At 34.9% G+C, this 71,673-nt stretch overlaps 6 protein-coding genes, 1 long non-coding RNA gene and 1 pseudogene across 14 annotated transcripts; 2 read left to right on the top strand and 6 right to left on the bottom strand.

The window, feature by feature from the left end:
- The first annotated feature begins 11,493 nt into the window (after window positions 1-11,493).
- On the top strand, window positions 11,494-13,557 carry LOC108807025 (uncharacterized). 4 transcript variants are annotated; one of them, XR_008935021.1, is made up of 5 exons: window positions 11,494-11,612; window positions 11,705-11,821; window positions 11,983-12,074; window positions 12,152-12,239; window positions 12,611-13,557. It is a non-coding gene; the product is annotated as an uncharacterized LOC108807025 (long non-coding RNA). The 4 variants fall into 4 exon arrangements; XR_001942644.2 differs by having other exon boundaries at window positions 11,512-11,821; window positions 12,611-12,752; window positions 12,999-13,557; XR_001942645.2 differs by having other exon boundaries at window positions 11,508-11,821; window positions 12,152-12,234.
- Window positions 13,558-20,282: 6,725 nt separating this feature from the next.
- Window positions 20,283-24,047, bottom strand: LOC108808278 (uncharacterized). The gene is made up of 2 exons (XM_018580451.2): window positions 22,395-24,047; window positions 20,283-22,277 (listed from the first exon to the last, which is right to left on the bottom strand). Exons 1-2 carry the CDS (start codon window positions 24,045-24,047, stop codon window positions 20,283-20,285), a joined length of 3,648 nt encoding a protein of 1,215 aa, XP_018435953.2.
- Window positions 24,048-33,326: 9,279 nt separating this feature from the next.
- Window positions 33,327-38,885, bottom strand: LOC130495713 (uncharacterized). The gene is made up of 9 exons (XM_056987199.1): window positions 38,747-38,885; window positions 38,389-38,610; window positions 37,878-38,316; window positions 37,104-37,793; window positions 36,121-36,678; window positions 35,307-35,962; window positions 34,479-35,224; window positions 33,450-34,037; window positions 33,327-33,332 (listed from the first exon to the last, which is right to left on the bottom strand). Exons 1-9 carry the CDS (start codon window positions 38,883-38,885, stop codon window positions 33,327-33,329), a joined length of 4,044 nt encoding a protein of 1,347 aa, XP_056843179.1.
- A 3,086-nt stretch (window positions 38,886-41,971) lies between these two features.
- LOC108811044 (uncharacterized) lies at window positions 41,972-44,789 on the bottom strand. The gene is made up of 10 exons (XM_056987198.1): window positions 44,652-44,789; window positions 44,298-44,562; window positions 44,109-44,205; window positions 43,570-43,595; window positions 43,376-43,460; window positions 43,161-43,296; window positions 42,866-43,065; window positions 42,646-42,769; window positions 42,491-42,556; window positions 41,972-42,148 (listed from the first exon to the last, which is right to left on the bottom strand). Exons 1-10 carry the CDS (start codon window positions 44,787-44,789, stop codon window positions 41,972-41,974), a joined length of 1,314 nt encoding a protein of 437 aa, XP_056843178.1.
- A 981-nt stretch (window positions 44,790-45,770) lies between these two features.
- Window positions 45,771-48,223, bottom strand: LOC108811290 (replication protein A 70 kDa DNA-binding subunit B-like). Its single transcript, XM_018583335.1, has 11 exons — window positions 48,086-48,223; window positions 47,732-47,996; window positions 47,545-47,641; window positions 47,339-47,463; window positions 47,152-47,230; window positions 46,946-47,081; window positions 46,651-46,850; window positions 46,446-46,569; window positions 46,182-46,358; window positions 46,039-46,092; window positions 45,771-45,947 (listed from the first exon to the last, which is right to left on the bottom strand). The coding sequence occupies exons 1-11, from the start codon at window positions 48,221-48,223 to the stop codon at window positions 45,771-45,773; spliced, it is 1,572 nt and encodes a 523-aa protein (XP_018438837.1).
- Window positions 48,224-53,284: 5,061 nt separating this feature from the next.
- Window positions 53,285-54,511, bottom strand: LOC108808274 (uncharacterized). The gene is made up of 6 exons (XM_018580448.1): window positions 54,440-54,511; window positions 54,156-54,355; window positions 53,939-54,065; window positions 53,668-53,838; window positions 53,529-53,582; window positions 53,285-53,449 (listed from the first exon to the last, which is right to left on the bottom strand). The coding sequence occupies exons 1-6, from the start codon at window positions 54,509-54,511 to the stop codon at window positions 53,285-53,287; spliced, it is 789 nt and encodes a 262-aa protein (XP_018435950.1).
- Window positions 54,512-59,707: 5,196 nt separating this feature from the next.
- Window positions 59,708-62,888, bottom strand: LOC108808273 (meiosis-specific protein ASY3-like; annotated as a pseudogene).
- Window positions 62,889-64,753: 1,865 nt separating this feature from the next.
- LOC108839905 (ABC transporter E family member 2-like) lies at window positions 64,754-67,499 on the top strand. 5 transcript variants are annotated; one of them, XR_008935480.1, is made up of 4 exons: window positions 64,754-65,112; window positions 65,239-65,409; window positions 65,518-65,721; window positions 66,875-67,499. XR_008935480.1 is itself a non-coding variant. In XM_056988403.1 (3 exons), the coding sequence occupies exons 1-3, from the start codon at window positions 65,397-65,399 to the stop codon at window positions 66,898-66,900; spliced, it is 243 nt and encodes an 80-aa protein (XP_056844383.1). In that variant the 5' UTR covers window positions 65,119-65,396; the 3' UTR covers window positions 66,901-67,499. The 5 variants fall into 5 exon arrangements, 1 of the variants encoding a protein (XP_056844383.1); XR_008935482.1 differs by having other exon boundaries at window positions 65,231-65,409; XR_008935483.1 differs by having other exon boundaries at window positions 65,215-65,409.
- The last annotated feature ends 4,174 nt before the right edge of the window (window positions 67,500-71,673 follow it).

The raw sequence follows: 71,673 nt of genomic DNA, 5'->3' as shown, positions 1-71,673 counted from the left end.
TGGTTTCGTTTTGGACAAAAGCGGGGGTCTAATTTCTTCTGAGTGTCTTGTAATAGTATGTTACTATATACGATCGTTCACATTTACTAAGAAAAATAGTAAAGGAAAGTTAAAAAGACAGATAATCCTAAAAGTTTCTTCTAGAAGAAGAAGAATCTTGAGCTAAAGATCAACAAAGATTTATCAAATATATATTTTTATTGATTGTGTTGCAGCTAGCCCCCAACATTTCTAAAGAAAGAAAAGAAAAAAAAAACTTACCGAGATTCACTTCTTTGGTGTTCTATTCAGCTTTGTTCCTCTTGGACTGTCAATAACAGTAAGATACAACTCTTTTTCATGTTCCAAAAATATTGGCGATATACTTTCAACCTATCTTGAAAGGTTTGACATCAGATATGTTAGTGATTTTCATCATAGCAAATATTATAAATTCGTTAACCTAGAGGGATGATATAGAATTTAGATAGATATGCAGTGTAGATGGGAGTTTAGCAGGCTTCAAGTGACCTCAAGCTCAAATATTTGATAGTATAGATGGTAGTATTTATAGTAGAATGAAAAGTCAGTGACGGTAGGGATATTAGGAGGGAATATATCCTTGCTGAATTATGTGTTATGGGAGCATATCCCTTCAACAATATTTGGTTGGAGATTCAAAAACATTTTGGTTATAGATTCGAACTTCGCATGATCTTCTGAGATTGAAGTCGGGAATATCTCGAGTAAATTTGTTATCAAGTAATTGATATAAGAATTAACGTGGAAATTAATTGTTAGTTAGTTGAAGCTTTTAGAAAAAAAAATTTGGATGCGAGTAAAAAAAAATTAGTTGTAAAATAATAGCTATAAAGGGACCTTGTTTTAAACAAATCTTTATCTCTAAATTAGTAACTTATAATTCAGTAATATATACAAATTAAATACAAATTGTTTTAAGGGTTCATGGTTTAGTTAGATAACGTTTAGGGGTTAAGGGTTAAGGGTTCTACACATATATATCAACGTATTTGTAATATGTTAACTGACGAACACACTTGGTTTTGTTGATACTCTTGGTAAACAAATTTAATCCATGTGTATATATAAAATTGTTTTTGCTCAATTCGCATTTGAGTGATTATATATATATATATATATATATATATATATATATATCTATCTTTCGTTCTACCTAGTACATTAACAAACAAAAATAAAATTTAAATGATGCATTTGCAGGTTCTTTTGTGTGTGTTGGCCTTGCTGTATGCTTGGCTTATATCATATATATATAAAGTTAGCGTCGTCTATATATAGTCCAGTTATGGATGAGGCAAAATGATTGGGGGTAGATCGTCTTCATGGTTACATAACATTTACTTATATCTTAGAGTTTGGACCATTGAAAAGATTAGCATGTGTACGTAGTTCAAAATTTGTCGTATATCAGTACTAACATACAAATATAATGAGTTAGAGGAATTGATGTATATTTAAAATGTTCAAAACAGTATGCTTAGCTTATATCAATTATATATTTAGTTGTCGTATTTTAATGTTGTAGCATTAAAAGTAATCTATCAAATTTTCAATATATCAATAGGTGAGACTAATATGAATAAGGGTCGATTTATATCTATATTATCTACTATATTAAAATAGAATCCTATTTTTATCTACCATAAAAGTTGTCATTTAAGTTTTGGACTTATTCATAGTTCTACCATTTAATATACACAATATACTTAACATTGACTTAATTAATTAATCTACTAATAGTATAGGATATTAATTGGGTTAAGAATCTGTGTTGTTACCATATTTTGTGGAAATTTTGTCAAGTATTTACGTAAAAACTTAAGAAACAATTTAATTATATACAAATAGTTTATCACAGATAATCTTAATTTAACCTATTTAAAATTATTTGAATAAATGTCAAATAGTAAAGGAAAGTTAGTTACTTGATTCACCATATGCACGTATGACATTTAAATATAAATAATTAGATCAAATTTTTTCACAGAAAATCATCAGATAGACTTAGAAATAAAAATATTATTTCTTAAGTCAAAAACAATATAACTGTTCAATGATAATTTTTTAAAATCTTTTTAACAAAGTGTGAATGCTTCAAACCTTATGGCTGTGCACCAGAAACCTTAGTTATATGGATCAAGTTAAGCTATCGGAGTGTTTTAGAGAACAGGAGTGGGATCTTGTTTTTGAGTATTGTTTTCTGGTTTCAAATAAGCTCTATGAGCATTAGTTGCAAGTTTAAATTTGAGTTTTATTATCTTGCTGGTTTTCTCATGGTTGCTATGGTTTTCTTTTGTTTAATGGGCATTTTTATGATCAAATAAAACAGTGGAAGAATTATGGTTACTTGAGGTATTATCATGGCTATGGCTTTTATTTGGTTGTGAACTGTAGTGTATTCTATTTATGTGTCTCTATGAGCATATCTTATACTCTCTACAGCTTGGTGCAAATGGATATTATTTTGGCTTTGGCTTTTGCTGTTTCTATTGTTGTTAATAGCTATGGGAGATTATGGCAGTGGTGGGTGTTAGTTGGCACAGAAATTTGCAGAGTTTGGAATGAAACACAGAGGATGACTAGGCTACTTAGGAAGACGTCACGTTTTGGTGGTTTGGTTTTGGCCAGCGGATGGCAAAGCCCCTGGTTACTGGCACATTGGTTACAAAGTTATACGAATTTGAGTGTATGGAGACTAAAGGTTTACGTGGGATGTTATGGAATAAGAGAACATATGGGTTGGATCAAAAACATGAAGGATGTTACGAAAGGTCACGTGTGGACTCCTAATATTTATTCTCTTCTTAATTGGATCGGGATGTATGGAAGTAGCGGGTATCCTCATGCCCAAGTATTTATGGCTCGGAAGAGCAAAATCATCTTTTTTAAATGAAAGTAATAAGCTGGAATTGTCGAGGGATGGGAAGTAAATGGACCATTAGCTACCTTAGAGAGATATGGCATCAATACAAGCCAGATTTTCTCTTTTTATCGGAGACAAAGCAAGATTTTGCTTTTGTCCAAGGGTTTCAAGCGCACTTTGGATATGATAATGTTGTGACGGTGGATCCAAATGGATCAAGTGGAGGACTCGCATTATATTATAATAATGAATTTCAAGTTCAAGTGTTATATTCCAGTCCTAGGATGATTGATATAGAGGCTGAGACAATGGGGAAGAAAATCTTTATGACTTTTGTTTATGGAGAACCAGTTCAGAAATTGAGAGATCAAGTTTGGGAAAGATTAACTAGATATGGAATATCAAGGGACGATCCATGGTTCATTATTGGTGACCTAAATGAAATTACCGGAAATCATGAAAAGGAGGGAGGTCCACTACGAGGTGCAGATACCTTTGTATCCTTTAATAACATGATTCGGAATAGTGGACTTCTGGAATTCCCGGCAAGGGGTAATAAATTATCTTGGCAAGGACGTAGGAAAGTAAATGGTAAAGCAACGATGATTCGTTGTCGTTTAGATCGCGCATTGGCAAACGAAGAATGGCATTCAATGTTTCCAAAGTCTTATACAGAATATTTAAAACTAGTGGGTTCAGATCATAGACCGATCGTCGCTTTTCTCGAGGATAAAGTGGCCAAATGCAGAAGACAGTTTCGGTTTGACAAAAGATGGATAGGACAAGATGGTGTTTTGGACTCTATTGCCAGAGGCTGGACAAGAGAGACAAGGAATCCGGCAGGGAATTTGGGGGATGTGGTGTCCAAGATTACCAACTGCAGACATGAACTCTCAGTTTGGCGCAAAAACAACCCTCCGTATGGAAAAGATAAAATAGCTGAATTGCAAAAAGCATTGGAAGAGGTGCAAACAGATGATAATAGATCTCAGGAGGATATTTTGGAAGTCTCTCGGAAGTTACAAGAGGCTTATAAGGATGAAGAGGAATATTGGCAACAGAAAAGTAGAAATACGTGGAATACGGCAGGGGATCGTAGTACGAAATTTTTTCATGCCTTAACAAAACAACGGAGGACCCGAAATCTATAGTGGGTTTATACGATAAAAATGGAAATTGGGTGGTAGAGGATAATGGAATTGAGAAGGTTGCGGTAGATTACTTTGATGAGATCTTTAGTACTACATCACCTAATGATTTCGAGGCGTTTCTAGATGAAGTTCGGCCCACTATCTCTCAGCAAACAAATCAAAGGCTTATTAGGCTTGCCACGGAGGAGGAAGTGCGTCAAGCACTGTTCATGATGCACCCGGAAAAGGCACCGGGGTCAAGACGGAATGACGGCACTTTTTTCCAACATTCTTGGCACATCATTAAGAAGGATATTCTGGATTTAGTCAATAATTTTTTGACTACGGGAAAGATGGATGTAAGGCTAAATGTAACAAATATATGTCTGATCCCCAAAACGGAAAGACCGACAAGGATGGCGGAGCTTAGACCAATAAGTCTCTGTAATGTTGGGTATAAAATAATTTCAAAGGTGTTGTGTCAACGGTTAAAGGCTTGTCTACCTGGTTTAATCTCGGAAACACAGTCGGCTTTTGTGGTTGGGAGACTGATTTCTGATAATATACTAATTGCACAAGAGATGTTCCATGGGCTTCGGACAAATAAGGCGTGTCAAAATAAATTCATGGCCATAAAAACGGATATGAGTAAGGCTTATGATAGGGTGGAATGGAGCTTTATCCGGGCTCTACTCACTAAAATGGGGTTCGATAACCACTGGGTTCAGTTAATGATGGAATGTATATCTTCGGTTGAATACAGAGTTTTGTTAAATGGGCAACCGAAAGGACAAATCTTGCCAAATCGAGGGCTACGTCAGGGGGACCCCTTATCCCCTTATCTATTTATCATGTGCACGGAAGCACTAATAGCAAATATCAAAAAGGCTGAAATAGATAAAAAGTTGACCGGAATAAAGGTAGCAAGGGCTTGTCCTCCAGTCTCCCATTTGCTTTTTGCAGATGATAGTATTTTCTTCTGTAGAGCACGAAAGGAGGAATGTGAGACTATTTTGGCAATTCTTAAGGCATACGAAAAAGTTTCGGGACAGCAGATAAATTTTCAAAAGTCGTCAATTCAGTTTGGCCATAAAATCGATGAAGTTACCCGCCAGGAACTTCGGGATATTTTGGGAATTCAGAATTTTGGTGGGATGGGAACATATCTGGGGATTCCAGAAAGTCTGGGAGGGTCCAAAGTGCAAGTTTTTGGCTTTTTTCAAGAAAGATTAACTAATAGAATAAATGGATGGACATTTAAGTTCTTTTCTAAAGGAGGTAAGGAAGTCATTATAAAATCGGTGGCAACGGCCCTACCTAACCACATTATGTCGTGCTATCGAATTCCGAAAACGGTGGTGAAAAAACTAACCAGTGCGGTAGCACAATTTTGGTGGAGTCCTAGTGGAAATACAAAAGGCTTGCACTGGAAATCGTGGGATAAGGTTTGTGAGCCAAAGGACGACGGAGGGTTGGGTTTTAGGGATTTTACGGATTTCAATACAGCCATGCTTGGTAAGCAACTATGGAGATTAATAGAGAAACCAAATACTCTATTCTCTCGTGTCTTTAAAGGTCGGTACTTCAGGAATGCCTCACCCCTGGATCCGATCAGATCGTACTCGTCTTCCTATGGTTGGCGAAGTATGGTCTCTGCTAGATCTCTGGTTAGCAAAGGACTAATCAAAAGGGTGGGATCAGGGTCCTCCATATCAGTATGGAACGACCCCTGGCTCCCAACCAACCGCCCGAAACCAGCAAACAAAAAACAAAATACTCTTCTACCAGATCTCACGGTTGATTCTCTCATCAACACAACATCACGTTCATGGAACTTAACGGCTCTACAGGATATTATGGATCCCGAGGATATTAAAATTGTTGAAAGTATACCTTTAAGTAGGATACAAACAGTCGATCGGGATGGCTGGCATTTTACAAAAAATGGAAAATATACGGTTAAATCAGGATATCAGGTAGAACGAGCATATCCAGATCGGGATAAGGGGGTAATAGAGTTTGGACCTACAGTAACTGCTCTTAAGGCTCATTGTTGGAAAGTTCGTTGTCCACCAAAGATGAAACATTTCTTATGGCAAATGGTTTCAGGATGTTTAGCAGTTCGGAAGAATCTAAGATCAAGAGGTCTTAAAGGGGATATTAATTGTGATAGATGTGGAGCACCCGAAGAATCTATTAATCATGTTTTCTTTGAATGCCCACCCGCAGTTCAAATTTGGGCCCTCTCCGGGATCCCAACGCATCATGATCACTTTCCAGGACAGTCTTTATTTTCGAATATGGATTACTTATTCTGGAGAATCAGGCCATCAATGGATGATCATCAATTTGCTTGGATGCTTTGGTATATATGGAAAGCAAGAAATAATAAAGTATTTAGTAATATGGATATGGATCCTAGGGATACTCTTCAACTGGCAACAACAGAGGCTTTACTTTGGAAGCAAGCACATAAAGAGGTGGATCAGAGCAAGAATGTAGGTATACATACAGCGGATAAGGTTACTCCGGCTCGTTCGGGACGTTGGTGTTTCATGGATGGATCATGGAAAACGGATGATACCTTTTCAGGACAAGGATGGTATAGTACCTTGGAAGGATTCGAAGGACTTTTGGGAGCAAGAAACACAAGGGCTAGTCAGTCACCTTTACACACAGAAGTGGAGGCTCTCATTTGGGCAATGGAATGCATGCGGAATTTGCGGCAATATAATGTTACATTTGCAACGGATTGTTCTCAACTGGTAAAGATGGTTTCGGAACCTGAAGAATGGCCGGCTTTTGCAAGTTATTTAGAAGACATCAGGTGTCTAAAAAGGAGTTTCCACAGCTCGGAGATTATTCATATATCAAGGACGCAAAACATTATGGCGGATCGCTTAGCACGTGGTGTGAGGCAACAATCGTCGTTTACGGTCCATATGGATACAGAGCAACCAGTTTGGTTTACAGAGTCTACTTGAGTCTGTAATGCTGTCGACAAAAAAAAAAAGTGTGAATGCTTTCAAGAAACCATACAACTAATATTAGATATATATGTATTTCTACTAATATGAAAACTTTAAAAGAAAAATAATTTATTTTTATGAGAATGAATTTACCTGAATATTTTTCATGTTGTATGCTAAATTGCTAATACAACCTCCATCACTTACTTTCAGAAGCAAACAAAAAGATATTTATTGAAAATATTTGAATTAAAGCAATTCTTGTCTGGATAAAAATTTGAGTAACAACCCAAATTTTTAAATCTGAACCAAACAGTTGATCTGAGAGAAATAAATTGAACTTACTAAAATCTCATCTAATAAATAGATTGGTTTAGTTGCATATACGGTTTTTATTTTGTCATCCGCATCAACGTTTTAAAATCTATAGGTTAAAACTTATCAATCTGGTCAACTTCCATGGAGAGATTATGAAACCAAAATCAAAATCTATAAATTGTTTTGACAAATTTTAAGAGCTTTTTACTTGTGGTATATTTTTTATGAAAACCATACCATATGTAGTTAGAACATAACACGACTTCTTCTTCTTAAACATATCGCATATTTTATACCCAAGTCTCTATTATATTTACAAACACATCATCAATGGAACACCCGATCGTATGTTCATAAAAGACATAGCATGCTATAAAATACAGATTTCGACAACATCATTCTATATAGTTTTAGATATATTTTATGTATTCGAAATTCAAAATGTATTATTTAAAATATAAAATATCCTTGAAACAAATATATCCCTAAATCTGTGCATTTTTTATTTTTATACCAGCTTCAATTTATACCAAATATTTGATATCAGCAACAATATCAAAGATAATATATTACAATATTTCAAATTTATGTTATAATCACAGGTTGGAATGAATATTCAGTATTCGGATTTTGATAATATCTTATATTTTCGAAAATTTTGATTCTAAACATCAAAACCAAATTAAGACTACTATTATGTATTTAATACATAACAAACATCATATACTATTTAATATAAATCTATAACTATAAATAAAAATCAATCCGGCCACAGAGCTGGCTTAGTATGGATGGCGGTCACTGCGACCGCCCTGGGGCCCACTCCAATTTAATTTTTTATTTTGACTATTTTGATATATATTATACTAAATTTAGATTTATGTAGTATTATAAAATGTGAGTTAAAAAAGTTTAACTAAAAACCTCAAAAACATATAAATAACTTAAGAATATTAAAAATTAGTCATTTTATAGGGCCTACAATTATTTTTGGCAATATAAGGTCAAAAACTTTTTTTTTACCCAAGGGCCCTTCATAGTGTTGAGTTGGCCCTCCGGACAAGTCTACATATCACTACTATAAATAGAGTATAATTGCAAAATTAGATGAACTAAACCAAACCAAAATAAAAAATTGCATATTCATAAATAACCAAACTATTACTATATTTTTTGAATCGAAATCCATAATTGAACTGGAACCAAACCCAAAAATACAATCTAAAGATCGAAGTTTATAAAATATCATCAAATCACAAAATTTTAGTTTAACAATTATAAAACAAAAATATAAGTAATCCCGCACATCTGTGCGGGTCAGAATCTAGTTAAAGTTGAAGTACAGATTGGAGATGTTTGGAAACAAGGATAGTAGGATAAATGAGATATGTTTGGCAACATGGATAGTAGAGATGTGTACTTTCTTTTATTTACACATTTAGCCATTATATTTTCAATAAATTAATAACAAATGAGAATTGCTTAGAAACATGAATAACATATTTAATACTTCTTTTTATTTAAACATTTAGCCATTGTTTTTATAATAAATTAAACAACCTTCTTTCTATGTTTCTTTTTATTTACAATTCTGTCACTATATTTACAATTCTTTATGGTAAATATAAATAGTATATTATATAAAAAAATTAAAAACAGTATTATTACCTTATTTAGTTTAGTCAAATATAAAAATTTCAAGAGTTCAATTTTCAAAAAAATATCATAAAATTAATAATAATTCATAGAAAACTAATGAAAAAATTAAAACTTTGAAACATGGATAAAAGTATGTCAAGAAGAAAAAAAATAACGGCTTATGTTATTAATAAAAATTGGAAATCCATTATATCATTTTTAAAATATACGAAATGGACTAATCTAGTTACTTAAAAACATTGTTTTGTCTAAAATAATCATAAAATAAATTTTAAATTTTATATACATATTAAAATATGCATATATTCAAATATTTATTTTTATTAAAATATTTTCCAATAACCGTTATTAAAAATATTTTCAATATATATAAGAAAAATACAGAAAAAGATTAATTTTATATACCAACTTATATTAAGGTTTTTATATTTCACATTAAACTTTAAGAATATAATATATATGATTATTTATAAGTTGGTACATATAAAATACTATTACTTATATGATTATTTATATTGACATGAAAAATAAATAGCAATATATTTTTGAAATATACATCCGCACGGGCATGCGGGTCAAAATTTATTTTAAATTACAATGTAAATATTTAATTAATATAGAAATATGTCACATTGTTTAAACAAAATATTAATATAAAAATATTGTACAGTTGCGTTCTAAAAAACATTTATTTTAACAACGAGTCAAATAAATATGTTGATTGGAGAGGGAATAAAACAAAGTCAGAGAAACACATAGTTTACCAGAGACACTCTAGAGTGTGTCGAGTTTATTATAAAGGAGTTTTACTAAGATAAATACATTCAATAGCTACAAACAAATAATATATTTCACAAAATGAATAATAATATCCGCGCTTTCGAAGCGCGGGTCAAAATCTAGTTTGTTTTATATTAGTTTAATTGGTATATAAAATTATGAAACGTATATATAAATGATAAGCTAGATATTATGTAGTTTGTATGGTCTTTATTTCATTTCCTAATTTACTCTTAATGTGTTTTTGTTTTGTAGGCAAAGTTGATGGAACAAAAAGTAATATCCCATGAAAATCTAAGGGTAAATCTATAAAAAAAGTTACTGAATTAACAGTATTGATGACTATTTAAAAAGATGTTGAGTTATAACAAAACACTAGATTTTGACCCGCGCTTCGAAAGCGCGTGGTTTTTTTGGTTATAAACAAAGTTTATTTATTGTACCTAAAATGTTTAGTGTATATTTGAGTATTTCAGATATGTTTTCAATATTAAAGATGTTTTAAGAAATTGGATTTATATTTTGGTTACAGTTTCGGTTTTTGGTAAAATTTCAAATTTCAAATTATATTTTGTTTTTTTTTGAATAAAATTTCGGATATTATTGGTTCCCTGGGTAAAATTTCAGGTCTTTTGGATATTTGAATATTTTCACATATTTTTTTTTAATTTTTCGTGTATTTTTGTGTTTTGTCTTTTTTAGGTTTTTGGGTACATACCCGAATTGACCCGGACCAATTATGCACCCAACTTACAGATATTTTTCAGGTATTTGAATTATGGATTCGAACCAACCCGAATCCAAAAGGAAGCGATTTAAACCCAAACTGATTTTTTAAGATACCTAATTGTGTCCAAATTTTTGTGACCCAAAGAATTTAAACCTGAAAAGAACCAGTTAGTATTCACCCGGAGACCTAGATGCCCAAACCTATTGTTTTATTATATTTTTTATATTTTATAAGAGTTATATTTTTTGAGTTAGTGAAACTTAAGATTCACTTTATAAAGTTTTTGGCTAATTTAATAATATAGTCATGTAGGTTTTTTCATTTTGTTGAAAAGAAAAGTTTTAAGGGTTTTTAATAAATATTAAACTTATCTTAAATTTTTATTATAAATACATTTTTTATAAAAAAATTTAAAATATTATCTATATAATTTTGTTTTAACAGATGGTTTATTGAAGTGTTTTTATCAAATTTGATTTTGTAAATATTTGAAATTAGACAATGTAAAATGACATGGTATAAATGCTGCATGATATATGCCACTCATTTTAGAATTAATGTGTAAATATTATAAGTTTATTTTGAGTATAAAATATGGTGTATAACATTATTTTATGATAACCATAATGTTAGGCGATAATATATTTAGAGAAGAAGTATCTATTTATATAAAGAAGAGTTCCCTCTCTTCAGGATCCTCCACATCAGCATCCACGTCATAAACTCGAAGTTTGTGGAAGTGACACGTGTTCCGTCTACTTAAAACACCGCGTTTCTTAACTGTGTACTAATTTCACGGACATCTGCTACAATTTAAAGTGGGCTCTATAAAAAATCATATGGGCTCATAATGCAAAATATAAAAAAGAGTTCCCTCTCTCCAGGATCCTCCACATCAGCATCCACGTCATAAACTCGAAGTTTGTGGAAGTGACACGTGTTCCGTCTACTTAAAACACCGCGTTTCTTAACTGTGTACTAATTTCACGGACATCTGCTACAATTTAAAGTGGGCTCTATAAGAAATCATATGGGCTCATAATGCAAAACTAATAGCTATGGACGTTTTCAAATATCGTCTTCTCGGCTTGCTTTTAGGGTTCTTTGTACTGAAGATTAGATTAGATTGAACTCCAATGGAGGTTGTATGGATCAAATTTTTGTTTGGATTCACTGTGTCGGTCTCCTTCATGACGTTTCGTTCCTGATTCATCTCCTCCTTTACGTTATGTAGTTAAGTGTTCATCGCCCATTAACATCGTTCTTTACTACTTGGACCCACTCACCCACGATTCATCATTCAATACTTCTCTTCTCCTTCCTAGGCGGTGAAAACTTCACCTATAAAAAGGTATGTCTTCTTCTCCTTTCAAGGCTTATCCCACAATTTTATAGCTAATCCTCTTCATCAATTTCAATGAAATCAAATATCCCAGCAATTGTTTGCAAACAAAACGGTGAAATCCAATTTTCTTTCTAAGGTTATTAAGCAACCCTAGATTTTTTTTTCAGTCACCAAGAATAAAGTCGATCGCGATCTCAAAGCTAGGAACACCGGAGGTTCTGCTCTGATGAACAGTTTATGACGATGAGTTTCTTATTAGGTAAAGCTCACATCACTTATCTGAATCGCTGATACTCTCTAGAGACTTAATTCTTACTCTCCACCATCTGGATTTAGCTCTTACCTTGGTCCAAGCTGCTCCGGAACCATCGAATCCATTGGCAAGGAAAGTCCTTCTCTTGCTGGGAAGTTGGAAACCAGTTAGGTATTACTGAGTTTACAACACTGTGGTTAGGGATTATGACACTCATCTGTATTAAGTTCCCTTGAGATTTTTTTTTTGAAACAAAACTAAAAGTTTCCTTTTTTGAAACAAAACTAAAAGTTTCCTTGAGATATGTGAGCTTGATTATAAGATTGGTGTGAATATGCTGCTCGGTTCTCATATTTATGTTCGTAGTGACTTAGAATTCGGTAATACAACAATTGAGTTAGTGTTAGAGAGATTTCTGGTTGCAATTGGTCTTGATTTGTTTAGTTGTTGATTAATCTTATTCCAGTTTGTGATTGATTGCTTCAAAGCCTCTACTTAAGCTTAGATCAAATCTTCAACTTCTGGAACTTTCTCTGTCTTAGGATTGTGCTCTTCTTTCTGGAGGAGGAGGATAAACAGAAAAAGTTATTGTACCAATTCGAAAAAATCTTCCTAAAAGATTCAGCAGCTTTCCATAAGGTGGTGCTTGGGTTCCTTGGAGTGGAAGAAGGCTTCTGAATTCACGTAAGTTTGCTTCTTCTCCTTTTGTTTCGTGATGGTCCTTTTATACTTACTTTAGGCTTATTTAATCTTCTTTTTCACTACAAATCTCTCTGCATATTATCTTCCTAGATATTCAGTTATAGTTCTTGGCCTAACTACGTTGAGTGAAAATATGTAGCTCGGGGTAGGAAACATATTTTGAATTAGGATTCTGCTAAAGAACGTTTGGAATCCAGCTTTTTATTTACTTCCATGCTTTCTATCTAGTGGGTAATTTTAGAATCGGAACCAAGATTAGATCTGGCTCTAGGTTATGATGATGTGAACGGCGAGCATCCGAAATCGACACAGTACTCAGCAGAAGTTTAGCCTCCAGAAGCAACTACGACGGCGATGATACTGTCACGATGGCTTACTATGATGCTAGAAAATCTTTGGAGCAAGACAGAAAAATAGCAACTATTTTTCGCCAGCACCTTCGAGAGGAACATGCCTAGAACACAAATCAGTGTTGGTTACAAATGTTACAGTACTCATGTTTTCTACATGAGTGGAAGTAGAACTGTAGGAGTAACATCATGAGCCGTATCCATAGCCGAAACCCATTGCAGAGAGTATGATGAGATGCCAGAGGATCTTACCACGCACACAAGACAAAGGCCAGAAAGAGAAATGGATGGTAGATATGGTGACTACGACTTTGTCTGTATTGCAAATTGCTTTCTGGTCCATTAAAAAAACTTTTAATTTATTGTTTTAAATTCTAAATGGCTCTCTGTTCTTTTTTTTGTCAACCCTTTTATATTTATGGCTCTCTGTTCATTTATTTTGAAGTATATAATGAAAAAAAAAATGAAATATACAAGGATATTCTATGAAGCAACACAAACAGATAACTTAAAACTTAAATTACTTTTCCCAACGTAGTGAAGAAAAGACCGAAAACTATAGAGAACTTACACATGAAAACTTACTTCAAACCCAATACGGCGAACCCGGGTTCAAACCCCACCGGCCACACGGATATGAGTTATTGCTTTCGACTCATTTGAATGCCCAGGAGAGGGTCTATCCGTGGGCTGTACCTCCACCCGGGGGTTAGGCTTGTGTCATCATTGACCCGGGTTTAACCCTTTTATGGTTAAAAAAAAAAACTTACTTCAAATATTTGAAATAAGGTGCAATACGAAGACAGTAAAAATTCAGCGTACATAAGGTCAACCCCAAATTTTAAGGCGAGAAACGTACAATATCTCCACTGTTGAAAACCACTCAAACGTTTCGATTTTTTTTTTGTTTTGAGAAAAGATACGTTTCGTGTTGTATGATTCAATTTTAAAAACATTAGTTTAAGCCTAAACGCCTATGTGATTTGATTATATAAAATAACAACATTGTTAAGGTTTTTGTATTGTAGCCAAAAGTCATTTCTTTTTGTTTTTCCAAGTGTATACACACTTATTAATGAAGCTGTTAAGGATCAAGTGTAAAATATATTCCGTGAAGCTGGTGAATCCACTTGCTTATGACTCGAACCGTGCTAAAGTAGATAAACACATGATAGAATGAGCTAAGCCATAATATGGAGAATGTGAAGTGTCTACTCTTAGAATATTAGGAAAGTATGATATGTCTGAATAAAGCTTAGTGTCTTCGTAGGGTGAGCATCCGATTCAGAAACGCAAGAGAGCTAATTCAGACAACAAAATATATTTTTTTAACTTTTGTCTAAAGAGTTTGGTTGTGTGTTCTTAAGATAACTCTTACGAAAGTGAATAAAATACAGGTCATTAGTATCTAATTTAATCTAAATTCTAAAGCACAAGTAGGACTAAACTCCTAACACTCACTGTACACACAATACAAAATCTCCATGAAATGCAATTGTTGGCATGACTCTACCGTTTACTGCGTTAACCAATACAAACCAAACTCAAAATACTTATTACCTTACGGTCCACTTCCACTTAGCTAATATTTTTGCTAGAACAATATAAATCTCACTAGCCCCACAAAAAAATACTACTACCAGATTTAATCATATAAATCAGAGGTCCACAACGATAGCCAATAGCCAACCTATAGAACTCATGTTATTTCCCTCGATGCACACTCCTCAACCAAAATCGCACTCTATTTATCATATGCAGCAGACAATCACAGTTGATTAAATAATAAAAACCAACTACAATAACTCAAAAATAATTCAACGAACATGATTTTATTTTCAATCGATTTAAACTTGACACAAACAACCAACAACAACAGAGTTGCAAACCAACCCCTATCACTGGATTTGCATATTAACAATCATATATTCGTAATAAAAAATATAAATGTAACACATCCCGCCCGTAGGGCGGACCGACCATAGGGCGGACCGACCATAGGGCGGACCGACCATAGTCTATCTATATAAAGAAAATAGGTCTCTCTTCTAATAGAGACACGTCATCAATTAGTTTAACCTGGTTGCAACACCTGTCCTTTTTTATTTATACGCTGCATTTTCTTTGTAGTTTAGCGTATGGTTTGGTGGGCTTTCTGTTTAGTCACGATTCAGCCCGATAACTGACATCACCCATTCTCCCAACAGTCTAATACGGCTATGGAGTTTCGAGATGTTGAATCCATTCCGACTCTTTGTCTTCTCTCCTAACCAACGGAAACGTTTCGCCTAATTGATTCGTCACCTTTATCATATTCCTTAACTCTATCTGCAAGGTGGTTCTTTACTCCTATAAAAGTAAGCCTTCTTTTCTCTCAATCATACGCTTTTGTCGCCGTAAAAAAGAGAGAAGCTTTAAGAAGGCTACGCTCATGGCAAAACCGTTACTCAGGTGAATCAATTCGTTTATGGATTACTTCGTTTTGTTTCATCCGATCCGAATCCATTTTGGGTTTTTCATTCGATCCGAGACATTACTGGATTTCTTCATTCAATGATTATCATCGCTGCTATATTGCATGGATCAATTTTTTTTTGTAATGCATCTCTAATATCTTTTGATGACTGATACTTACATATATTACTCTAAACGTCACTGATTCTATTTCTCTATTGGTGACGCTGATGATCTGAAAATTACTGTGAAGAGCACTAAGAAGCTTTGTACTGTATGTTCTCCTCTTCTGTTTAGTTCATTTGATTTGATGTTTTTTCATATGCGCGTTGAGCTTTATTTTTGGGTTCTTTAGGTTATGCTTGATACTATGGACCTGAGTTGCAAGTTATCAAGAATTCAGAGAAAGCTATTACTCTTAAAATTGATGGATTTGTGACTTTCACACTGAATCAAGATCAAAAGAAACCTCTTCTATAGTCCTTCCCATTATTTAATAAGCTTGCCATCGTTCATTCACTATGATAATGAGATGATATTATATATCTAATCAGTGGTTTAGTGAGTTTGCTTATAGTTCATGTTTGATGTTTTCAGACAATGAAGAAAGGAGATCATCTTTGTTGGGCAATGCCAATACCTATTCACTGGTACTGAAACAATTTCAGTTTGGCTTGAGGTAAAAAAAGTAGAAGCACATGAATGGTCTCTATATTGAAGTCTTAGACAGTTGACTTTATATTTGGTAAAAAAAACAAAAAAAAAAGTCGTTTGGATTTTTCAAAGATTCTATTTTTCCTCTGTTCTTTTCATTCTTCTCCTGGTTTGTCTTCTTGATTATAAATCACAGAAATTTTATATAAAGTTGACCACATCGAAACTCTGTCATGACCACAGTCTTGGATATTGATGATGAAGAAATCTCTTAGATCAGAAATCGTCCTGCTGTTCATCTGGAGATGTGAAAGGTATAGTCTTAGTGACTTAATAGAAACCTTAGATCAATTGTGTTTTATAAGACAGATTTGAATCGCTTACATTACTGTATAAACCAAACAAAAATCAGAATAATTCTTCAGTGTAGTATTATTTCTGAACAATAATACAAAATCTATCTTAAGCAGTAACTTCTTGATCTTTTGTAAAAAGACCAGAGGCTGATGTGCTCTACATATTTTGATCAATGTTCAGATCATGACTCAGGAGGGTGATGAAGATGAGGTTTAGCAGGATGAGATGGTTGGGAAGAACCCTGAAGCAGAGACGAAAAGAGAACTGGAGGAGAAAGAGATGGATAATGCCGCGACAAGGACTTCACAACTGCTATAAAACAATACTCCAAAAAAGCATTAGATAACAATGAGAGAGATACAGAAACATGAAGAGGTGAAGCGTTAAAAGAGGGAAGCTCATAGATGAACTAGAAAACCTTTTTTATGTAATGTGTCTCAAATAATTGTTGAAGATATAATTACCAAATGTTTTTATTACAAGCCGAAATTCATCTGTTTCGTTTGCTCATCCCCCATGTTCATGCTGCATGCTTCTTCTTCTTCTTCATGACCCTTGATTTACCATATTCAAGTTTTTACGTTACTGTATTAACTTTCTTTTGCTACACGCTGCATGTTTTAAAATTCAGCCACAAACATATGTAAGATTGTTAAAACGTCTCATAAACATGGTATGAGGAGTTAAAGCTTGGGAGATTGCTTGACTAACAAGTAAATACTCACACCACCATAACAAAAAGGAGGTACAAATATATACAAACCACCGAACCTATGTTGTCCTCTACATTTCAAATTGAGGTACTACTTTATTATATTATAGAACTATCTGGATTTTGTTGTTTCAGTCTCTCAGATTTAGTCTCTTTTTCAAGGTGGCTGTAATCAAGGTCTGAGGATCAACAATACAATTAAGACTATTTTTAACTCTGCTGATCAAGTGTCTGAAGCAATATCTAAGAGAGTTTATTCACTTTGGATTTATCGTGTTGTCTTAAAAAGGTATACACCTTATATTGGTGTACGAAATCCTACTACCTTTTTGTTTGTTTCTCGACGATATTGGATATGTTAGTTAGTGTTGATTTACTCTCCTGACATTTGTTGCAGGGTGGTGCATGGTTATGCTTACCCTACAGTGCATATTTTGGTGGAGCTTGTGGATATGGTTTGGCAGTTGCCAATCCACCGTTGTATGCGATGGTTTCAGCTGGAGGTCCTTCACTGTTCAACAATGGAAAAGGATGTGGAACATGTTACCAGGTACGTTGGTATTGATCTTAATAATATTTTAACGTAAAGATCTATCTATCATAAGGCCATTTGCAAAAAAAAAAAAAAATATTCATATTATGTCAATGCCAATTGAATCAATGTTATTAACTGTGAACTCAAACTTTTTTGTACTTTTCGAATCTTGGGATGATATGATGGATCAAGTATTTGCTTCATTGGTTCCAACAGTGGCAGCTATGGAATCCGAGGAACTATTCTGTAGAATTTATTAATAGCATTCTATTTTGATCTAAGGTTATAGTAAAAATTGTTCTAACATGTTATATGTATAAAATAAATTATAGTTTCAATAAATGATAGTCTAATAAACCAGACAAAATATTTAACAAAGATACAGTAAATTTCTCTAAACAGACAATAAATTAATTATTTATAAGGAAGCCATTATTAAAAACTATTCTAAAATTTAACAAGTGAATTTTTTTTTAGAAAACCTAATAAGTTATTGGGATAGTATTGTTTATTTAGTCTTCAAATATAATAATATATAAAATATTATATCATATGTTTATTAAAATATTGATGATTAATATTATGTTTTGATTCTGTTTTCTAAACAAATAATTTCCTACTATTGTAAATTATATATTCATGTTCAATTATTTAAATTATTAAATTTAAAACAAAATATGTAAAAGAAATAAAAATACAAGTACATTCAATATATACAAAATATAAAATAATCAGTGTTGAGTATTAAACCTATCCACAACAATAAAAGCTCAAATCTACTTAATATATATAAAAAAAATTGAGCAAACATTTAAGAAATGTATACTATTCCAATGATGAAAATCCTGTCATGCTAAAACAAACTTATAATCTTTAACGAAACTAATAAAAATAAAAATAAAGAATTTTAGTTAGACATATATAAAGATGATATAAGAATTTTTTTTTCACCATATAAGAATGTGTTTTCATTATAGAAACATAGTAAAAAGAAAGATAATAACTAAAATAGTATAATGTCATAAAATATATTTGACAACAAATAAAAAAAAACAAAAACAAGTTAAAAAAAGAAACAAATATCAAAAATTAAGTAAAATGAATATAATATCTCCTCATCACTTAAAACTTTTTAAAAGACAAAAATTATTGTTATACACATCTCTTACAAATGCAAACGTAAAATACAAACCACAAAATCATATAAAAATAAAAACCTAAATCACAAGTAAAGTATATCCCGCCCGTAGGGCGGACTTACCCTAGTATCATATAAAATAAAGAATAATAATATGATTCCTTTAAAATATTTTTAAACATTTATGGTTACAGTTATTAATGATATAATCAAAAATAATAAATAGCTATAAATGGTATAGCAACCTTTATAGTAGATTTTTGAATGATTATCTTTTAATAGTATAGATTATGCAAATAAAATATTATAGAAATGCTATTTCTTATTCTATAAATAAAAGTAAATTTATTTTATAATAAAAATTTACTTTATAATAAAAATTAATATTAATTACGATTTTTAATATTTAATTTTTATTTTAAATGTAAATATATATATATACATATATATATTTAATATTTTTAAAAAATATATATATATTTACATTTCAAATAAAAATATTAAGAGATATAATTAAAATGTAATCTTAGAGAAAAGCACTTAATAATCTCTTTTTGATATTTTATTTTAAAAATATATAAGTAATATGTTAGGGACTTAGGGGAATATATATATATATATATATATATATAAAATAAATTTAGTTGTATGTAAAATAATAAAAAATTAAAAAATGTAATGTATTTTTGTTAGTATATTTTAGTGTATTTTTTAAAAAATTATATATTTAATATGTGTATATGCAATTATAATTTTCTTTCTAAATTAGAAAAAAATTATGTTTATCTAATCAATGCAAGTTACGGAAAATTAGGCTAGAAAATATGAGAAGATTTGTGTTGATATTATTGTTGATAAAATTAAGGAAACTGGTCGTACGAATTAAAATTGTACACAAAGAAAATTGACTTTTTCTGATTTTGGTTTTGAAAATCTACTAATATATTCTTAACTCAAATATTCTAACAATATTTTTTGAATAGCATATTCACAATATATTCGTTTTTTTGTGAAATTGACAGAAAAAATTTATGAAATATAAGTAGTGGTATTTCACAAACACATTTTATATAGTATACATATGAATGAAACGTTTTAACATGATTTATTTATGAGCACAAAACCTTATCTTTAAAAAAAATTTAATATATAGTCATAATAAAATATGCAAGTCTCAGTGATGTGATGAACATGATTATATAATAGTTTGCTATACATTTTTGAGTTAATGGTTTGAGGCATGGTTATGTAGGTGATGTTATAAAATGTGTTAATGGTTTCTTTTTTTTTTCTCAAACGGCCGTTCTATTACTCAGGCTTGAGGTGGTCTGGGGAACCAGACCAGAATAGAACAACCAATGTAATACAAGTTCCTATGGAAAGATCTTGCTATCTTAGCTAATGAATCAGAAGATACATTCTCATTGCGTGAAATATAAACTATTGAAAACTCCGAGAATCTGCTCTTCAACTTGAGAAGCTCTTTCAGTTCAGTTGAGAAGTTCGGCCATGCTCCAGGGTCCTTGATCATTGCTATCAAATCCTTGCAGTCAGTTCCAAAGAGCTGACAGTTCGACACTTGCAGCATACATTCCATCGCCCATACTAACGCTTCAAGTTCCGAATGTAAAGCTGATATTCTTCGAGGTTTATTCCTTGCACCCAGTAGCTGGATTCCTCCACCCGTATTCTTCCATGTCCATCCATAACCACTGAAGAATGCATTATGTGTCCAGGAGCCATCAATCAAGCATATTTCAGTCTCTATAGGAGGAGCTGTATTTTCTGGCAGTCTCATTACTTCTTCCTTCCGGTTTGCAGCAAACCAAGCATGACATTCCGATTCCGCATGTCTTGCAGTTTCCAAGGGGTCCCTGTCTATTCCTCTGAATAGCTTCTCATTTCTTACTTTCCATATAAACCATAGGATCCATGGGTATGGGTCCTTATCGAGCTCCGGGTCTTCAATGTCATTCTTTCTCCAAAATAGATAATCAATATTCGAGAAATGACTAGCACTGGGAAAATTAGCTGGAGGAGTAGGAGTCGCAGCATGTGCCCAAGTTTGAATCGCTGGGGGACATTCAAATAATGCATGATTAATGGTTTCATCCTCAGCTCCACATCTAGGACAATGATTATCACATCGCATATGACGATGGATTAGGTTACTAGTAACAGCTAGTTGTCCAGATATAGCTTGCCATATGAAATGTTTGATCTTCTGTGGAGCCTTTATCTTCCAAGCAAAGGCTTGGAGTTTTAAGATACTTGGCTCAGGCTCCGAGATGTTTTCTCTAAGCAAATTAGTTGCTACCCAATAACCAGATTTGACCGTGTACATTCCGTTCTTCGTATAACTCCGGCAATATTCATCACGAGAAAAGTCTTGGCTTACGGCCAATGATGTTATCAGCTCAATATCCTCCCTTTGAACATATTGTTCTAGTTTCTCTGCATCCCAGCACCTCGGATTGCCCGTCATGAGCTCACTTACTGCCATCAATGGATGTACAACTGGAGCACAGGTTCTGGCCGGCCTAGATGGGATCGTTGGGATCCAAGGATCCTCCCATGCCCTGATCTCATTCCCAGAATGGACTTTCTGTCTGATACCCATCAGTATCAATTCCTTGGCAGCCATGATACTCGTCCATCCATATGAGGGATTTGACGTTTTGTTTAGACGCAAAGGCGTACTACATCTGAAATATCTTCCCCTCAAGACTCTAGCCAGTAATGAATCCGGGAATTGTACTAGACGCCATAACTGCTTCCCAAGTAATGCTAGGTTGAATTCGTGGATGAGTCTGAATCCTATACCTCCTTCTTCTCTGGGCTTACATACTTTTTCCCATTTGACCCAGTGTATCGCCCTTTTCGGCGGGTTTGAACTCCACCAGAACTGTGCAATGGCACTAACTAAGTTTTCGCAAGTCTCCAATGGTAGAAGCAGTGTAGACATCACATACGTGGGCAATGCCAGTAATATCGATTTTATGAGCACCTCTTTCCCACCTCTAGAGAGCATTCTTCCTGTCCAGCTGTTGACGCGAATCTGCAGGCGTTCCTTCAAGTAGGCAAAGAGCCTTACTTTTGATCCACTGATGTCCTCAGGGATGCCGAGATATGTTCCCATTCCACCCTCGTTTATGATCCCTGTTCTCCCTTTTATCTCATCCTTCACATGGCCAGGTACTCTCTTACCAAAGAGTAAGGATGATTTGTCAAAGTTAATACATTGTCCAGAGGCTTTTCCATATGTTGTTAGTGCTCTCATTACTTCATCACATTCACGGGGCTCCGCCTTACAGAAGAACAGGCTATCATCAGCAAAGAGAAGGTGGGAAACCGAGGGGCTAGCGCGAGAAACACGCATCCCCATTAACTTTCCTTGACTCTCTGCATGATTAAGAAGACTAACGAGCGCTTCCGTGCATAAAATGAAGATGAAAGGAGACATAGGATCTCCTTGTCTCAAACCCCTATGTGGGGTTATATTACCCCTTGGTTGACCATTGAATAGGACATGGTATTTCACCGATGATACACATCTCATTATCCATTCAATCCAGATATCAGCGAAACCCATCTTTTTCATCACCGCATTTATGAAGTCCCATTCTAACCTATCATAAGCCTTGCTCATGTCCGTTTTTATAGCCATTCTCTTCTCCCTACTGCCAGGATTTGTACGCAGGGCATGAAACATTTCTTGTGCTATCAGTACATTATCGGTTATCTGTCTTCCAGCAACAAAGGCTGACTGGGTTTCAGATATCCTATCCGGCAATATTTTCTTCATTCGTTGGCATAGGACCTTTGATATTATCTTGTAGCTAACATTACATAGACTAATTGGTCTGAAATGGGACATCTCATCAGGGTTCTCTTTCTTAGGAATCAGACATATATTTGCATCATTAAGTCCATTGGCCATTTTTCCTTCAAATAGAAACTCATTAACCATACGGGTTAAGTCAGTCTTAACAACATCCCAAATTTTTTGATAGAACAGTGCAGTGAAACCATCTGGTCCTGGGGCCTTTTCTGGGTGCATCGCAAAGAGTGCTGCTTTGACTTCAAATTCCGTAACGGCCAACGTAAGGTCAGTGTTTATCCGATCAGTAATGGACGTGCTCACAGTCGCTAGAGCCTCTTCGATTAGCTCAGGATTAGAAGATGTAAACAACTCTCTGAAGTAACTTGTTGCAACGGCTACAAGTTTCTCTTCCTCCTCCACAATATTTCCTGCAGGATCTTTCAGCTTTATAATCTTATTCCTGGCTCTCCTCTGTTTTGTAACAGCATGAAAGAATTTTGTGTTTAAATCCCCTTCCAGGAGCCATAGGACTCTGCTTTTTTGCTTCCAGAACTGCTCTTCTGCTTTAAGAGCTGCTGTCAGTTCTTTGATAGCTTCTCCTAATTCTTCTTTCGTGGCAGTGTCATCTGTATTAAGATTATCGACCTTAGACTTAAGATCCTCGATCAATTTTGAAGAATTGAGATCTCTCTCCCTTTTCCATTTTCCTAAAGCTCTCCTACAGCTGGAGATTCGATCCATAATGTCTGCATTCGGAGGAAGATCAAGAGAGTTCCATCCATCCAATATCACTTGTTGTATCTCTTCACTTTCCAGCCACCGTTTATCAAATTTGAACGATTTCTTTTTCCTGGTTGGCTTGGACAAAATGTCAGCTAATACTGGTCGATGGTCTGATCCCCACATTCTTAAGTATTGTACTTTTGAGTGTGGGAATTTTTCATGCCAGTCTTCATTTCCTAAAGCTCGGTCCAGTCGACATTTGACTTTTCCAGTCACTCTTTTTCCAACCCAGGAGAAATGGTCTCCAGTATATGGAAATTCTAGCATTCCACAATCTGATATCATTTGATTAAATGAAAGAAATGAAGTATCAGATCGTGTTCGTCCACCTTCCTTCTCATGATGACCTGTGATTTCATTAAAATCGCCAGTCATAAACCACTGACCATTTTTATTCATTGAGAAACGCGTAAGACGTCCCCAAACATGATCACGTCTCTCTAACACAGGGTCTCCATAAACGAAAGTCATATAGACCTTTATTCCATTAATACTTGCAGAAACATCAATCATACGATTATTCGAAAATAAAACATCAACTTGAAATTCATCCATAAAAACAAAGCTAAACCACCCGATTGGCCAAGAGGCTCAACGGTAAACAATCTATTAAAACCTAACTCAGCCTGAATGTTTTGCAACAGCAGCTTCGTATTCTTCGTCTCAGAAAGGAACAAGAGTCCTGGGCGATGCTTCTGACACATCTCCTTAAGGCGTTGAACTGTGAGGTTGTTCCCTACCCCTCGACAGTTCCAACTGATTGTTTTCATTGATGATGGTGGGGCGGATGTTTGGCATCCCCCATACCCTTCTGTGTAGTACCCGAACCAATTGAAAGTGCCTTTGAGCTTGTTGCTTTCGTGCCTCTTCTAGCTCGTCCCTGAGCCTGTTTGTTGATTCTCGGTGAAGCTCTGCGCTGCTGCTCTTGTTGTGCGGAGAGTAGAGACCTAGTAGAACTTCTGGTCAGTGTTTTGTTCACACCCTTGTCGGCCTCAGTAGTGTTAGATTTGAATCCATCTTCAATCATAAGAACTGAAATGTTCGGCCTCACTGGGCTGTTTACATTTTGCAGGTCCTCTCCCAACAGATCATCTTCCTCCATCAATGCGAGCTCAGTTCCTGGATTTTCTTCCATAGCAGCATCGTTAAAATCATCCTCTTGATCCATATCATACTCAGCAAGAGCATCAATCTTTAAAGCATTGTACGGTGGGATGAGAGTATCCGCATGATCTTCCATTGTCGAGTCTTGAGAGCGGGAAGAAGCAGGCCTGAAAGTTACGTTCTGATCGATAGGAGGTTCTGTCTCCTTTGTTTTAGTTAGCATTGATTTATCTGACATAGGATCAGACAACTTTTCTTTCATCATAGCAGACGTCGGACCCAAGCTTGTGTCTGATCTCTCCCTTGTTTGATCAACAATCTTTAATGCTTGTTGCTTCTCCTTCCATATAGGCTCTTTGCTTCTATCTATCTTATCTGTGTTACACACATAAGAGTAAGGCTTGAACCTATTATCTCTCGAGCTGGCAGTACGAGCTAATCTAGCCGAGTGGGAAGATCGTTGAACCCGAGCAGAGGAGTTAAGACCTTCTCTATGAGGTCTATACGAGACTTCATCCTTGGCTCGATCGTCATGGCCTCGGGAAGGTAGAGGAGCTCGTGGGCGAACGCGATCAAAGACATTCTCCCTGGTAGCCGCTTGAACAGGAACCACCTGTTGCTTTGGTAAACAATCATTGTTCTCATGTGTCATAAACCCACAAACAGAGCAGTGTTTAAACAGTTTCTCATAGAAGAGCTTGATCGTAATTTATTCTTTCTTCTTTGTTTGTAGCTTTCTCGAGAACTTCAGTGGTTTAGTCGAGTCCATCGCCACTTTAATCTTTCCATCAACAGCATCAATGGAGATTCTCGTTCCCAGCCTATCCGCAATGGCTTCAAGGTTCTGTTCAGTACATAGATGTAGTGGGATTCCTTGCAACTGGATCCAGAACGGGATCAATGATGGGTAATTCTCGTCAACCACCGGCTCCCAGCGTACAAGAACAAACATACAGTAGTTATGGTGGAAGGGTCCTTGCTCCAGAACAAAGTTCAAGTCCTCTTCAGTGTCAAAATTAAACAAGAACCTTCCATTGCCCAGATCGCAGGTAGAGATCTTATCCGACAGTCCCCACTGTTCCGGCATCGCAACGATGAGCCGTTCAACGTTTTGTTTTTTTGGATTCAAAATCTTGCCTATAAGAGACAAGCTGTATTCCTTGATGAGATGCTCATCCTCTTGATCCGGTAGCTGAATAGGTGCATCATCATCTTCCTGATACAAAACGCCTTTTCCCTTGTTTGAATCCATGGTCACCGTACAAAGATACAGTGAGTCGAGAGAGATGGAAGCACGTTTGAAACAGAGATGAGAGAGAGACGTGGCAGAGACGTAAGTGATATCATCTGATGAGAGAGAGTCTGGAGGTACGGATTGAAAGCTTAAGATGGTCCCAATCAGATGACAAGAGTTGATCTAATGAGAGAGGCTAATCGATCACCAAGGGGTGTATCGATCAGGGAGTGATCGTCTTCTTCTCTATAGCGCCGTCAGTGTGTTAATGGTTTTGAGGCCTGGTTTTGTCCAATGTTATGGTTCTGGATGAATAAGTGACATTTTGATAAGAGTATTGATATGTAGGAGCATTGATCAGGAGGAGCAGACATGTGATATGAAGGTTACAATTACATTCACCACTCTAAAAGAGAAGCTATGATATATAAGGTCAACATGAAACATCTAAAGAGATTTTTCTAATTTTAAGAGCCACAGTTTTATCAGTGGAAATGGAGTGAGCAGTTGCAGAGTAGATGGCACACAGAAAAAAATAGTTTTGGTACATTGGGATAAATCATTAGAGAGGTTCGGAGAGCCATGATATGTTAGTATATTTATATTGATCATATGTCGAGTTATATAATTAACTTTGGCCCATCCAAGTTACTCGAATATTAATAAAAGCTCATAGTATTTCTCTTAATGAGAAATTCTTAGGTTCCCCTAGAGTGAACCTTTAGATTCACCCAGCCAATAGGATTTTGTTATTTCATATTCAGTATCTTTTAAAAAAAAAACAAATTATTGTCAAGTTTCATTATATTTTTAAAATAAAAATAAAAATAAATAAAAAATAATAATAATTGCAAACAAAAACACGTTTAAAAAATATATTTTTAATACCTTCAACCAATAATAAACCCTAAATCCTAAATCCTAAATCCTAAACCCTTGGGTAAACCCTAAACCCTTGATAAATCTAAAACACTTGGATAAATTCTAAATCATAGAGTTTAAGATCTATCCAAGGGTTTAGGGTTTACCCAAGGGTTTAGTATTTAGGGTTTAGTATTTAGGGTTTAGTATTTAGGGTTTAGGGTTTAGTGTTTTGATGATTATGTTAAAAGTATATTTTTTAAAAAATCAAAAGATTTAGGATTTATCCAAGGGTTTACCATGGGTTTAGAGTTTATGATTTAGGGTTTAGGGTTTAGTATTTTGTTGATGGTATTTTAAATATAAATTTTTTTTTACTACTACTATTAGTTTCTATTTATTTTTTATTTTAAAAACATAATAAAACTTGACAATATTTTTTTTCCTTTTTTAAAAGATACTGAATATGAAATAATGAAATCCTATTGGCTGGGTGAATCTAAAGGTTCACTCTAGGGGTGAACCCAAGTATTTCTCTTAATCTAGTGCGTTGAATGTCGAATAGTTAGCTAAATATAAGGTAGGACTAAAAAATTAATTAGTTAATAAAAGTGTGCAACAACTTTTCATTAGTAGATCTTTTTAGGATGATTCGCTTTTAATAGTATAGATGACTATATCACCAGGTTTTGTGTAAAGTTACTAAAGGTAGACTGTTAAAAAAAACAGTCTAGATGACATTTATCTATATTATTGAAGTTGAAGTACACAACTGGATTGTTTGGAAACAAATATAGTATAATAAATAAGATGTGTTTGGAAATATGGATAGTAGAGATATGTATTTTCTTTTATTTACACATTTACCCATTGTATTTTCAATAACTTAATAACAAATGAGAATTGTTTAGAAACATGAATAACATATTTAATATTTTTTAATTAAACATTTAGCCATTGTTTTAACAATAAATTAAATAACCTTCTTTCTATATTTTTTTTTATTTACAATTCTGTCACTATATTTACAATTCTTAATGGTGAAATATAAATAGTATATTATATAAAACAATTTTTAAAAACAGTATTATTACCTTATTTAGTTTAACCAAATATAAAAAATTTCAAGAGTTCTATTTTCAAAACAAAAATCATAAAATTAATAATAATTCATAGAAAACTAATGCAAGAAAATTAAAATTTTGAAACATGGATAAAAGTAAAAAAAAAACGGTAATGGACTATGTTATTAATAAAAATTGGAAATCCATTATATTAGTTTTGAAATATACAAAATGGACTAATTTAGTTACCTAAAAACATTGTTTTGTCTAAAATAATCATAAAATAAAATTTAAATTCTATATACATATTTCAAATAAAAAAAATTTAAAGTTGATTTATATCAAAAATTGATTTAAAATATGCATATATTCAAAAAAAATTATTTTTACTAAAATATTTTCCAATAACCATTATTAAAAAAATGTTTTAATATATATAAGAAAAATACAACAAAAATATTAATTTCATATACCAGTTTAAATTATAGTTTTTATATTTTATTTAAAATTTAAAAATATAATATATGTGATTATTTATAAAATGGTACATATAAAATACTATTAATTATATGATTATTTATATTATGGACCAATAGAATTAATTATATGACGACATATATAAGATACATAATAGTGACTAGGGCTGGGCGTTTACGTATCCATTCCGGTTCGTTTCGGATCTGTTTGGATTTCGGATTTTCGGGGTCAAATATTTCAGCCCCATTCATATATTTCTAAATTTCAGTTCGAATTATGACTAGGGCTGGGCGTTCAGGTATCCATTCATGTTCGTTTTGGATCTTTTTGGGTTTTGGGTTTCCGGGGTCAAAGATTTCAGCCCTATTCATATATTTCTAAATTGCAGTTCGAATTATATTCGGATCTTTGCGAGTTTAGTTCGGGTTCAGCTAACCCATTTAATTTATTTTTTTAAATTCATTATATATTTTGAATTTCTTAAAATCTATAAATAAAATAATATATTGTATATAAATCTGAATAACATATGTCAGAATACCTAAACTTAACATATAAATTGGTTTGGTTTAAATTTTGGATCAAAAGTTATTCTAAATATTTTTGGTATTTTAAGTGTACTTCCACTATGTTAGATATTTATATTTGACTATTTTTATATATTTTTAAGTATTTACACTAACCTAAAAGTATCATATTCTGGATGTTTTTATATATATCAAATTAAAAATAATTAATATATATAAGTATATAAATATTTTTCGGATACATTTTGATATCTAAAATACTTCGGTTCGAATATGCTATAGTTTCGGTTGTCTAAATATCAAAATTTTGAATAATTTAGATATTTAATCAATTTTGGTTTGGGTTTGGTATTACTCTTTCGGATCGTGATCGGTTCGGTTCTTCAGATTTGAATTTTTTATTCAGTTTTGATAGTGACATGAAAAATAAATAACAACTAGGTAGTAACCCGCGGCTTGCGCGGGATGAGGTGGTTAGCTAAGCAATTTTTCGAGAATATTAGAAAGTATATATATATAGTTTGGAATTTGGGTTTTGTGTTTTTTTTTTTGGTGTTTAATCTCGGTTGTGCTGCTTTTACGGCATAGACGTCACTGAGATAGAAACATATGTAAAATGATTATATTTCAACCTTTTTTTTCTTCATTTCCGATAACATCTATTTTTAACTATAATTAGTAATAATGTATTAAATTACTAATTATATTGGGGAACTATAATATAAAAATGAGATACCATTTAGACAAATATTTAAAAACATCAAATAACACTTAACAATGATAAACATACACAATGAATATTTCTCAATTCATCATATAAAACTAAACATTGAAAGACATCAAATGAAAATAGACATTGATAATAAAACGTTTCATACATCTCCCATAGAAAATGTTATTACAACAATCCACTCCAAGTTTATACTTTATTTGTTGCGAAGACATAAAACTGGTTCAGCCTTTTGTAGTAATAACAAATCTCGCACACTTCCGCCATGCTATCGTGACACAAATGATATGCCCGTGGCGCCATGTTTACCATATTAACGTGATAACGCCTCTTCACTTCGACCGAGATTGAACTAAGTGAATTCTTTATACTTTCCCAGCATAAATCGGAGGTTGATATACTTAGTTGCCATTGAAGTTTATCCATAATTTTTTTCCCGGTTGCCAAATGACCTCGGGCAAGCATTAATAACCCGTAGAGATAAATTCCGTTTGAATAGTTTAAGCAGGCTGATTGGCGAAGATGATACATACCTGTGACATTGTTTTTGTGTTCAAAGTACTGGAGTATGCCCTCAATGTAGTGTGCCTCTGGATTGCCGTTCGTCATGCAGAGTTCCTTGAACTGTTGGTGTTGAGTCTTCATTTGAAGTGGTTCGTCTACAAAGTACCGGAGACTGATGTTTTGGAAATGGCTTTTGGCATCATCATTAGGTGTATTGTCTTCGTCTTCAGATAAGATAATGATTTCGGGCGTGGTGTAGTTGTTAACGGTTATATCGGAACCCATCTTGCTGATACAAAGCTTGGAAGCGAACTCTTTTATTTTTCTCAATTCGTTTCTACTCTTACTCTCTTCTCTGTTGTTTACGATATGAAAGTGGAAGAAGAAGAACTATGAACAAATGCTTAAATAAGATATAAAGAAGGAATATAAAACCAGCTTTACTAAGCTTTCTTCAGAGTGATGTGAAAAAACGTATAAGATGAAGGGAATAAGCAGCTTTAAAAAGGCTGATGTCGAAGCCATGTATTTTCATTTCAATTCTCCAAAGTATTGCTTTTTGCATGCTTAATCAAATCAGGTAATCTCGGTCATAGTGCATTTTGACATGCTTTGTTCTTTTCATTTCTCAAAAAACGGGAGTGTCAGCATAGTTTAGTTATTATAAAAACCGTGTGTGGATATCAATAGATTTAGATTAGTAGTAGGACAAATAAAACAGCAACTTAATCATTCATCAAAAAGAATCATGATGAATTTTAATCGAAATCAGGGATGGTTAATATATTACAAATAGAATAGAAAAAAATATAGATGGGATTCTATGGAACTTCATTAGCGTAGATTATAGATAATAGGTGATATATTTTTTGGTTTTTTAATGTTTATAGAAACATATGTAAAGATAAACATATGTAAAATCGAAAAATACTAAAATTCCATTATAAAAAAAGATGCATAACTCATCCTTTAAAATACAAAGAATCCTCTAAATAAAAATAGGGTATTATAAGACCAAAGCAAACTTAAAATAAAATAGAAATAACTTTGAGACTTCAGTATTCGCGTATTGGAATCCTGCAAAAAAAGCGTAGAAAATATATTAGGCAGTTTCAATTTTTCATTTCTAAATATATACTCATATTAAGTTACAACAAATAATATTATTCTTACTGCAATTTGAAGAAACGAATATCTGGAATATCAATATCAAACAGGATTTCAGAACCACCTTCAAAGTTTGTAACATATTTGAAGCCACCTATATAAAAATTAAAACGATAAGAACGCAAGAACCTGTTATGAATTAGAAACATTGAAAATAAGTTTTAATTACCTGCTCCCCACTCAATTCGCCATAACCTTAGAACACATACTACAATATCAGCTGTAGTTGAACGCCAGAATCCGTTTAAACTATGGGCTAGAGCTCCAGAAGCAACACACTTAATATGCTTGTAACTGTCAGTTATTGTTAATTAACCTGTCAATATACAATGATATATGGTCGTATTGATATAAATTAATCTAAGAAATAATAAGGTTAGAACCTGAGGTCTATTAAGGAGAAATCCAACGAATATACAATTTGATTGTAAATGTTGGCAGGTTCAGCTTGCTCATGAGATATAAGATCTCCTACACGAACCAACGCTCCACATAGATCTACATAATAAATATTTACTCGGCATTTAGTAAACTTAGTCTATATTAGGTAACAATATAAGATAAGCTAAAGAATAATGAACTTACCAACACAGTACATAGGATGATAAAGACCACGCTTTATACCACGAAAGTTTGCACATCGTAGAAAATAAGAACCATTTATTGGTTCTATCATCGAAACCAAGGTCTCTTCAGTGAACTTGATAGTGTATTTGTTTTTTGTGGTTCTTACCAACCCACCAGCGTGTTTTATTTTGAAATTGACTATCTCAACCCAACTACTTTCATTTAGCTGCATGTCATTAGGTAGAGATATATCATAGTTCAAGCTTCCTTCGACTGTTACTCCCTGTTTGTCAAAAAGAACGGACTATAAAAGCAATACAAATGTGATTTGTAATATTTTCAAATTAAGAGTCGAAAACTTACTTTCTCATCTCCCAGGAGCATGAAAGAGTGATGATCTCCACCTCTTTCGTACTCCATTTCCTGATGATCTTGACGCGGATTGCAGGAAATGGGAGATTAGTTTGCAAATTACCCAAAGAAATGAAGTTGGCCATCGCAAATTCTGTAACAATTTTGACTGAGAATGAGTTATCTTTAGGGTTACTATGCTTGCTTTATATACACTACATATATAGGTATTTCCGCGAACCCTAGATAAAACTTAGTACGTGATTTGTGTAATAAATTGCTATGCAGAGAATCAAAAGATTATTAATGACATTCCTTTTCTGTATATGAGTAAAATTTAGTAGATATACAAATGCAGTATTTTATACATTTACTTTCTCGGTTTATGATTCTGAGTTAGATTTGGGTGATATGCCTTGGAGAGAACTTCGATTATAAGATTTTATAGATATAGTCGATTTTGTGTTCTTCATTAATATTATCGATATAGGAAATTATCCTAGCTGCTGTATTATGACTATATATATCATTGATATTTAAATTAAATGCGTATCTTTTTTCCTTGCAAGTTAATTTAGCAATTGTTTGGTAATAGAATATATATTACTATAAGGACATAAATGTCTTCCTTTTGAGATTCATAAGTTTAGAAAAGTGAGGTTGAGAAAACAACACTTTTACAGTGGTTTTAAATAGAAAAATGTATTAGTGATTTTTTCCGGAAATTTAAGTAGGATACTTATTATGTATATAAACTAAAATAAAGATTTTGTTAATATTAGATGATAGCTTTTATATTATATTACACGAATAGAATTAGCTGGAGTAATATTTATTTATTTTCGATGCAAATATGTCTAAAAGGAAACATGGGTATAATGATATGCTGCAAGTTTGAATTAAATGAAAAATAATAGTGTACATAGCAACTTCACAGCTTAAATTCGAAAAATTGATACTCGCCAGCAACAATGCAAGAAAAAATAACATCCTAAAAATTTGAGGTCTTCCGAATAAACTTCAGTTGACTTGTCCATTAGTTCTCCCTACAATTACATAGTTATAATAAATTGTTTGAAGGCATAGGGGAAATATGAAATATAAGAGTACACGATTGTCATACCTTTCATGCTAAAACACTTATTTGTTGACAGCATTGAAGAATCAACTCTGTTATTAACACATAAAATATAGTAAGCAACATAGTCAATTTATATAAAATTAGAACACTTCTCCAAAACGATTATAATTTGGAAATACAGTTTCTAAGCTACTCTTTATACTTACTTGTGTGTCTTTCTCTTCAAACAAATTCTGGAAAACTTCCTTGTAAACAACATTCATGGTTGAACTCTGTGGGCACGCCCCATCTTTGTCTGTAATTAAGATCTTTAACCCTTTCCTGGACTTCACTCGAGAGACAGCTACATATAACTGGCCATGCGAGAACACTGGTCTAGGCAAAAACAGACCCACTTTCGCTAGTGTTTGTCCCTGGCTTTTGTTTATTGTCATGGCAAAAGCTACTTTCAAAGGAAATTGTCTACGCCTCATCTTAAAAGGAAGCTTAGAATCGGTAGGTGTTATCAGAATACGATGTAAGAAAACCTTCTCACCTGCTCTAGTGCCTGTAATAACCTTAGCTTCGAGGAGATGATTACCCAGTTGGGTAATTTTCAACCTTGTCCCGTTACACAGACCTTCGTTAGTATTAAGATTCCGCAATAGCATCACTGGTGTACCAATCCTCAGCCGTAAAGAATGATTAGGTAACCCAGATGCTTTGATACTATTAAGAAAGTCAGGTGTGAATACAGAGTCATCTTTCGATTTAGTATCAGCAGGATCAATACTATCTGAACTCAAATATATTCTCTCTTCCCCTGAAATATGGGTGGTACAATAGACTCAAAATATAAACTTCCGAACTTATAAAAAAAAACTCTATACTAAAGAGAGTAATTATAAAACAGAGATAAAGAGAATCTTACTAGTTAGGTGATCAAGCATGTAGTTGTTAATGACATCGACATCTTCATTAGTTGGACACAGGATAGCTCGCTCTTGAAAAAATAACGGGTCTTTAGAGTCTTTGAATGTAGTCCCATATACTTCGGACACTATAGCCTCAATAGGATCATTACATTGTGTAATCAAAAGATCCTTAGGAATGTCTATCATAGTTTCACAAGTGTTCGGCTCATTTATCTTTCCATCTCCTACGTCCAATATCCATTTTGAAAATTCAGCTATCTCCGCAGCTGCACTATGATTTTGTTCTGAAAAAAGCCTCATATTTTTGGTTAACTCCAAAACTTTGCAATATTTCCACAAATACGATGAGTTTAGAGCAGCCATAACTATATCAGTTCGATTTCCCTTAGGAATAACTGGTAATATTTGTCTGAAATCACCTCCAAAGACTACCACTTTACCACCAAAAGGAGTTTCATTGGTTGTCTTCATAATGTCACAGAGACTGCGATCTAAAGCTTCAAAGCAATGTCTACTCATCATAGGGGCTTCGTCCCAAATAATAAGAGACGCTTTTGAAATTAATTCTGCCTGATCACTACCTGGTTGAATCTTGCATGTAGAGAATTCATCTGGGTTAATTGGAATGCTAAATCTGGAATGCGCTGTTCTTCCTCCAGGTAGTAGTAAAGCTGCAATTCCGCTAGAAGCAACATTTAGAACGATATCACCTCTTGAACGTATAGAAGCTGAAAGCAGATTCCAGATAAATGTTTTCCCTGTTCCACCATATCCATATACAAAATAGACCCCTCCTGATGATGTATTGACAGAGGCCATTATCTCTTCGTATACTGTCCTCTGCTCATCGGTCAACTGTCTAAACAGTTCCTGGTGTCTAGTGCGCAACTCTTCCTGAGGGTAATTAAGTTCATCTTCGAGAAGCTGATTACCATGAGAATATTGATCATTGTCAACTGGCTGAGGCATGGTCTTCCATCGTTCCAAAGATGTATTATTTTTTCGCAGCAACTTATCTATCATCAACAACGTGATATTCTCAATCTGTTCTTCTGTCAAGATGAGATCTGCAATAAAATCATGTGTTAGTCAATAATTAATTTGTAATGTAAACTCTCGCTTTGATATTAAGGTAATGAACTAACATACTTGGGTTTCGTCGCTTTTTTCGTTCAAGGTAAAGAACATCTTCGGATAATATGTCTTTGGTGGAATCCCAAACCAATCTCAGCGTCGATAAGCTTTCAGATAATAACATCTGAGCAAATAGACGTCGAACATAACTTCCTGTCGCCCAGAAACTACATTCTTTTAGAGCTTCAATATACTCTTTGTCATCATCCAACAAACCAAGCTCATAACAGACGTCCTCAAAACTTGGGTAAAGAATTCCATCTACTGTCTTGATGTCATCATAAGACCTTGGCCCTTTAACCTTATTAATCAATACCCTCAGATAAAAAAGTTCTCCAGCACTTGGTGAAACAGGTGTCAACCTTCCAATAGCAAAACCCTTCTTCCGTTTTTTCCACACAGTAGCCTTCGCATCATATATGAATTTAGTTGGAAGTTCTGCATAAGTGAGTAGTCTAGCTTCTGGATAATTCTCGCAACAATCAAACCAAGCTAAAAACATCGTTTTGGTTGTTTTAGCACGAGCCATTACAGTATCAACTGTATCACCCTCTCTATAAATCACCGGTTGATCTCCTTCTAGGTGAAACGTTAGTTTCTCAACAGGTGTAGATCGATAATGTGTTGGAAAGGCTAAAATTCTCCATGTAGCTTCGCAAGCAGAAATGTACCTAAAATTTTAAAGAAATATCAATAAAATTCCAATTAAAAACATATGAAAATATTTAATATAAAAAACAAATTATATTGTACACCATGATAATTCACATAAAGTCTAATATACTATTTGTATATGCATAAAGTTACAAACCAGAAATATGTAGTTTACCTGGCCTCGAAATACTTTTTAATTTCATCAACGGTTTCTTCCTCATCACCCTCAGCGGGGTTTGCATTATTTCCAGAATTAGTAGTATCTGAATTATCCTCTGACCCCATGGCATCACTTTTAGATTTCTGAGTTACTGTTGCAGTAACACAATCATGTCCTTTGTTGATGTACTTAAATAGATACTTAATAAATCGAGACTGGTTACACCACTCGACATTGATATGTGCATTGTATCCAAGAAGAAGCTCTTTGTTATAAGGAACGACAAACCTGTTATCCAAATGAATACCCCTTTTCTCAATGAAAGCACCATTATCTCTTCTCCGGTATACAGGATAGCCTTGTGAGTCAACTGTTGTTTTCTCTACAATCTTCCTAGGAAAGAATTTTGAACACTTACCATCTATCATGCAGGGAGAATCCTTGTTAACAACACCACATGGACCATGAATCATAGTGTCTCTCACGATTTCATACAATATAGGTTCTTCAGTTCTCTCAGGAATCTCAGCTGATATTATGCGATCAATATCCTCAGCACATGGAAATTTGTCTCTGGCATCCATGAATAACAAAATATGAGCATGTGGAAGCCCTCTTTTTTGAAACTCAATCGTGTACAGGGCTGAGATAATAGACATGAATATATTAAATACGATTCAAAAAACAAATAACACTAATTGTTAAGTATAGATAATTAATATTTACTATTATAATCATCAAAAAGAAATTACCTGAAACTGTTTTTCCAAGCAAGTGCTTCTTAGTTAGATCATCCATCAAGCTATCAAGCTTTGTTGAGCTTTATCTTGAATAATCTGCAACAAAGCTCTGGCCTATCCTCCGATCTCAAGTTATATTTTGCAAAATATCTCGTCAACTCTGGCCATTTAGGGTTACATGTGAAAGTGATAAATAAATCAGGGAACCCATAATATTTGCATATAGTCATTGCATCCAAATACATCTGATGCATGTACCGAGGCCCACCGGTGAAAGATGAGGGAATTATGATACGGTTTCCTTCAATAGGAAGAGACGATAAACCCTGATTCGAAGCAGCCACAAACTTACTGAAACTCAAAGACCTTAGATTCGCCTGGTTTTTTCTTATGTACCGAAGCCTATGAGTTTCGATCATTGTATAAGCATCGACCAAAAACTGCTGAAGTAAACGCCTTGAAAGAAGAAGTGCTTGAGAACCAACCTTCCGGATTTGAATCCGATATGCAAAGAATTCTCGCATACTAATATTTGGTTTCTTATTTTTCTTGTTTCCTGTATAACCATGTTGGATCCCCAATCGAAATCCATCTTCTCCATAAGGGAATATAAGAGGATATTGAAGTGGTAAATAGCAAGGGTGCAACTCATGAATCCTTTTCAGCTTTCCCGAATTTTTCTCCAGAATAATATCTCTTTTATCCATGTTAATTCGGAAATCTCCAACAACTAATCCAGCAACTTCAGACGATGTAGGGAGATTGTATACTCGTCCATCCTTTACACGGTTATGGATAAGTTTCAGACACAGCTCCTGACTATCTTCTTCATCATTGAATCTGTCCATTGCATTGCGGAACGTCTTCACATGGACATTACACTGTCTTAACATATTCATAATAGACTCCACCAAATCTTCTCTGATTTTACTTCGCTCAGAATTACCACTGTAAATAATTAGACAAAACAATTAATATTTTAAAAAATATAATATTTAACTTAATATATTCGAAACTATTTTCCATCTTTACCTCAATGCTGAAATTCTGTTCTGAACCTCGTTCTCAGTATCATGTATGTATAACTGCGAGAACTTTGCTTTCTCTTTGGGCTTAGGTTTCATACTCCCAATCAAATGATAATTCTCACCATGTAGTTTAAAAACTTTAGGACCTTTTCCACTGTTGACGGAATTGTCAATCTTTCCTCCAAGTGAAGTAAAGGAAAACATCATATTCAGTGATCTAATATTTTCTCTGAAATGCTTACTGATAGCATCGTCGTTGGTTAGAAGTCCTTGTAGAAACTCCGGGGGTTCCTGCAGTAGTGGAAGTTTGATTTTCCCCCTCATACAACACATCGTGAAAACAGCTCTTTTAGCTTTTCTATTCTTACTGATTCGCTCATTATACCAAAACAATGCTCCGCAAACTGGACATTCGTTGTCAATGTCACCGTCATCTTTGTAACCTGAAAAAAAAAATGTTTCAAATAGGATTTTTCTTTACACTCATCGAGTTTATAAATTTATATAAAATTTACCTTCTTTCGTTACGTTCGACAAAGTCTTCTTCGACTGGGTTCTTCTACGTTTTAATTTTGGGGCATAATCAATCCTTCCAAGAGATGTAGATGTGCCATTATTGTAGTCCTCTTGGTGTTCCTCAACTACTTGACTTTCATCCTCACTCTCTGTTTCTGAAAAGTAATGATATTCATTCTCCGCATTGCTTGTATCTACATGCCAGATATCGTCACAGCTCTCTGAATATAATCATTAAAACAACATTACACTCTTAATTAGCCTCAAATAACTATAATGCTTGAATATTGTGAGTTTGTAGGAGTCTAATAAAACAAATTCATAGATAAATATACGACATAAAAAAGTTATACTAACCTTCAGAATCAGAATCTGAGGCAATGGGTGAGATGACCGAATTACGGGAAAAATTGAATTCCCTAATGTTCATAGGACTTCCATCGGTTGATTCCTTCTGGCTATGTAGACCCCCAACAACACTACTCTGATAATTCATTGATTGAAGCAAGGATGTAAATGAATGTTGGTTGGGTAGAAAGGTGGGCGGGTTAACCTGAGGACTGCCATAGTTAAAAGAATTTGACTCCAAAATTGTATTTTGTGTAACCATTGATCGAAGTAAGTCTGTGAAACTTTCTGGACCGGGTATCTGAACGTCAGGGTTATCAACTGCACTGCAATTCGACTGGAATTTGCCATTGTTTTGCTCAACTGTTTCCCCACTATGATGATGCCTTTCCCTTCCAGTGAGTTCAAAAGATGATAAAGTACCATCTGCTAAGATTACAAAAGAAATTAATTTTCATGGATAAAAAAGAGTAAAATATATTAGTCGAATACATAATGTTCTTACTATGAGCTGAAGAGAGTGCCTGACTATCACTTTGGCTTGTGTGGGTAAGAGTAGCACTCTTTACTTCAACACAATTTCTCTTTTCACTAAGAATGTTAACCCGCTGAGATCTAGCTTCTTTTGCCATGTTAAGATTGAAGGACTGCTTAGCCGTAGACGAAGGTGTCCTTTTATCTCGCAAAATGTTAATCCTTTCTGTCCTTGAATTTCTTTGAGACAGTGTCGTTCCATCGTTTTCAACAGTGGCACAAATATTAGTTACATCACTAAAAACTTGGGTGGTGGATTTCAGAGTCGGTGATTTTGAAAGAATATCATGTTCGCTTCTTGAAGGCACTTCCTTCTTATTGTTTTCTGATGGATATAAAATCGTTAGTATATAGATAATACAATCGAGATATTTTTCAAATTAGCTTCTACCTTGCTTCTGTCGTTGCGGTTGAGGATTTTCTTCACCATTTTCCTTGCCATTTTTATGTCTCTTTCGGTTCATGATTTCTTTTTGATGGTAAAATGAAATTTCAAAAAATGATGTTCTAGATTAATAGTTCTTCTGGTTTCTTAAGCAAAGTATGAGACTAACAATGTCAGGAAATATTTTCTTTCTTTTTTCCAATTTAGATGTAATATCTGGTTTCCTAATACTAAATAGAATTCACTGACGTCTCAAAATACATTTAAAATTTCAATATACTGGTTTCCGTATAAAAAACTAAATCTGACAACTCGAATTAACATGGCCTATGAAGATCGCCAAAAAAACAAAGGATTGTAAATAAATATAGGGTAACGGGTAAAAGAAAATCTAATATAAATGTTTTAGTTAACATCTGCAGAAATTGATATAGTATAAAGTACCCAAAAATTTCCGTGCCTGCAGCCTTCGTTAACCATATACTATATATTAAGGGTTCACGAACTTAATGTGCACATTCTTTCAATAAGTAATATCGTTCGCGAGAAAAATAAAAAATAGCATTGGATGGTAGAAATACTTGTAATAGATAGAGGCTTCTTATTAAAAAATGATAGGACGATACATAGCTCAAAAACCAAAACCTAAAAATATTTCAACTAATAAAAAAAAACTCAAATATAAGAGAAGAACATGTTAAGAAAAATAAAGCCTCAACAAAAAAATCCTCCGGGATAAACTGATTTAGCCACTTTTATCAATCTTTGCCTTTTTGCCTCGATGATTACATGGAGTACTGGTAACACAATTCTGGTCCCAGGTTTCCACATATCTCTCATAAGGTGTTCCTAGATCTTTTGCCGGAGTTATATCACTTGGTTCACCTGCTTGGGAAGACTCCAATATTACAAACATGGAACCCTATAAGCGATATGATGAGATTATTAAGAAAATGGTTAGAAAGATATGTTGTTATAAAAAATTTTAACGCTAAGATAAAAATACTAACATTCGGGTCGACCTTCGTATCAACCGCATCAATTACACGTGTAGTTTCAAGGAAATATATCTTGTATGGATGGTCAGTAGTGCGGTTAAAACCAACTGACTGTCCAAGCCTGAAATTGATGAGTATCTTTGAACTACCCTCGGATAGAAGTGGATCAAATTTATTAACTAATTCTTTCTTGACAGATGGATGAATCTCCACACCCTGTTATGTACATTGGCAAATAAAATAACTTGTTTTAAACATCTTGTTTACAAATACGGTTATATTAAAAGAAATTAGAATACAAAATAACTCACGTTATCATCGACCAAGACCATCTCTATTGTTAATTCTCCTGCAGCAGAGTACTTCTTCCAAAGACGAATGATCGTAACCCTGATCTTCCACGTCGTTCTAAAAGGTTTCAAATCAGTCAAAGAACTGAAAGAAGCCATACTATTCATATCCAGAGATGTATACAGACCTTTTTTATAAGTTGTAGGTATGACCTAATAGCGGTGACTCATAACAGTTTATATAGTTTATAAGATGGACAGTGAATAGGTTATGGACGATATTTTCTGATAACTATAAATTAGCGTAGTGTCCATAAAATGAAAATTTTAATTGTAAAATTTTTAGTATTGAAAACTAAATATACATAAATTTGGAAAGTAATCAATAAAATATTATGTGAACTAATTTATTTTTAATATCGTTAATTTACATAAAATATGCATGTTGAACGAATATTCACTGTCCAAAAAGGATGATTTCGTTAGAATATTACAGTGTTTATATTAAAGTTTGACACTTCTCCAAGATTATAAGATTTTGTATTCAACTAAATATTTATAGGGCCAGATTCAGTATTAATTCATTAAGAAGGCAAGTTATATATATTTTCATATTAAAAAAATATTTAAACGTAATATACTTCATTCCAAATTCAGTAAATACATCTTAAAACGTTGTCTACAACCGAATAAGGACTCTAAATAAATTCATTTCACGTGAAGGAAAAGAGAATCAAGAGACTGGGACGTGTAGCTCCTGGTGACAATTTTGAGGAAGATTGTGTAGAGTTTAGAATGTTTTAAATATCTAGAATGAAGATATTTGTTAGTTAACAAATTCATATGAAGAAAATGGATAGAAAATAGAGGCTTTCATTATAAAAAAACAAAATCAAAACACAATGGAAAAAACCAACAAAGATAATGAGAACGCTAAAAAGCAAAAGCCAATACTCAAACATAAAAGAAGAAAACCTTGAATGAAAAAAAAAAGCCTCTAAAAATACTTCTTTTTGCTACAACTCATTCAGCCACTTTTATCAGGCTTTTCCTTCTTGATTCGAGTTGTACATGGTGTCCTTGTAACAGAACTCTGATCAAATGCTTCCTCCAAGTTAACAATAGGTGTTCCTATGCGTTTTGCGGGAGTGATATCACTTCCTTCTCCTTCACCAGAAGACGCAGGAGATACCATGAGAGAACCCTGGGTAGATAACCAAAACGTTATAAATTAATTCGCAAGCTAACGAAGTCAAATGCAGCTGAAAGTCATTTAAAGAAAATGAAAAAACCTCGGGTGCATCCGAAATAATAGAGTTGTCTTCTGTGTAAGCTAAACATGGTATCTGCTAGTATTATAAGTAGACATATTAAGCCCTCTACATAATAATGGTTACAAAAAATAACTCAATAAGCTACCAGTTTATCAACATATCTTTGGGTCCATATTTTTATCAAACTCACTGATGATATCAACGCTGGTGATAATCTTAGTTACTTTGTAAGTGCCATTCTTATAGAGAAAATTTTCTCTTTCAATACCCACCTTGAACAAATATGTCTTTCCAACCAAATTCAGAAGAGGAAGAGGTATAGCATCCGGTTCCTCGATCTACAAAACGATTGATAATCAACTGGACTCTATTATAAGAACAGTAAATAATTCTTACGAAAGAAAACTCATATGGATAATTAGAATACCTCATCAACATTCGGTCCAACCAATTCAATGCAAGGCTGATGAATTAACTGAATTGCAAGATTATCGAATAGGAGGAACTTCGAAGTGCCGGTGCTGTCAACAACAATCAAATGCAGCTTGTATCTATACATATGAACGAATCAAGCTTGCATTTTATAATTAGTTTTCTTTACGTTAATTAAGGATATTATATAATATAATAAAAAAATCAAAAAATACCTTGGTAGAAGTTTAGGATTCGAAACTTGGCATTTAGAACAATAGTAGCTGAACATCATGGGATTTTCATCATCCTCATCATCGACAGCGTCATTCGGCACATTCAAAACCTTCTTCGCACAGACTTTGCAGCTTAAATAATACCATCCCATATCAGGATCAATGCCTGCAATGGTGCACATCACAATACACTTCTCAACCTATAAATTAAAAAATGAATATTAGTAGGTTGACGTCAAAAAATTTGCCAATATATATCTTTGTAGAAACAGTATAAAATTCAGCCTCTTTATACCTCTCTAGATTCAGAAAGCTGAGCAATGGTTTTTCTTGGGGTGTGTATAAAAAAATCATCCTTTTCAAAAACACCAGAGGAAATAGACAATGGCTTTGTCTCGACAATTACTAAAGACAATTCGTCCTTGGGCAACCTAGTAAGGAAGATACTTGGATTGCTTAATATCATGTATATTTTTAAAGTAAGGTTACAAAATTGATATTTAGACGTACACTGCAAGAAAATCTTGAACTTCAGACATGGGTGGATTTAGTTGCACTTCGGAGACATTGTATGCATTTGATATACTGCGTTCATCTGCTTGTATTAAACAAATACAAATTATTGTATATATTAAAAGACTTAACACACAAGAAGTTGGCAAATTGTTAAATTTATATATATCTAATTTTTTAAAATAACTCACCTTTCCAAACTTTGATTTTCCCAAATCTGATAACACAGATAATAGCATGCTCACTACGCGTTTGGATAGCTTCCATCACATCAATTGCAAAATTTCCCCACAAAACAGTACGTGGAAGCACCGTGGCCTAGTGGTCAAGGTTTAAAGGCTTTTACACCCAAGTCTGGGGTTTGAATCCCAGACGACGCAATTTCTACACCAGGAGGTCTGGGTTTCAATTCCCGGAGAAGGCGAATTATGCAGAATATTGGAGACAAGTCTTACAAGGGATCTTTAGCATGGCGCAAGGAATACTGTCAGGAATGAATCTCATAGGGCGGCTCAGGGTGATGCAGTCAGACATGAATTCTTATAAGGCAGGTAGAATGGTCAGCTGTAATATCATCTGTGTAATGTTTCTCTTTGTTTCTAATAGCATAATAAACCCGACAAAAAAAAACAGTACGTAGACGTTCATCACTATAAAAGCATTTGGTTAGTTTGGTTCGTGATCACAAACACTGAAAATTTAAATCAAATTAATAGTCAAAAAAAAATACCCGGCATTTCTTAGTTCCAAGGCCATCTTGTTTGTCTCTTTACCATTGATTGAGAGAACTTCAATTGGAGATACTTCAACAATTTGCCCAATGACATCTGTGACAAGTAAACAATTCTTAAAATTAATATAATAGAATCTAACAAAGTATTATAAATAAACACTAAAATTATAGGCCTAAACTACTCACCAACCAAGTAGTCCGAATTGAGCGACCCATCAAGAATATCACGGTAGTTTACAGGATCAAACCCAGAAACCACAATAGGCAACTCGCAGTTTCTCACACGTGTGGTTTCAAGGAAAGAAATCTTGTATGGATGGTTAGTAGTTCGGTACGAACCATATGAGTGACCAACTGAGAAGTTGATGAGAATCTTCGAATCACCCTGTGACAGAACGGGATCAAATCGATTCACCAATTCCTTCTTCACGGAAGCATGAATTTTCGTTCCCTGCAATAAACATTGGCAATAAAAACTCGTTATAACATATCTTCCAGTAAAATATAATTAACATTACAAAATAAAAAAAAGAATCGCACGTTAGAGTCGACGACGACCATCTCCATTGTTAATCCTCCTGCAGGGGAATACTGCTTCCAAAGACGAACGATCTTAACCTTTATCTTCCACATGGATTTGAAAGGTTTGAGATCAGTTACACTGCTGAAAGAAGACATGCTTCTTCCCAAATACGTGTATTATTGAACGGCAAGAGAAGTTGTATGTCTGATCTATTATCGGTGGTCTTATACCCCCTTTATATAGTTGATAAGATATAAATGAGATTAGATATCGACGATATAATGTGAGAAATATTTAGTAAACTTGGGTACCAAGCAATACAATGAAGCATTTATGTTTATTGCTTTTGCAAGTAACTATATACCAAAACTTGAAGGAAACATGTATAAAAATGTAAACAGGCGAATATTTAGATTCCAAATCGATTATTTGGATCAACGATAAGTAAAATGTATATTATGTATATCTAATAAATCGGTTAATATATTAATGTTTGACGCTTCGCCAAGTATACTAAATTGAATGACAAAATATATATATCTTCATCGTCAAGTCTGTAAATATTTGACTTTTAATAACTATTCAAAATTTGCAATTTGAAAAACTATGTACAGAAAGCATTAATAGCAAATATTTAATACCCCCTATAATTTTTAATAAAATTAAGGTGACCCGTAGAAGTTATATAAATTATAGTTCGAATGTAATTTTCCAAACAATTAAAATCGTAAACAATCTTCAAATTAACATATAACTAAAAATGCAGTGATTTCAAATTAAGGTTAGCAAAGATAATGGTAAAATAAGTTCGTCAGTTGAGGTCATTAAAAATTATTTTATCATGGTTCCGGTTATTAAATAATTTTATTACTGATAGTCAACATGGAATATTATATAATTATTCTTTTACTTAACAAAGTGATATCACCTTATCAACTCACTAATTGTATAATTTTGATTATATGATTAGAGATATTGGTGAAAAAAATAGAGGCTTTTATTATAAAAAAAATCCCAAAACACAAAACCAACCCAGAAAATTAAATTGATAAAACCAAAAGCAAAAACAGAAAAATAAAAGAAGGACTTTAATGAAAAAAAAGCCTCTAAAAACGTTTCTTCCTCCTATAACTCATTCAGCCACTTTTATCAGTCTTTTCCTTCTTGATTCGAGCTGTAATCGTGGTGCGTATACCAGAACTCTGATCAAATGCTTCCTCCAAGTTAACAATAGGCGTTCCTCTGCGTTTTGCTGGAGTGAGATCAGTTGTTTCTCCTTCACCATGAGACTCAGTAGATACCAAGAGGGAACCCTGGGTATATAACGAAAAAAGTTTGCTAATTATCACAAAACTAACTTGTTCACATGCGGCAAAAAGTAATTTAAAGAAAATGAAAACAAACCTCGGGTGCATGGGAAACTATTGAATTGTCTTCTCCATAAGTTAAACATGGTATCTGGAACAATTAGAAGTATAAAAATAAAGAAAACCAAAGTATAATGGTTATGAACACGAACTCAATAAATAACACGGCAATAGTAATACCTTTGGGCTGGAATTTTGCTCGAACTCAGTTATTATATCACGGCTGGTGATAATCTTAGTTACTTTGTAAGTGTCTTTCTTATAGAGAAAGTTTTCTCTTTCAATACCAACCTTGAACAAATATGTCTTTCCAACCAAATTCATAAGAGGAAGAGGTATAGCATCCGGTTCCTCAATCTACACAACGATTGATAATCAAAATAGCCTCTATTATAAAACAAAATTAAGTGTACCGAAAAAAACTCCTATAGATCCCTAAACTACCTCATCACCATTGTGTCCAACCAATTCAATGCAAGGTTGATGAATTAATTGAATTGCAAGATTATCGAATAGGAGGAACTTCGAAGTCCCCGTGCTGTCAACAACAATCAAATGCAGCTTGTACCTATACATATCAATTTATCAAGCTTGCATTTTATAAGTAGTCTTCCTTATTATATAATACAATAACAAAATCAGAAAATACCTTGGTAGAAGTTTAGGATTCGAAACTTTGCATTTAGAACAATAGTAACTAAACATGATGGGATTTTCATCGTCCTCATCATCAACAACGTCATTAGGCACATTCAACACCTTCTTGGCACAGACTTTGCAGCTTAAATAATACCATCCCATATCAGAATCAATGGTTGATATGGTGCACATCACAATACACTTCTCAACCTATAAAACAAACCATGAATATTACTATTGTGAGGTTAAACATATTGCAAACATATAAGTTTGTAAATACAGTGTAAACTTCAACCTCTTTGTACCTGTCTAGATTCACAAAGCTGGGAAATGGTTTTTCTTGGGGTGTGGATAAAAAAATCATCCTTTTCAGAAACACCAGAGGCAACCGACAGTGGCTTAGACTCAACAATTGCTAAAGTCAATTCGTCCTTGGGCAACCTAGTGACAAAGATTACAAATCTTTAACTTACACTGCAAGTAAGGTTAAAAAATTGCTATATAGACTTACACTGCAAGCAAATCTTGAACTTCAGACATGGGTGGATTGACTTCGGAGACATTGTATGCATTTGATATACTGCATTCATCTGCTTGTATTAAACAAATACGATTTAGTGTCTGAGGTAAAAGTAAAAATACACTTAAAAGTTTGACAAATTTTTAAATATAAAAATATTTTCTTTTTTTAAACTCACCTTTCCAAATTTTGATCTTCCCAAATCTGATAACACAGATAATAGCATGATCACTACGCGTTTGGATAGCTTCCATCACTTCATTTGCAAAACTTCCCCACAAAACAATAGGTAGACGATCATCGCTATAAAAGAATTTGGTTAGTTTTGATCATGATGAGCACCACTGAAAAGATAAATGAAATTAATAGTAAAAAAAAATGTACCCTGCATTTCTTAATTCCAAGGACATTTTGTTTGTCTCTTTCCCATTTATTGAGAGAACTTCAATAGGAGATACTTCAACAATTTGCCCAATGACATCTGTGACAAATAAAGATGTTGGAGCATTAGTATAACATAATATAACAAAAGATTAAAATAAAACACTTAATTATAGCTAACAATACTTACCAACCAAGTAGTCCGCATTGAGAGACCCATCAAGAATGTCACGGTAGGAAACAGGATCGAAACCAGAAACCTCAATAGGCAACTCGCAGTTTCTCACACGTGTGGTTTCAAGGAAAGAAATCTTGTATGGATGGTTAGTAGTCCGGTACGAACCAAATGAGTGACCCACTGAGAAGTTGATGAGTATCTTTGAATCACCCTGGGACAGAAATGGATCAAATCGATTCACCAAATCCTTCTTCACGGACGCATGAATTTTCACTCCCTGATGTGAACATTGCCAATAAAAAAATCAGTATTAAATATCTTCCATATATAGAGTATTTTAAGCACAAAGAAAATAATATATCTCACGTTAGAATCAACGACGACCATCTCTATTGTTAATCCTCCTGCAGCGGAGTACTGCTTCCAAAGACGAATGATCTTAACCTTGATTTTCCACATGGTTTTGAAAGGTTTGAGATCAGTTACACTGCTGAAAGAAGCCATGGTTTTGTTACCTTATAGGGTATAAAGAATGTCAAGAGAATTGTAAGTGTGATCTACTATCCATGGCCTTATATAGTTTAGAAGATATAAGGAGATTAGGTATTGATGATATAAACGTGATCAACATAAGTTCACCTTGGCTAGAAAGCAATCGAACGAACCTTGGATAGAACGCAATATTTACATTCCAAATAGTATACTTCGATATATTAAATATTCTACGTTGGGTACTAAGCAATATTTAGATTCCATATAGTTTATTTTGGTATACAAAAATAGGAATAAATTAATAAGTATATCTAATAAGACGGGTAATAAATGAATTTGACCCTTCTCCAAGTTATAATATTTATAATGCAAAAAATATTTATGTCTTCGCCGTCAAGTCTGTAAATATATGACTTTTAATAACTATACAAACTTGACAATATGAAAAAATCTTAAGAGAAAGAGATAATAACTACGATTTGATATCACCATATTTATAAAAATAGTTTTAGGGGAGTTTTTAGAAATTAAGACTTACAAATATGGTTTGTAGTTTTACCTTGTATATAAATCATTAATTATCCTTACATTGTTATATAAATTAACATTTTTATATAAGTCATATCTGGTAAATTTAAATGTTTAATGAAAAAATGTAAAAGTAGCGTCATGGTGAAATTAGGTTAAGGTGATTTATAATTAAGGTAACCAAAGATAATGGGTAAATAACTTAATCTGGTTATTTCATTGGAAAAAAAAGGATCATGGTTCGGGTTATAAACTAAATAATTATATTAATGATTGCGAACATGGAATTTTATATTTGAATTCAATAACAAAACGTTGGGAAAAAAAATAATAATAATAGATATGGGATAAATTTCATAATACTCTTCAACCCAGTTTTTCTAGTTGCCACCCTTTTTTATAGGATCCCACAAAAACTTATTCTTCATATAATCATCCGTAAAGTTGACATCCACATCTTCGATACTTGCGATATTATTTTCCATCCAGACCATAAACTTGGATTTTAGATGCTCAGTTTCAGGAAATTCGGCAGAAGTTTTTCCAGCCATTATAAATGACACCAAATTGTTATTTTGATAGTGTTCGCCCTTTTCAATCTTGCTGAAATAATCATTTTTGTTTGACGCCTGAACAAATTAATAAAATAGGTTAGAATGAAGAAGTACTCTTCCAGAAATATCTTGGAACATAAAGATATACAGATCAATCACGTTAACCTGAATACAAAATCGTTACATTCTTATTCCTCGATGATGACTCATGCTTACATGTGTATAATCCCTACAACAAAAGGGGATAAATTGACATTGTTAAACTCGTATACTATAACTTGAAAGAGATAAATAATTGTAGGAAAATAAAATACATGTTTGATAATAAACCAAGCGTATTTCAAAGCTTGCATGCTTTTCGATGTTTTACTAAGATGCAAGACTTCCAAAAAATTTAAAACGATATACACGTTCTCCAGATCGAAACGTTCTTTATCGTAGAAGACTCTTATATATATCCCATATTAATGCTTGTAGATCGGAAAATCACATTAAATATTGCTAAATATTGTGTATATCTTGTGAAAATATACATGTAATAATGTTTGAGGTTTCTCCAAGTCTATAATATTATTTATAGAAAGCTATATAAGTTCGTTAAGGTTTTAAATATGTCTACTCGTTTATATGCATATAATGCTTTTACTGATGGATCAGCTTATATATGGAATGATAATAAATTCGTAGAAACTTAACAATAATTACAATATTTGATAAGTTAATATCCACTTGTACAAATTTACATTAGTTCGAATAATGACAAATACTACAATAGTTCTTTCTATAAATACTGCATGTAGAAACAGTTACAACCTTGGTCGTACCTACTTTTTGTTTTTTTCACAATCGATATTGGGACTGCAATAAGATGTATCAATGACAAATAACAGTGACATTGTTTTGTTAAATCAAGAAGCATGCAAAAGCTGTTTTCATATAATGTCAAGATGCATAGAAAGCTACACCTTTTCACAAAGGCTATTGAAAATAACGAAATTTCTCTCCTCTTTAACACCTCTCACTATGCATTTCTAATATGTTTTATTTAAACAAACTCACCCTTCATCTACTAAACATTCACATTCTACTACAAAGATAATCTCCAAAATAAACCATTTCCAACACCCACTTATCCTACTTTCATATTCTACTCAGGGCTGTGCTTCGGTTTCGAGATATCAGAAACGTTCATCTACGGCAGCAAATATATTGATCAAGAGGTTTGGCATTTTTTCCTATATTGTTTTTATAGGGTAGGCGTTTTATTGTTAGGTTAGTTCTTTATATTTTTTTTGTTCTTTGATGGTATACTGGTAGCTATAAAATTTGTATTTCTGATCAAGTTTTTTGTTTTTGCTTATATATGTCTAAACGTTAGCAAAGCATTAGAGATGGACTCAAATGATTCTGTCAACAACTACAACATGAACATAACCGGTGATACATCAGACATCGACGATTACTCAAATGCGGATCCGAGCGGCTATTTTGGAAATATTAGCTTGCGTTATTTTGCTGCTTCTCCAGTCGAAGTGCTCAATGAGCACGAAAAGTTCATGGAACTATGCTTGGAGCATTCCAACCCGGAGGCCCACTATATCAAAGGGATACTTCAATGCTTCATATTCTAAAAAATACAGAAAGGCCTCTATCATCTACGGAAATCGGCCGAACTCCACAATGATAACGGTACGTATCTTTACGGGTTGGTATCACTTCTTTTAGGTCACTATCATAGGGGTAAAAAGTTTATGAATAAACTCCATTGGAAAGAAAACCTCTCTACCTCCGATCTTTGCTGGGAAAGAATCAAGAACTCATTACGTGGTATCTCTATTACAATGACGGACATTTACTATGGAAATATGATCAATATGGCGCCACAGATAGACTGTCATCCTGGAGATAACATGACTTTAGTTTGCGAGAACTGTTACTACTACAAAAGGGTTAAGCTCTTTTATCAATATATTACTAAGGATGATTAAATAAAGAGCAAGATGTGGTGTGTCTGTTTAGCTATGTAAGATGTTTAAATTTTGTATTTTGTGTTATATGTCATCTACTTTGCTACTTTGTTCTGGGACGAGTGGTATTTTCTTTTAAGTGTCTATGTTGAATAATTTCAGACTTTGCTCGATGACTTTTAATTTTGATGAAGGTTCTTTACATTATATGGACTTTAAACGAAAATTCAGATATAATATGGTATATATACCATATATATAGATTTGAAATGATTGATCGTTGCATATGAATCACAAAACTATGTTTTAATTGTTTCTAATAGATATATATTAGAGTTCAAAAACATCTTATAGGTGCACACATTTTATAACTAAAAAAATATTATTTTTGCAGTGTATATTAAAATCAAACGAAGAGATGTTTCACTTTATTTGTCGACGGATGTTTTGAATATTCGAAATGAACATTACAACATTAAAATTCAAATAATGAAAATAACCATGTGTTGATACCTTGGGAGTGACTCAGAGTTAGTAGATGAACTATTCAAAGTTATTTCAAGTTTCTTTTGATGGAAATATTTGCTGCGTCTTATCAAGAACTAAAATTGAAAGTTTAATGAAAACATATTACAATAATCCACTACAGTTAACATGCAAAATAGGTCTCGACACGTCAGTTTCAATTTGTATATATATCAAACAATTGATTCCAACCAAATCTAAATTAAATAACAGAGGAGCGAAAGCTTTCCATTGATCAGATCCATAAAGAGATAGATAACTCGATTACAAATACTCGATTAAAACGACATAATACAAAGACAAACATTCCAAATATTGGTTGATAATACACATTACAAAGCTCTTCTCTTTTTCTTAGTCTTTATTTCTTGCGAATTGGAGAAATTGGTTAAGCCTTTTGAAATAGTAACAAGCATAATTTGACCATGTTTTCCGGATCGCAATTGCCTTGTGGCTTAATGTTCATCAAATTTACATAGTAGTCAGGCTTCGTAATGCGCGGGATGTCGATTAATGAGTTCTTGATGACGGTCCAGCAATGATCACTCGTTGACATATCTAATTTCCAATTCAGTTTATCCAAATATTTTTTTCCTTTCGGATAGTGACCCCTGGCTATCAGTAAAAGACCGTAGAGATACGTACCTTTTTCATTGCCACCAATAGATGACTGACGTAGATGGCGGAGACCGATTCTTTCTTCTAGGTGCAAGAAAAATTTGAGGAAGCCTTCAATGTAGTGTGCTTGCGCGTTGCCATGCTCTAAACATAGTGCCTTGAACTTGGCGTGATTTGTCAACATTTACATCGGATTCACAACAAAATATTCGAGGCTCACGTTTCGGAAATAGACTTGGGGATCAGAATTCAAGTAATTTTCGTCGACAGAGTCATCTAGGCTTTCGTGGGAAGGATAATTGTTTACTGAATTATCAGATGACATAGTAGCTGATACTAAACTCTGTTGATCTTCAAGTTTGTTTGGCGGTGTTTTTCTCTCTTTATCTATATCGAGTATTTCCATAAGAGAGTGGAGGAGGAAGTTATATAAACAAAAGAACAATTGATACATTTGAAAATATGCAAGGATCAAACAAAGAAGTTGATGGGAGCTTTTCACCTTTACAAAAGGCTGTCTCATATAGTATTGTCATTTCAAAGTCTTGTTCATCGACTTAAAGAAACTACATGCATAATCTTATTCTTTTAAATGGTCAGGTACTTTGTATATTTAGGATTGATTGTTATGTTTGGTTATTTGAAGTTCATTTAAATATGAAAAATAAAGATTGATAAGGTATAATAATATTAATCTAGTAACGTATATCACATAAGCATAATGATATAACCTAGTAACGAAAAATAATCTTAGTAAGTATTATAAAAGCCAAGGAAAAAAAAACTTATAATAATTTAAGTAAAGCCAAAAATCCTTCCTAAGAGATAAAAAAAGCCACTATAAAATATAAAAATGCATCGTTAAACACTAAGCCTCTTTTTTAAGGCTTCTCTTTCTTGATCCAAAACGAAGCTCCAGGTTTGGTATCAGCACTGACGTAGGCATTCGCCTCTAAACTTTCGATCGGAGAACCTTTACGTTTAGCAGGAGTCATTCTCTTACATTTTGAGCTCCTATAAGAAGAACCATGGACCAGCATAGAATCCTGAAACATGCGTGTCATCATAAGAAATCATAACAAAGAAACTTTGAATTATATCGTAGAGAAAAATAAAATAACGTACCTCTGGGGTTTGAGACACTTTATAAAACTCTGTGGAGAACGTGTTAGAGCATCCCTTATAATATAGAAGAAGCATAAAAATCAATCAATAATGGAATAGGATATAGGTGGATAATCAACGTAAATCGACATTTACGTACCTTAGGATAAGGGGACACGTCAAACTCGTTCATCATATATGGGCTGGTGATAATCTTCGCGACCTTAAAAGTATCGTACTTGTACTGATAATTATTGCGATCTATTATGATCTTAAATAAATAGGTTTTACCAACCAGTTTGGTCAGAGCAGTCCGCAAAACACTGGTATCCTATATATACAAAAAACAACAATATTTATAGTTTTACTTTAGTTGAAAGATAATGTAGGTACAAATCGAACAATTTTAAATAAGATTTTAGACAGCATACTCCATTATCTTTGATAGGTGTCATTGAATGACTGAAAGGTTGATGGAGCAATTGGAGTGCAATACTATCTAACACCAAAAGCTTAGTGTGACCTGTATCATCTAGTACCACCAAATGCAGCTTCGGCCTATTATATATGAAAAAATAAAAAATCGAACAATGTAAAAAATCAAACAATTATACGGAAGACGAAATAAAGTCAGGATAATCTGATTACCTTAACGATCGCTTAGGATTGAGAACCTTGCACTTAGTACAATAGAACAAAAAACGCCTATCCAGTTCATAGGTAGCTTCGGCACAAAGGTTATTATGCAACATGTCTATTTTTGTACCACATCCTTTGCAACTCATATAGTGCAAACCCAAATCAATATCAATAGCCGCTATGGTGCACCTTAGGAAACACCTCTCCACCTATCAGTTTTACATTTAGATTTTCAAAACATGGTATCAAATATAAAGATTGAAAACATTAAAAAGCAAAAACATAAATGAAACCTTGGTCGTCTCCAATATTCCAGATATTGTTTTCTGTGGAGTACGAACGAAGTAGTCTTTTTCGTCTGACATAATTGAAACCATAGGAAGTGGTTTGGAATCAACGGTAATCAGTTCTGTATTTTTCTTTGGTAACCTATATAGAAAAGAGGTCGGCTATGAAAACCAGTGTTTGTACTAGCTGTAAAGCAGTGGTTGAATTAGATAAACACTCACAATGATAAGAAAGCATCCACCTCCTTCATCCACGGATTAAGGGAGATAGACGACACATTGTATGCATTACATACACTTCGCCTATCTATTTAAGAGTACACGTTTGAAAAACCATTAAAAATTATCAAATTTATTTTAGACCAAACAAAAAAAAAACATGACAAATAACGAAACCAATGTCCTTTCCAAACTTTAACCTTTGCAAATCTCATGACACAAATTATGGTTTTATCAGAAATAAGTTGAATTGATTCGCTTAACTCTAGAGCAACTTTACCCCATACAACCAATGGAATCCTAACATCTCTGGTGACAAAAAATTAAGCAAGGGAATAATGTAAATATTTAGATAAGATATATAAAGGTAATCAGACTATAATAAAATCGAAATGAGACTCACTCTGGATTTTTTAACTCTAACGAAATCTTTTCGGTGTCCTTTCCATTAAGAGAGACGATTTCAACATTAGAAATCTCCACAACCTGACAAATAATATCTACAAAAAAATTATAACATAAGAAGAGTATTATCGGGCAATCTTTTATGAAGTGAATTATATTAAAAATACACTGACCGAACAAATATTGCGGGTTCAGACAACCGTTTAAGATATCATGAAAACTGCAAGGTTTAAAACCGGTCGAACTGAACGACATATCCTCACAAAATCGAACCCGAGTAAAGTCTTGTAACAAAATTTTGTAAGGATGGTTTGTTGTTCGATAGGAGTCGGTGGATAGAGAAACATGAAAATTATAGAAAATCTTCGAGTCACCTTCTAGGATGTTGGATTCAAATGTAGGAACTAATTCCTCACTAATAGTTGCATGAATCGCATCACCCTGATAAAAATATTAGTAGAGTTGAGTAAATATATTTGTTTTAATCATGAAGGCTTCGTAGAGTAAAAACAAATTCGCACAATATACTTACATGGGAATCAACTAAAACCATCTCAATACTCTGGATACCTGCTACGGTGAATTGTCTCCACAGACGAACAATATGGACCCTTATTTTTCAGGTCGTTTTACCAGGTTTCAGATCAATAACCTTGTCAAAATATGAAACCATCGTCGGCATTATCAAATGTCTATGAGTTTTATCTTTTTTATGGAATTTAAGATGCGTGAACCTCAACTTATATAATACAATATGCCATATAGTTGCAATATATCGGTAATAAGAAAGGAAATGAAAAGTAAATGAAAAATTAGCTTATGTTAAATAGATATCTTATAAGTTTGTATATTTGATATTTAACATTTTTAACTGATTTGAGACTTGGTAAGCAAGAATAATATATTTGGTATCTTTAATCTTTAATAAATTATAAATGTAACCATTTAGAATGTGTAACAAAATATTCAAATTTAAGAAATAAGATATTTAACATTTTTTACTGATTTGAGACTTGGTTAGTACGAAAGCAAATTTGGGCTCTTGAATGCTTTAATTAAAAATTAAAATTAAAGTATTTAAAAAATAATGTCGTCAATAAAAATTATCATCAAAAAATTCGTGCATATATACGATATAATTAATAAATATTATGGAATGAAAATAAACACTATAATTACCATTTATCTGCTTAATGATACATTTTATAAAATGGAGATAATAAAAAACATTCCCATTTCGGCCGTGTATATCATTTTCAAAGTTAAACACTTGTCATTATGGCTACAACCAATGTGTTTTACTGCAAATTTTATCGATATTATTATCATGAAATGTGATCATAAGCCTATGAAGTTCAATGTAAAACCCACCCAACTTTAGTAGTTGTGTACTGCTCTGTTTAAATTCAAACAATATAGCTATGCATGTAGATTTCGAAACAGAAACACAAAAAACACAATTGGAACTGCTTTGGCCAATATAAAAAAACCATAAATCAAGAAACTGATAGACGATTACATTATAGTAAATTAATATAGTTCATGAATTTAAAAGCCTTTGTAGAAGTTTCACACGCAAGTAATCAAGCCAAAAAGACAGAACATTAGTCATGAAAACGAAAAGGGTACGAAACTTGCGGAAGATTAATTAGCCGATAAACAAAACATCTTTAAAACACTTGATAAAACTTCAATCTCCTCATGATGAGAAGACACGAACACGTCCCCCGATTAGTCCTTCATCTCCTGGCACCTGAGGGACTTCTTTATGAAACATTAAGATCTGATAGATCAGATTTGGGAAGATGAGGTCTGTCTCCCAATCTGATCGGCGAGCCATCTCTATGACTTGATCGTACACGAGTCTTCCGAAATCAATCTTCTTTCGAGAAGAAACCGCGTATATGAGGCGGAGACGGTCCTGGATCAAAGAAGTAGTGTCCGGTCCAGGAAGCCAGTTGAGCTTACAAATGCGATAGAGTATATCGTATGGCTTCACCAGAGTACTGAGCTTGAAATCCTTCCAGGTGTACGATTGGGCTCTTGTTAGGTAGACGATGGCATCATCTAGAAGAACTACCTCCCAGTGAAATGAGGCCTCAACATCAGGTGTCATCAACAGACGGTTGATAGCCGACGGTTCGAAACGGTAGAGGGTTCCGCGGATCAGAGTACCGTTACCATCATAGAGGATGTTTGATATGAACTCCCTAACTACTCTAGGACAAAAAGGCTGGACATGCAGGACAGTATAACACCAACCTGCTCTATCTATGATCCTAAACGCATCAGCTAACAGAGGATCAGTAGGATCTAGAGAAGCTTGAACGACAAAACCTCTAAGGGAGAGATACTGATACCCGGTTGCGGCGTCGGCGTTGTAATGGCGGCGAGAAGGTTCCCCGATGGTTGCGAGGGTTCCGGAGAATGCCAAACGGTTACTTCGGATACGATGTTCAAGGAACCGTAATGGATTTTGGGGACGGAAGGGAGCAGGTACAGGATTCAGATGACTCATATCGACTCGATTTCTTGAAAGAGCAAAGGGGAGATGGAAGATTATGACTCTCGACTTTCCCTCCGTATCTGAAGAAGAAGCACTATATCAGTGAGTTGACGTGACAATTAATGTATAAGATATGGTTTACGGTCTAGATTTATCTAAATTTACACGTAATGACTATAATTATTACTTTTTTTTTTACTTATCTATGTAACAATTGTAATTGAAAAGTCAAAAAAGTGTTTTAATTTATTATCGAGGTTACAATCTAAGCTGGTCACACTAAGCTTTTGTCAAAATCTGGTTTATGCAAACTATAGTTTTTATTTGTGTTTTTAATAAAGTAATTATAGTGTTTTAGTTTATATAGTTGCAATATTATTGCTAATAAGAAAGGCAATACGAAAGTAAATGCAAAATTAGATTATGGTAAATAGATATCTTATAAGTTCGAAGTTTAGATATTTAACTTTTTTTTTACTGATTTGAGACTTGGTAAGCAAGAAAAATATTTAGTAGGTAAATATGGTAAGCAAGAAAAAAATTTATAATTTTTTTACTGATTCAATTCAATGCAAACAACTTTACATGCACAACGTCCCCGTATGTATTAAACAAACATATGTGTTTTACAGAATCTGCTCGATATTATTATAATGCAATGTGATCTTAAGCAATGAAGTAGTTAAACAAATGTGTTTTTTTGCACTGTATGTCTATTCAGCTTCTTTCTATAATCTTACTTGACAAAAAAGAGAAGAGAACCCTTTTATTAGTTGAAGCTGTTGTTTCGGTTATTCAACTTCCACGAAGAAGACACACATAGTTCTTTATTTTTTGCTTCAAAGAATTCATAAAACATATAACTTACATACATGAAACATCAGTGTGCACAAATAACCAAACTATAGCATACAAAAAAAAATGACAGTCTATCAAACTTGACTATAATGTTACTGCTTCGTTCAATCCAATTTTGGCTATGCAGAGAAGCAAATGACTCCGAATATTACTTACATTAAAACTATTGTTATACCATAGCAGCAAATGTTTGATCACAATGCAAGACTTCCTTTGAATAGCGTATGGCTTATCACCAAAGCAGCAATTGTTTCACCCACTTGCCTTGTCAAAATACACGACTTCCTTTGAATGTTTGATCACAACTTGATTACTAAAGTAATGCTTGCGAGAAACAGGGATATAAACATCAGCTCCACGAGCAGCTCCGTTCTACAAAAACATGAAAAATGTATATAATTATGGTCGACCTATAGAACAACAAAAAATAAGTGTAGCGACTATGAAAAACATAAAGTTTATTTTTCGTAAACGTATCAAATCTTTTCTTTCTCTCTCTCAATCTTCCATAGTTACTCGGGACTGATGTTTGCTCGTCCCTTAGCTCTCCGTGTTTGCTCGTCCCTTAGCTCTCCCTGTTTGCAAACGGCAAACTCATCCGATTTGGCCTTCACAACTGAAGTTCAAGCCAGTGGTATGTTCTCCCTAACTTTTGTCCTCCTCGTCTACGCTAAGGGCTGCCTCATCGATCTCGAAGTCAAGAACACGCGACAGAAGACGGCAAGACTCGAAGGGAGAGAACGATGACTCGGATCCTTCCATCGTCGAGAGGTAATGCTTCAAAGTGTTTCTGCTTCGTGGTGGTGACTTTCGTACGATTTTATCCACATGCTGAGATGGGGATTCAAACCATAAGTTCGAAATGTAGTTGTTTCTAAACGTTTAGCGACAACCACAAAACGAATGAACAAACAAACAGTTCGCGCATGAATGAAAAAAAATTGGTTACGTTTCTTCTTATGGAACCAAATAAGGAAACAAAGCAAAGAATTAAATGATCCGTTTTTCTTAAACTCCCTCACAGAGTGACACGTGGATCCAAGCCTTCTCATGCATTCTCACCAAAATCGTTTAAAGAAAGCCTTAAAAATGCTTCTCCTTTAATATATAGGGGATATATATATTTTTGGAATATATACCCGCATGGGCGTGCGGATCAAAATCTAGTGATCATTTAAAGACTGCGCCACAATCGTCCTCATCAGCTGCAGCATCTTTCCCCTTGCAGACTGTTAAAAAAAACACCAATTAATAAGATATTGACTGACTAATATTATAATTGATTGTTAAGCGGTAGAACAAGAGCTTGCCTCGTTGACAGAGTGGATACTTTTGTTTCCATTTTGTAGTTTTGTCTCGATGCCTTCTTCAAAATTCGCGATGAGCTTTTGGTGAGATTCTCCTGTCAATAAGAGATTTCGCCTCATTTTAGTTTAGGGAAAGACTTGTCTTCTCTTGCCAAAAAAGAATCTAACTTCTGGCTCTGTTAGTGTTGAACGTAGATATGATATGTTTCATGGCAAATTCTCTAACTTAGGAATGTTATAATGAAACAAGATAGAAGAACAGAAGTGAACATACTTTGCTTCTTTATGCTTCCTTTCAACTCTGAATGGTTTGCTTCAAGCCCTTGAATAGTACTCTCGACATCTTCAAGATAGTGGGCGACATCTTCTTTGAATTTTTCATGGATCATTCTCATTCTGTGTTGTAGCTCTGTAATACGGTCAGATTAATCAGTCAATGATTAACATCGACAACTCAATACTCTTAAGACAAGCCAGACACGCAAGTGTATAATTCTACTCTACTTATAGTAATTCAGCATATATTTTTTGTCCTGAAACTATGTTAACAGTAAGTTTCGGGAGTATACTATTAAGACAGTAAGTTTCAGTACCTTTTAATCTTTTTTCAGCATGCTCTCTCTTAGTTTTGGCTACGTTTCTCGTCTTTTCCCTGTAGACGTAATTAACAATATGGTGATTTGATACTAAAAAGGAGCAATGCAGAGTCATTTGAAGAAACTTACGCTTCTATTGTGATGTGAGACTTGACACTCTTCAGCTCTAGATGAATAGCCTCGGAGACTGATGGTATAATGTCCGATGTTTTCTCTTCTGCTGCAGATTTCAGCATTTTCTCAAAGTTTCGGAAAGCCATAGCAAATAATGTAACAGCGCTGAGACATGGTAAGTTATCAAATTAAGACAAGAAATCAGACAGAAGGTAGAAACGTAATATTAATCAAGTCTAATAGGAGACCTTCGCAAGCCTTCATCTTCATCCACCTCTGAAAACCGCTGGAAGGAATCAGTTTTATGGATCCCTGCACAGTTTCCATGGCAAAACAAACGGAGGATATAGTGTAAAAAACTAAAAAGCCACAACAACGACATACAAATGAGGATTATACCTTTCGCCAAAGACGAGGTAGGACTCGATACGGCAGACGAGGTAGGACTCGAGTTTCCTTAGCTGAGCCAAAGCCTGGCTTAGATCTCTCATTAGCAGTTTCTCTTACCTGGGGGCCTGAATCAGAAGATCAATTAAATAGGTAAACATTGAACTGTTGATAATAAAAAAAAAACATACTGTTGTAATTGTCCAACGCGGGTGAGTCTTCATCTGAATCTTTCTCATCAGACGACAAAACCAAATCTTCATCTGGCTCGGCAGAATTCTCTCTTGGGAAAGAATAATCTCCTTTCCTCTCCAAGAAGTACTGAAAATAAGAAACACATGGAAAATCAGACATGCATCATTCTTAAGTGAAAAAAATTAGTAGCTTGAGTTCAGGGAAGTTACAGGAAATCTCTTATCTGACGCTTGGGGGGTTTTCTTAGCAACGAAAGCGGGACTAGTATGCAAAGGAGTAGAAAAGAGGGGGAAGGACTTGGGATTGGTGCTTTATATCCATCATACGTTGGACTCTGGAAGTCATTTTCTGGTTCAACAGACTTTTCCCTGAGAACTTCACCTGGCCTTTCCTGTTCATCGCCATTTTTAAATGATCCATTGAACATCTCTGGCGAAGCTGCCTCAGGCGATGGATGAAAATCTTCTTCCCCAGTGCTAATATCAAGGGAACTTCCTTTTTTTCTAATAGTGAAGACCTCGTGCCAGTTCTGGTACTCTCGGAAAGTGCTGGAGTTCTACTCTTGCTCTTCTCCTTCAGAATCCCATCAGCTTCATCCTTTTCACGAAACTGAACCTTACTGACTTTTACAACAGTATTTTTCTTCCTAACAGTGCCATTTTCCCCGCGCAAACCTTCTTCAGAGGTGAATACACTCTTGTTGTTCACTTCTTCTGTGCTTTTGGCACCTAAGTTGCCACCAGTTTTGGCTCTCTTCATAGACCAAGACCTAGTCACTACTGGGCTTCTCCTTGCAACCTCAGCGCTATCGGTTGTGGCTCTCTTCTTAGACAAAGATCTGGTTGCAACCTCACAATCAAGGGTGGCTCTCTTCTTAGACAAAGATCTAGTAACTGGCCTTCTCCTTGCAACCTCAGCGCTTTCAGAATCAGTTTTAGCTCTCTTGTGAGACCGAGATCTGGTTGCAACCTCAGGGCTATCAGAATCTGTTGCATCGGCTCTCTTCTTAGACAAAGATCTAGTTACCGGCCTTCTTCTTGCAAAACCAGTTGCACTAGAATCTGAAGTGTGTTTAGGCTTGCTCGTCTCCTTCACAATCCCATCGGCTTCATCCTTTTTTGGACACTGAACCTTCTTTATGGCAGAGCCATTTCTCCCACGCAAACCTTCCTCGGTGGTGAATATATTGCTGTTCACTTCTTCAGTGTTGGCTCTCTTCTGAGACCAAGATCTAGTTACGGGCCTTCTTCTTGCAGCTGCAGGTCTTTCAGTATCAGTTCCCTTATAATTGTAGTTTCTCTTAACCGCTTCTGGGGTCTCAGAGTTGGCATCTTCATTTGCTTTCCCTAACAACACTCCCAAAAGCTTTGATCTCAATACATCAGTACTTCCATGTTTATCCTTCTCAGGTCCATCCTTCTCCTCACTGTGTGAAGCAACTTTTTGCTGGAAGACTGCAGATGGAGGTTTTTCCATCCTCTTATCCATCTCTTCTTCAACGTTTCTGCAACTGATGAGCTCATCTTCACTGTCCTGAGGACTCAGCTCATTCTTGTTCAGCTGACTTGGACCAGGGTTGCTCTTGGGTTGTGGATCGGCCATAACTCCGACAGACATCTTTCTAGATCGACTTGATGAGTGAAAGTCACTGCGCAAGTTTTGCTGGAAGACTGCAGATGGAGGTTCTTCCATGCTCGTATCCATCTCTTCTTCAACATTACTTGCACTGATGAGCTCATAGTCACTGTCCTGAGGACTCAGCTCATTCTTGTTCAGCTGATGTGGACCAGGGGGGTTGCTCTTGGGTTGTGAATCGACCATAATGATTACTCCGACAGACATCTTTCTACGTTGACTTGATGGATGATAGTTACGACGGCCGAAGTTCTTGTATTTCCTCGTATTTTCCCTGAAAATTATCAACCAACAAACAATATGAACAGATTCCCTTTCCCTTTCCTGATGAAGACAAGAGGAGAAAACAGAGAACAGAAGAAGACAAATTCACAGGACTACACTATCCTATCTTAGGTCTCGGATTCCAAAATCGAGAGACTAAAGAGCGAGTTTCCACAGCAAAGTTTCGAAACGAAATCAATCAAGTGCTTACCAGAAACAAAGACAAATTCACAGGACAACACTATCCTATCTTAGGTCTCGGATTCCAAAATCGAGAGAGACCAAAGCGCGAGTTTCCACAGAATCCGAGAGAAAACAAATCGAAACGAAATCGATCAAATGCTTACCAGAAACAAAATCCTGAACTCTGAAATTTGAATCTGCTTTAGCGAGGGAGACTGAGGGAAGCGGACAAACGTTTTCTCGACTCCTCCGGAAGATCAAACTTTACAACATTACAACGCGCGCGGGGGAAATCGGCTAATTCATACATCAACAGACGGTCGGGGTCCCGATCAATACATGAACTCAGACCCTGTGCTAAAATATACATCAACTCAATATTTATTTGAATTTCATACGTAAACTTTTAAAAGACAGATTTTACATACATTGACTAACGTTGATATTAAATCTGTTAGTTAACCGTTTATTATAGATGATGTGGAAATGACGTGGTTTTAAATCGGAAAAAAATATCAAAACGTCGGTGTTTTGTTTCTTTTATTATGAAATTAAAATCAATTAAAATATTTTTTTTAAAGAAAAAGGGAGGAGGGAGGATTCGAACTCAAGCTGGTTTAGAACATGCTTCTATTCTCAAACACTGTGCCAAATCGTAACTAAATGATAGATTCCTTGACGTTAAAAATTAAATCTTCAGTATGGTCTTCTCTTCCCTTGGTCATCTTCATCTTCTTAGATCTCTGTCTTTCCAAACAAAATAAACAGGTTCACTTTCGAATTTGTGGCTCTTGTATGGGGCGTTAGTCATGGTCTTAAAAAAGTTTCTCCTATTGAATATTGAACTCAGATATTGTCTATCTTTGATTGGATTCAGCAGAATTGGGGTTTTCTCTTCAAAAAACGTCCTGATATAAGATTTTTTCTTGTTGTCTTGTTTTATAAAATTCATGGCCTTAATCATGTTTATAAAATTTATACATGAGCTGTGGTGGTACATAAATCTAAATCAAAGCTCCTTTATAAACAACTCCTCTATTACAGGGAAATAGGGAAGACAGAAGCCGGTGGTGAAGGGGTATTAACCTTTAATGAATCGGATTTATTAAAATCTAAATAAAAAATAGTTGTTAAAAAACGAAAAGAATCGAACTTGGCATAGTGGTTGAGTCGTTGATGAGCTACTGTTCTAACCAGGCTTCAATTCACCTCCCAACCAATTTTTTTTAGAAAATAAATATACAAAAGCCACATAATCGAACGTTAACTACACATAAGCACATGCAACCGTTTGACTAACGGAAACACGGTCAAAGTATGCATAGACCAAAATTTTATTGTTTATGTATGAAATTCAAATAAATATTAAGTTGGTGTATGTTTTAGCACAGGGTCCGAGTTCATGTACTGATCGGGACCGCGACTGTCTGTTAATGTATGAATTGGCCGATTTCCCACGCGCGCGGTTTCTTTGTAGTTAGTAATCTTTTATATCAATATTATTTACAATGCACTTCTGTTTCAGTATTATTTACAATGAATTGCCACTGGAATATTTTAATGCTATAGTTTTTATTTAATTCTGTACTTTTTGAATTTTCTGCGATCGGGTAGATTTTGACTGAGATTTTTAAAATTTAGTTACGATTTGGAAACAACAGTGGAAAAATGAGATTCTCTTTTTGTGGTTCATATATTAGTTTTTCTCAAACTTTCAAGACTACAATTTTGGGAATTTTAAAGTTTCAATCTAGGTTCTTCCAGAAGGAAATTTGGGAAATTTGGCTGTTTTGTTTTGGATCCTAATGATAGGAAAACGATCTTTTTTTTTTTTGAAGAGTTAGGGAAAACGATCGATCGGATCAACGGGTCGGTCTACTTTCCTCTACTGCCTTTTCAAAGATCGATAGGATCGTAGGGAAACGATCTTTGAAAAGGCAGTAGAGGAAAGTAGATCAACGGGAGAACCGCAAATTTGTTTTGACGACCAGTGGATGGATGCAAAATAAGGTACTCTCCCGTCTTCTTTTGGGATACCATAAATATAGTGAATTTTTGTGGTTGCTCTAGGAGGATTTTAGTATTCAAATCTTAAAACTTTATTTAGAAAAGCTGACGAGTGGTTAAGAGATTCAGTTGTAGAGATCACGGAGGAGGAACAGGTTTTGGAAGATTCAGTTGTCTGTATGGGAAACCATGAGCCTATAGTGTGGTGACTCTCCCTTTCTCTGTCAGAGAAGGAATCAACATTCTCTTGTCTGGGTTTGTTCCTGCAGAAAATCTACGTTTTGGAGATGAATCTTCAAGGTAAACTTTTTTTTTATTGTACAGCGGTTAATGTCGCGTCATGAAGATAATCAATGTTTTGTTTATGATGGTTTCTCTTTTGTTCGAATGTTTCTGAGACTCCATAAGAAAGTGCTGAGGAAATACATTGGTACACTAGGTATAAGTACCCCACCATGACCAAAACACAAGAAATCTTCAGGTTGAAAGTGACAAAAGGTAAATTCACATACTCTCAGATTATTGTTATGATTGGTGAGAATGGTACAGGGAAGACAATATTTATCCTGATGCTGATGCTGATATTCTCTTCTTACAGATACATAGCCGAAGGTACGCTAACTACAAAGCTAGGGATGATATGCAGTATAGATGTCAATTGGGCGGGCCGGGCGGGTTTGGGCATGTCCGAATGGGTTTTATTTTTTTGCAGGACATATTTGGTCGAAGCCCAAATAGAACCATGTCCAAATGAGACCAAAACCAAATAAGACCATGATTTATTACATTTGTTGGGCTGTCCATGGGCCTTTATGACCACTTGATGTAAACAACACAATTTTCAGTTTTAAAAAGTAAAATTTATACAAGTTCTAAACTTCATGTTCTAGACTTCATAAAAACACACAAGTTCACAAAAGATAAATTGCGTTTTCTATTTTGGCAAGAAATTGCGTTTTTCCGGTTTTTGCGAGAAATTGTATTTTCCGGTTTTGGCGGAAAATTGTGTTTTTCCAATTTTTGCGAGAAATTATGTTTTCGGTTTTGGCGGGAAATTGTGTGTGTTTCTGGTTTTACGGGAAATAGTGTTTTCTGGTTTTTGCGGAAAATTGTGTTTCCAGTTTTAGCGAAAAATTACGTTTTTTCTTCTGGTTTTGGCAGGAAATTGCGTTTTTCCGGTTTTGGGAACTTGAATTATTCAGTTTTGGTGGGAAATTGGGTTTTTCGGTTTTGGTAGAAATTGATTTTTCCGGTTTTGGCGGGAAATTGTATTTTTCGGTTATGGCGGAAAATTTGGTTTTTCGGTTTTGGCGAGAAATTTGATTTTTCGATTTTAGCAGAAAATTGTATTTTCCGGTTTTGGCAGACAACTATATTTTTCCGGCTTTGGCGGGAAATTATGTTTTTCAGTTTTGGCAGAAATTATGTTTTCCATTACAAAAATCACACATAAACAGTTATAAATCAAACCTTTAGGCTTCAGAAAAATGTCGAAAAAATATTGAGTTTTTCCCAATTTGCTAAACCTAGACATTTTAGATTTTTGGGCCGCACATTGTCCAAATGGTTAAGTCCAATATTGTCCATGATATAATTGGGTTTGTCCATGTGGACAAAAATTTAGTTACGGACCAAAACGGACCTGCCCATTTTAGACTATATCAATTTGGACACGGGTCGCCCATTTTTATCCCGCCCATTTGACATCTCTAATATGCAGTGTCTCTTTGATGGTTTTGTTTTAACTTGAACTATTTGGTTGCAGTTCTTATGGACGACCACAGAAAATGAAGCCACAGAGAAGTTTTTTTTTTTTTTTTGAGAAAAGGCATAACCATAGAGGAGCTTTCGAAGGCCATATCCTTTAAATTAAGATCTGCAGCTGTTACATCTACAAGCAGCGTTCTATGATTCCATGAGACAAGGAGCATCTGCTATCAAAGATTGTGAAGCAGCGTTGTGTATTGATCCAGGTCATGCAGATACACTTGACCTCTACCATAAAGCACGTGAAACAAATGCCACAGATCCAAAGTAGAACAAAAACAAAATCTCTTCTCTTATTTCCCTCCTGGTATGTTTCTACACTGTTTCATATCCTTGGCTTAGCAGAGAAGAAGGTTTGGCTTGAGTGAACAGAGAAGAAGAAGAAGAATGGCCATGTAAACGGAAACTCTTATAATATTTTTTTCCCTTTAATTTTGGTTATTGGGGGAGGTGAGGATACTATAGCAGTGCAGAGAGTGTGTCTTGCTGCTAAAGGTAATACTTTTCCTTGACCTAATAGGAAAACCAGTGAAAAAAACTTACCTGTGGTGAAACTGGACTTCTTCTACTGTCCTATTTCTACATGTACAATTAAATGTCCTAAATATCATGATTGTTATGTACCGATATAAATGATCGACATATCATCATTATCTATATTATAGTTTGGTGTTTATCTTATGTATTCATATTATTAGAATAATTACTAGTTGTGTTGATCCATCAATATGGTCGATTATGTATATAAGGCTATTAGCCGATGAGTAATATGATAAGCTTTCTCGTTCATTATCCAACACGTTATCAGCACGATACGTTCTCTAAAACCCGAGCTACCCAAAACCACCAAAAAACCCTAAAAACGGCGCATCTTAAAATCGCTCTATCTCTCCAACCGTAAGGATCTAGACGACGAGCCACATATCAAATCGAAGCTCTCGACGATTAACTAACAGATTTAATATCAACGTTAGTCAATGTATGTAAAATCTGTCTTTTAAAAGTTGACGTATGAAATTCAAATAAATATTGAGTTGGTGTATGTTTTAGCACAGGGTCCGAGTTCATGTACTGATCGGGACCGCGATTGTCTGTTGATGTATGAATTGGCCGATTTCCACATCATCTATAATAAACGGTTAACTAACAGATTTAATATCAACGTTAGTCAATGTATGTAAAATCTGTCTTTTAAAAGTTGACGTATGAAATTCAAATAAATATTGAGTTGGTGTATGTTTTAGCACAGGGTCCGAGTTCATGTACTGATCGGGACCGCGACTGTCTGTTGATGTATGAATTGGCCGATTTCCCTTCAAAAGCATCAACCTCCGGGTTCGAGGTATCCATCGGGTTTAGTCACGGTCCCCGGATCTAAGGATTAAACCCCAACACTCCGAAACCTCAGGGTTCAATGAGCAAACCTTCGGGTTCAATAAAAATTCTTTCGGGCCTAGGTAAGGGACCTCAGGGTTCAAGGCCTTAAGAACTTCTGGATTCTAGGGCTCAAGAACCCCAGGGTTCAAACCACGCTAGAACTCTAGGGTTCTAAAGTAAGGATCTTTCATTCCAAAACTAAAACTCAGGTTTTTAATAATGGATTACAAGGTCTAACGCTTTTCTAATCATTTCAGGGTTCAGTCAATTTAAAACAGGATCCAGATCCTAGGCATTGATATCCTTCCAAGGGGTCAACCCTTACAAGGATCCGATCCTCACAAGGGGTCAATTCCTACGAGGATCCGGCCCTTATGAGGCTTCAGCCCTTTCAAGGGTCCATCCCTTCCTACAAATCTGCAAGTCTACCTAGACGTCCTTGTATATTGAAGATACAAAGTTTTCTCGAACAAGGATTGTACCCCTGAGCTGACGGTGCCGCAACAGGATTCTAATCCTAGACCCCACAATTCCGCCTAGGAGATTGTGCTCCTACCAAAGATACTTGTGATCAATGCCCCTATGAACCGTTCTAATCGGAAGATAATGCCGAAGAGTTATGAAGGCATGAATCCAAGAAGTGAATACAACAGAAAAAGGCAAAAACGATAAGTATTATTATTATGCTATTAGAAGTCCTTATTCGACTACAAATCATCAAAAGACTGGGGAAAGAAATTATAATATAGAATAAAGCATAAATAGAAAAACACTTCAGGGCTTCGGATGATGCAGTGCCGGAGGAAAATCATCAAGTCCGCCTCTCCCACTTACCGAACCTTGGACAGGCCCTCCAACAGGTCCCCAGCGGTTGATATTCCTCTCCGAGCACTCCTTCACGAGCTCCCAACGAGCCTGCTCACGAGCCCGCTGCACGAACAAAGCTTGATGAGTTATCACCTCTCGAAGATGGTTACGAAGGGAGAGGATCTCCTCATGCGGAGGAACACGCCGACGTGGACCGAACAATCTGTTACTTCCCGCATTCCTTAGGGTCGAAGAAGTCGCAACTGAGGAGACAAAGGGAGACGACGCATAAGACCGTCTCCTCTGAGGATTGGCCCTACAATATTCATTATACACCGACGATATTGGAGCTCTAGGAATCCCACCTAAAATTCAGCAGAGCAAAGGGTCAGAATCGCTTTCGTGACTGTCTAAGAAAAAGAGGAGCTGTCTTACCCCAAATGCGACTATGGCGTAAAGACATCCGGCTCATCAAAAATAGAATCAAACGGTATCGCCAGGGAATGCCCCTTGCCAGCTTCACCATAACCTCGCCAGCAGGGAATACCGGTCGTAAGATCTCTACAGAAACATTACGTAAGGTGGGACAGCAATGCAAAAGTCATCTAAAAAAAAAGAGAGGCATACTGACTGTGGGAACCGAAATTCGCACTGTAGATTTTAGTTAAGTTAAAACGTAGGAAAACTAAGTTGACCTAGTTTCCCCCGAGGATCCCGGCTATCTGCTGGGCCACGCACGACAAAGTTAATACGAGTCTAGTTTGGGAATAAATGCGTAAAATAAAGAGAGCAAAAAAGAAAGAATCTTATTTCCGAATCTGCAGAGAGCGTTGGACAACAGGTCGAGATCTCGGCCACAAGAGCTGTCGATCGTCGCTAGTCTCAAAACCTAGATCTAACCTAGTTGAGTCGCAGCTCGCTAAAAAAGGAAATAAGCGCCTAAGTTCTAAGTTGCTCTGGGGTGGTTTCTTTCTTCTGATTTTTGATCCTCCTTCCTCTGCTCCTAGCTTTGCTTATATACTCCCATATGACGGTCTATCCCTGATGGGCTGAGTCTGCCGCGGGCTGGACTTTTTCCATTTTCGTCGGCTTTCGCGTTTATCGGGAAAATTGACATTTATCTTTTCGGAAGTTTAACATTTATCTTGTTATGTGGAGATAATTGTAAACCGTCATATCTATCCCTTTTAGAAAATCGTAAACGGGCAGTTCGATCGGGTTTGTTCCCTTTCGGGCCGTCTTCCGGTCTTCCGCTGTTTTCTACGATTTTCCTTGATAGAATGCTCCTACTTGGATGTCGAGTCTTTCGGAAGATCTTCGATCCATTGCTGAGGCACATGGTGTTTTAAGATAACCATCACCGTTTTATACGAAGTCTTCCCGTCCGTTGACGTCTTACGGGTTCTTTGGAATCTTGGAGCAGGAAAAGAAGTTTTGTTTGCGGGATCTCAGAAAGTCGCAAAACACGGATTTCTGGCAACCCGGAAGCCTAGAATTTACGCACGAAGACTAGCCGTCCGACGACCCGAGCCAGCGCGGGGCTAGCCGCCCGGCGACCACGGCCAGCACGGGCGCTAGCCGCCGGCGGCCACGGCCAGCACGGGGCTAGCCGCCCGGCGGCCACGGCCAGCACGGGGCTAGCCGCCCGGAGGCCATGGCCAGCACGGGCGCTAGCCGCCGGCGGCCACGGCCAGCACGGGGCTAGCCGCCCGGCGGCCACGGCCAGCACGGACGCTAGCCGCCGCCGGCCACGGCCAGCACGGGGCTAGCCGCCCGGCGACCACGGCCAGCACGGGCGCTAGCCACCGGCGGCCATGGCCAGCACGGGGCTAGCCGCCCGGCGGCCACGGCCAGCACGGGCGCTAGCCGCCGGCGGCCACGGCCAGCACGGGGATAGCCGCCCGGCGGCCACGGCCATGTCCGGAGTCGGCTGCTCGTTTCCTTCGGTTTGTGCGTGTTTTTGCGTTTTTAGTTTTCCGTAGGCTTTTCCCTTGTGTAGAAAATGTTTCTAGCAGTTGATTTCGAGATGATCAATCTCGAACTTAATATTTTCCCGAGGTTTCTCGATTAACAATTAGTCTCTCGAGGTTACTCTAATGTTTTTCCGAGACTTTCGGACATTGATTTCGTCTTGACCGATTTTGACCCCAACAGTTAGCCCCCAGCTAGCTAGGAGCCGTAGAGTTCGTAGGTCCTAGCTTGCGGTATGGTTCGTGAGGAAAGTATGGAGACGAAATCGTGTCGAAGGTCGGGGTGAATAGTAAAATCTTTGCCTATAAAGACTTGTGAATCTTTTACCATTCTTACTTCACCCAAGAATCTCAAGTTAATCTCTCTCTTGCAAATTCTCTCTCTACTTTTTAAGAAAAGAATGACTTCAAGATCAAAATCCTTGAGGAGGCAATCTCACTCGTCTTCGGATAGTTTTCATGCCGAGGATGAAGTTCCGAAGCCCGAGGTTTCAGAGATCAACAGGAATGCGTACTGCGACGCTGTCTTTGGTTCTGATGCTCCCCTTCCTGTGATCCCGATTCCCCGGCGACCCCTGAGGATGCGTAAGGAAATTGACTCGCCGAGCGAAGTATCCCCCGAATATCTCGGAATTCTTCGAGA

Source organism: Raphanus sativus, chromosome 6, assembly GCF_000801105.2.
Source record: "Raphanus sativus cultivar WK10039 chromosome 6, ASM80110v3, whole genome shotgun sequence".
NCBI classification, from domain to species: Eukaryota; Viridiplantae; Streptophyta; class Magnoliopsida; order Brassicales; family Brassicaceae; genus Raphanus; species Raphanus sativus.
The sequence above is the reverse complement of the archived record's forward strand: the minus strand, read 5'-3'. Positions and strand labels throughout refer to the sequence as shown.

Excerpts from the sequence above, each read along its gene's own strand:
- LOC108808278 (XM_018580451.2), bottom strand. The coding sequence starts at position 24,047 with ATGACTTTCGTTTATGGAGACCCTGTGTTAGAGAGACGTGATCATGTT. Across the intron at positions 22,278-22,394 it reads TTTTATGCACGGAAGCGCTC|GCGGAGCCCCGTGAATGTGA; the intron begins GTTAGTCTTCTT and ends TTCTTCTGTAAG.
- LOC130495713 (XM_056987199.1), bottom strand. The coding sequence starts at position 38,885 with ATGAATTATCAGAGTAGTGTTGTTGGGGGTCTACATAGCCAGAAGGAA. Across the intron at positions 35,225-35,306 it reads AAAAAAGCGACGAAACCCAA|ATCTCATCTTGACAGAAGAA; the intron begins GTATGTTAGTTC and ends ATTTTATTGCAG. Across the intron at positions 34,038-34,478 it reads ATTTGTGGAAATATTGCAAA|AGAATATATTTGAGTTCAGA; the intron begins GTTTTGGAGTTA and ends TCAGGGGAAGAG.
- LOC108811044 (XM_056987198.1), bottom strand. The coding sequence starts at position 44,789 with ATGTCTTCTTTCAGCAGTGTAACTGATCTCAAACCTTTCAAATCCATG. Across the intron at positions 44,206-44,297 it reads CAATTCGGACTACTTGGTTG|ATGTCATTGGGCAAATTGTT; the intron begins GTGAGTAGTTTA and ends TACTTGTCACAG. Across the intron at positions 43,297-43,375 it reads GTTCAAGATTTTCTTGCAGT|GTTGCCCAAGGACGAATTGT; the intron begins GTACGTCTAAAT and ends CTTCCTTACTAG.
- LOC108811290 (XM_018583335.1), bottom strand. The coding sequence starts at position 48,223 with ATGGCTTCTTTCAGCAGTGTAACTGATCTCAAACCTTTCAAAACCATG. Across the intron at positions 47,082-47,151 it reads GTTCAAGATTTGCTTGCAGT|GTTGCCCAAGGACGAATTGA; the intron begins GTAAGTCTATAT and ends CTTTGTCACTAG. Across the intron at positions 46,093-46,181 it reads AGCAAAATTCCAGCCCAAAG|ATACCATGTTTAACTTATGG; the intron begins GTATTACTATTG and ends TAATTGTTCCAG.
- LOC108808274 (XM_018580448.1), bottom strand. The coding sequence starts at position 54,511 with ATGTCAGACGAAAAAGACTACTTCGTTCGTACTCCACAGAAAACAATA. Across the intron at positions 54,066-54,155 it reads AATCCTAAGCGATCGTTAAG|GCCGAAGCTGCATTTGGTGG; the intron begins GTAATCAGATTA and ends CATATATAATAG. Across the intron at positions 53,583-53,667 it reads ACGTGTCCCCTTATCCTAAG|GGATGCTCTAACACGTTCTC; the intron begins GTACGTAAATGT and ends CTATATTATAAG.
- LOC108839905 (XM_056988403.1), top strand. Across the intron at positions 65,722-66,874 it reads TTACAGATACATAGCCGAAG|TTCTTATGGACGACCACAGA; the intron begins GTACGCTAACTA and ends ATTTGGTTGCAG.